Source organism: Melanostigma gelatinosum, assembly GCF_949748355.1.
Source record: "Melanostigma gelatinosum genome assembly, chromosome: 6".
Classification (NCBI taxonomy): domain Eukaryota; kingdom Metazoa; phylum Chordata; class Actinopteri; order Perciformes; family Zoarcidae; genus Melanostigma; species Melanostigma gelatinosum.
The window spans coordinates 14,640,210-14,712,298 of NC_136639.1; the positions used below are offsets into that span (position 1 = coordinate 14,640,210).

At 43.5% G+C, this 72,089-nt stretch overlaps 2 protein-coding genes across 2 annotated transcripts; one reads left to right on the plus strand and one right to left on the minus strand.

The window, feature by feature from the left end:
* The first annotated feature begins 8,882 nt into the window (after positions 1-8,882).
* On the plus strand, positions 8,883-13,188 carry ccnh (cyclin H). The gene is made up of 10 exons (XM_079270429.1): positions 8,883-8,986; positions 9,084-9,207; positions 9,314-9,436; positions 9,624-9,697; positions 9,934-10,147; positions 10,281-10,444; positions 10,651-10,721; positions 10,840-10,945; positions 12,831-12,897; positions 12,970-13,188. Exons 2-10 carry the CDS (start codon positions 9,091-9,093, stop codon positions 12,994-12,996), a joined length of 963 nt encoding a protein of 320 aa, XP_079126555.1. The 5' UTR covers positions 8,883-8,986; positions 9,084-9,090; the 3' UTR covers positions 12,997-13,188.
* A 104-nt stretch (positions 13,189-13,292) lies between these two features.
* On the minus strand, positions 13,293-36,644 carry rasa1a (RAS p21 protein activator (GTPase activating protein) 1a). Its single transcript, XM_079270428.1, has 25 exons — positions 35,435-36,644; positions 24,243-24,395; positions 21,621-21,756; positions 20,609-20,679; positions 19,925-20,042; positions 19,612-19,643; positions 19,371-19,423; positions 19,086-19,236; positions 18,853-18,931; positions 18,377-18,500; positions 18,091-18,247; positions 17,865-17,952; positions 17,440-17,520; positions 16,882-17,039; positions 16,651-16,727; positions 16,377-16,549; positions 16,133-16,292; positions 15,728-15,870; positions 15,417-15,532; positions 15,183-15,269; positions 14,976-15,043; positions 14,793-14,881; positions 14,593-14,670; positions 14,342-14,476; positions 13,293-14,257 (listed from the first exon to the last, which is right to left on the minus strand). Exons 1-25 carry the CDS (start codon positions 35,977-35,979, stop codon positions 14,174-14,176), a joined length of 3,156 nt encoding a protein of 1,051 aa, XP_079126554.1. The 5' UTR covers positions 35,980-36,644; the 3' UTR covers positions 13,293-14,173.
* Between the last annotated feature and the right edge of the window lie 35,445 nt (positions 36,645-72,089).

The following is a 72,089-nucleotide window of genomic DNA, read 5'->3' on the forward strand; positions in this document are numbered from 1 at the left end:
ATATTTGTGTGTGATTGTTGTGCCAACATTTACATTAATTTTACATAAGAAACACGAGAAAGATATATCTGACAATGTCATCTCGTCTGTTATATTTATTTGTCAATATTTCTGGTTTTATTTCCCGTGATGAACGGGGCACGCAAACCGTGAACCTGTCCGATTAGAAAATTGAAAATGAACATCGTGTTTGATTCATCATGACTGCGTTTGAACTCACTTGAGTCTGCTCAATTAACACAATTGAAATGAGAAGAATACACCGTATGCACGTGCCAGTTCGATTGTATTTACTTTCCCTTTTTACAAGCTACATTTAAAAGCCTTTTTTTTGGCTGATTTGCAGTGTTTGAGTGCTGATTTTGACAGCCACTCACTGCAGAAGGTCAGCAATTCACCTGTAAGTCGAGAAATTACCCTGCCTAATTTCTGCTGTCCTTCAGGTGCAGCCTGACAGCCTCCTTTGCATTTTAATGCCGACAACCTGCTTATTAAATCTTAGAGGGCTTTTTTTTGTCTGAAATAAATGGTTTCGGTTGCTGGGCAACCTGACTTGATGAAACACGGTTCCCCTCCCCCATTCTCAAATAATTCGTCGTCTATATTCAGGGATCTTGTTCTTAATTAGATTAAGATGCAAAACCCACCACTGCGAGCAAATTCACACTGATGTATGAATCTCTCACACACACACACACACACACACACACACACACACACACACACACACAGGCTTAATGTATAGCTTTGCTTGAGTGATGTAAGCATTCAGTGCAAAAGTGGTCCTTTTCTTCTTCTTTTTAATTAATTGATAGATTTCTGTCAAGAAAATTTTTTTTTAATTGTATAATTTGAACCGAAATGTTTAATTCATTGTGACACTTTTACCTTTGCAACTGCGATAGAAATTATATATCGTAAGTAAAAAATAAACAAAAGTATGTTTTTGATAGGAAAACAAATATGCCACATAATTGCAAAACACAATCCATTCTAAAATCCACAAACACAATCCAGCTCTTTGGGGGAGGAAGGTGCCCACAGACGGGCCATGCATTACTCTACACGCACCCATTTCACCCAAATGGCCTTGCTATGTGGAAAGGTGAGGACATTGCACGTTGATATAAAGAGTCATTTGGAGGACTTGTTGGAGGACTTCGTTCTGTGAAGGATTGGATTTTCACCAGAATGGCTGCACTTTAACATCCCTCTATCTGCCCTTCTCTGCATTTCACTCATAGGGTGCTCAGAATGATGGAGCACGATGTGTGTTTTTCACTCCCCGGCGATTTAAACTGTTCACAAATGAACACAGGCTACTTTGTTTTTATCAATAAAGCATTTCCATTTAAACTCACTAAGGGAACAAATCTCAAACAATTTTGCACTGCTTGCATTTGTCGTCAAGGTAAAGTTAAATGGATCACTGAATTTCACACATTTCTCACTGGTCTTACTGAGGAGAGAGTTGTATGCATATAGCAAGCCAAGGACGGTTGGATTTGCCATAAAGGGCATGCCATTTTTGCTCGTCCTGAAGCTATGATTTTGATTGAATCCTGAAATGAGTGGAAATGTCCCAAATCCCTATATGCGAAAGGAAAATTGGCCTTGGAGGTTTTCAGGTTCCCATTAAGGGTGTGCTTAACATATTCTGTTAAGTGTGGTTGGAGTGCATCAAAAATACAGCATCACTACGTGTCTCCACGCACTCAAGCAAAATGTCCCGAAAATTCCTTGATCCTGATGTGCAAGAAGAGCTTAGGGTCAGGCCTCCACAGGACTGAAGCCAGAGAAAAGCCAAGGGGCGGCTGCGTACGAATTAAACCTGGCAATATTTAAGCCATACGGGAGCAATTATCATGTTCGACTGGTACCCCAAAAAAAGATGGGTAAATCCTGTAAATATGCGATATGAAACAAATCTGAAATTACGATGAAATTGGAGCGCAGAAGAATTGATGTCTAAATATAAACATGTACAGAAGTGGATTTTATCACAACCTTCCTTTACATATGTCATTATGGCTTATTTCATGTAAAATTATAGCATTTGATACCTTCGGCAATGTCTTGTTTTATTAGAAATAATAACGTCTTCCTCTACATCAGCATCTCCTTTCAGGCTGGTAATGCCTGTCTCGCTCTGAATGCACTGATTTGATACAAGCATCCTCCTTCCTCTCTACCCATCATCTCTCCGGTCGCTGTATTTTCAGGAAACAGGAAAATGTCTTTCCTGGTTGCTTAGTATTCGCGTCACGTAAAGTGGGTCTGTGTTCCTCATTTAGTTCTGTACTGTACAGCTGGGGAGCTGTCCGGCGTGTGTGCGGCGGCAGTATGCAAATGACTCTGGATTTGAATGGAGATGGAGGTAGACACAAAGCTCAATTAGAGACAGAGAGGGAGAGAGATGGTGGGGGAGCTTTGAGTGTCTGGAGGGGAGGGGGAAGGGAAAGGAAAAAACCTCGGCTGCTTAATGCCAACCTGAGGAAACCAATGTACGGACACGTCCAAACACGAAGGAAGGCACACACATATGAGAATGCACTGAAATAGCCGGGCAGTTTTCTAAATTCCTCAGACAGGCGGCTGATCTCCGAGGGGCTCAGACAGCTCAGCTCTGTGATGCGCTTCGGTCCAACCAATCACACAGAATATTCCACAGCATCCTTATCACACATGTCATAAACAAGTTGTCAGGCAAGCACAGGTGCACTTCCTCTTTTGTTTAAAGCGCAAAGAGAGACTCTCCCATGCGGCAAAAAAACATTAGGAGGGTGGCGGCCATTTTGTTGTTGGGCGTTAGCCGATGCCCAGCAGTAGTACATCACCTGACCCAGCCCCTGCATGAGTGTCCTTGAGAGAGTCTCTGACATCAGCAGCACTGCCACCCCTGGTTGCCACAGCAACCGCGGTGCAATGTGTGTGTTGGGGGCTGCTGATAATTAATATGCACATGTAGGGGGTTTGAATCGGCGTTTAATTGCATTTGTTGGTGTGTGAAGCTGAAATGGATTGAACGCTACAGCGAAAACGGGAAATGTCAGAGAAGGGGAAAAAGAGATTAAGCAAACTCATTGGTCAGAGAAATCACTCGCGTCGCTGTCAGGGTTATTTCCAAATCATTTCCTTTCACACGAGAAAGTTACTTCAGAGATGAGACGGTGGGGAGGTGGGCCACGGGAAGGGGATTATCCTCCTCTCGATTCTTCTCCTCCTCCACAACATCATCGTGCTTAAAAAAGAGATGTGTGAAGCCAAGGTGATGCTTCACACATCATCAATCCGTCAGGTCAACGGCTGACTTTGTGTCCTTGAATTGCAATCATTTCCCCATGCCTGGAAAGGTTTTCAAATGCGGCTGAGAAATAACAGACAGGAGGGCAGACTTGACTCTGTGTGGATGAGACTATAACTTGATCAGGGAGGCTCACAGATCATTCAGCTGATCTGGTGATGCCACAAAATCACCCAAGTCTGATTTCCCATAAAACACTGCCTGTCAGATTATATAAGCACAACCTTTAGCCATGGACACACAAGTCTGGCCGAACATTTTTCTCTCTTTAAAAACCACCTCTCTTGCACACACACACACACATTCACACACAGAGATATCTTGACTTGCTGCCTCTGTGTCAATAGCATCCAAACATTTCTTCCCTAAAAGAGATTGCACGCTGCACTGACTGAGTCTCATTACTGCCAAAAATATGAATAGAAAATTCAACACCAATGTTTAAAAAAACAGTCCTACACGGCCCACGGTTTATGAAGATATTCTAGAACAGGATGCGAATAAAAAGACAAAACTAAGTCATCTGCCACACTGCGGAATTATGCGAGATGTACAGAAGGAAAGGTGTTTGGTTATCCTGACAGCACAGACTACATGCACGCAGTCAGTCGCTCACGCACACAAACATTACACGCCCTATCAGTGCGCGCACACGCGGGCGCACATACAGTAAACGTTGCAATGGGCTCATCAATAATGCATCGGCACTTCATGTTTATGCAATCTACAGGGCAAGCGCGAGCGACGGATAGCTGCAGACGTAAGCCCGGCACTACAGCGGCGTACAAGCATATCACAGACGCAGCTCAGACATTAAAGTTAAAATCGTTCCCGCCTGTAGAGAAACAGATTAAGATAATAAAACAGTCCTCAGCACATACCTGTTAAAGCATTACTTCTTTGATTGTGGTTTGTGCAGGCTTGAAGGACTTCATGACACCGCACTAAGGAAATAAAACTGTAGCTGTGGTGATATGCAAATTAACGGCTCCCGCTGAATGCAAGGCCATTTATTATTCATAAATTACTCATGTTTATGCAAATGACGGTATACGGAAACACCGGTGGGGGTTGAGTAGCTCCGTCTAAACATACCGTGTGATTCAATTTCTGTTCTTCCATCTAGAATGATCCACATCCAGGAATTTGACGAACATGCCCACAAAGCGGCAGAGTTATTGCGAAGCGTCATCCAGGTGGTCAGTAGTAATGTCGGCTCTATGGGCAGTAAGTGTAATACGTGCCGTGCAGCTGAGGCCTATGTTTGTGGGTAAACCTCATTTAGGCTGTCATTTGATTTCGCCACCGCTTTTTCAACCTGTTGGTCCTGCCAGTGTGTCGCCTGCACGTTGTGTGTGTTTGACAGTGGGCTCGGCCTATGGGCTTCAGATGCAAGGTGTTTCTATTATTTGAAGACATTATGGGCACAGTCGGACCTCTGTGGGGGGTCTGGGGGATCCTCCCCATGCATTTATTTTTTATGAGCAAACTCTACTTTGATGCTTTTTTATGTACTCTGGCACCTTATTTGCATTCACAGTATGTCTCAGTACTTAAAAAAAAAGTGTGTACCAGATTAATTGTCATGTTAAAAATATTAGTAGTTTGTTTGTAATTATTATGTTGAGTAAAAACAGAATACTTACTTAAAACGAATTAGTGTGAATGTAGCCTTAGTTTAGTATGCCAATATAATGTCATAAATACTCATATTATGTATAGTATAGTATAGTATGTAACAGAAAAGCCATTAAAAATCTCATAGTATAATATACCATAAAAGTATCATGAAACATTTCATTTTATAGTATGCCATAAAAATGTCAGTGAAAGTCATAGTGTGGTATGTCATACAAAATGTAATAAAAGTCATAGCACAGTATTTCATGAAAAGTCCATCGCATGGCAAATGGACTTACTTGTGCAGCGCTTTTCTAGTTTTCCGACCCCTCAAAGCACTTTAATACACCCATTCATACACTGATGGCAGGGGCCGCCAATGCAAGGTGCCACCTCTCCATCAGGACTCTGTCTAACCATTCACACCTATTCATACACCGCAGGCACAGCTTGCGGGAGCAATTTGGGGTTAAGTGTCTTGCCCAAGGACACATTTACATGGACTAGCCGGAGCCGAGGATCGAACAGCCGAGCGAGTGATTGAAGCGTGACCCTGCTCTTCCATTGAGCCACAATATGCCACATAAAATGTTCTAATATATTATGCCATGAATGTCATAAAAAACGTCATTAAAGTAATAGCACAGTATTTCATGAAAAAGCAATAGTATGTCTTAGAAAAGTCTTTAAAAATGTCATAGTATTGTGTAGTCTGTCATTTAAAAAAGTCATAGGACAGTAAGTCATAAAAAGTTTAAAAAAAAAGTATAGTATGTATAGTATGCCATCATTTTGTCATAATTATGATTAGCCATGAAAATGCCAGAGTAGAGTAGGCTATAAAATAATAACATAGTATGTCGTAAAAAATGTAATATACAGTTTATCATAGAAAAAAGTTGTGGTATAGTAGCTCATGAAAAACGTCAAGACAATATCATTACAAATTTCATAGCAAAGTGTTCCATAAAAATGTCACATCCATCTTAAAAAATGTCAGAAAACAAATCATTGCTTCGTATGTCATCAATAATGATAAAGTATGATACAAAATGTCAGAATACACTTTTTCTGTGTTGCCCTCAATCGTGTGCTGGCTGTGAATGTGATGCAAATTGTTATTCGGCCTTCTCCTTTTGTCTCCTGAGATGAGTGCAAAATTCCGGAACAAAACTGAGGATGACGGAGTTTCTTCACTTTGTCCAACACCTTAGAGGTCTGAACAACCCCATCTCGGGTTGGTGCTCAGGTTATGATGCTGCAGTTTAATCAAAAAAAGTTTTTGATAAATTTGTTGTATTCTGTTCCATAACCCCCTCCAACTATCTCTCCAAGACAGCGGGAGGAGACACAGTCCCATACTCCCTTGTCCACTGCATGGTGCGATGGTGCTCTGGACACTGGTGTCCTTACAATGGTGAAGACTCAAACCTGGCCCTGGCACCTTCCAACCCAGGAACTAACCAACCACGCCACCAATGCCATGCACTTAGAACTGACTTTTTCATAGTGGTTGTTAAAAGTTATTCAAAAGGCTCTCTGTATTTTTGTAGGTCATCAATATAAGGTGCTGATACAACTAATTCTTGACAACTTGAAAGGATTAAAACCCATCGCTGTTTGAAAGCTATATAATACAAATTGATTGTTATTTTCATCTGTAATGTGCAGAAAAATCTGTCATGCTGAAAGGTTGAGCTTTTCATGGGGACTTGTGTATTTAAGTTGAGTGGAAGTAGATCAAATAGTTAGTGGATTGCTCGGACAACCAGAGGTTGTGGGTTCGATTCTTATGTGCTATACAATGAACTTTAAGGTCCAACAGCCAAAGTAAAGAAGCCAAATATGCTACAAAGAGTGTGAGATCAGAAAGCTCAGGGTGCGAGACGACTGGTCTGAACACTGGAGGTTGTGGGTTTAATCCTTATCGAGGGCCAAAGCACAAAACCTCCTATCTGCAGAATTTTCTGATTGCCGGATTTCATTTTGGATGATGAGAACAAGGAAGGCTGTTCATATTCAGTCTGTTTTAAAATAATCCCGCCCTTTATTGAAACTAAATTTAGAGCATCATTTTGTAGAACCTCTTCCAACTTGCACCAAATGATGGAAAGATTGCAAAATGATCCAGGCATTTTTCAGATAGGAGGTTTTTCTCTTCGGCCATTGTTATGTGCATCTGTAGGTTTTGAGGTTTACCTCACAAAGTTAAGTTGTCAAATATGTTATGAAAGTGTCAGATCAGAAAATTCATTTTTAATGGCAAATTATACTATGTATTTTTGACATTTCATTAACGTACTATGCAATGCCTTTTCATGAATCTTTTCTTGACATATTATACTTCGTCTTGTTTTTTTTGCATACTAGCTATGATTCTTTCATGACATGGAATGAGTTTCCCCACTGGGGATTAATAAAAGTTTTCTAATCTAATCTAACCTAATAATTATTATGACAAACTATATTAGCCATGCTATGACTCTCTATGACATACTATTATTTTATTTTTTTATATTTGTATGATATTTTTAGTATAGTATGTCTAAGTAAAAAAGTCAAAGTAAAAAAGTCAAAGTATAGTATGTTGAAAAATTCACAAAAAGTTATATAATACTAGGTGGAAAAACAATTATTATAAAAATGATAAAAATGCCATAGTAATATGTCAAAACAAAATCATAAAGAAGTCAGAGTAAAGCATTAAAAGGTAAATATGTTGATAAAAGTAATGAAAATGCAATATATGTCCAAAAACGTCATTAAAATATCACAGTATAGTACGTTGAACTATAGTCTGTCTAAAAAATATATATATGAAAGTCATAGTATTGTTTTTCAAAAAAAGTAATTGAAAAGTCATGGTATAACTATACTATGGCTTTTTATAATATACTATGACTTTTTTCTGAGATACTATACTATCACCTTTATGACGATATACTATGACTCATGTATATGGACTCATGAGTCTGAAATAAAAGTTGAATTATGACTTATGACGTTTTTTGACATACTATACTATTACTATGACTTGTTTTCAACATACTATACTATGACTTGTTTGACATTTTTCCAACATACTATACAATTACTTTTTAATGCCGTACCATACTTTTACATTTATTGCATACTATACTATGACATATTTATGCCATACTTTATACTTTGACATTTTCTATAACTTTTTTATGACAACCCATATTATGAAATCTATGAAATCTTAAATAGTATCTATTTTCTATGGCATATTATACTATGATATTTTTTGACATACATGATTTTTATAGCAAACAATACAATGACATTTTTAAGACATACTATATCATTTCTGTGTGGCATCTATAATATGGATTTCTTTATGACATACTATATGATGACATTTATATGACATATTGAACTATTTGCCTTTTTTAAAACTTTTTTTACGACATTACGTTTTATGATAAACGACATTGTGGGTGCATCAAGTCTCCTAAATTCCATCCACATACCCATACGTGCTTAGTCCCTTCAACCAGAGATGCATAGAGCGATGCAAGGAGAGAGACAACGAGGGAATACGTTTTTAGAGAAACAAGACATCCTTTTCTTATCCGATCCTAAGTGGGGACAATTAAAATGAATAACTCATACCAAACCCAATACTCAGGAATTATCGGCCTCACGTGACTGAATGGAATGAAAATAACAATAAATGGTGTAAAAAGTGTTTTAGTGTAATAGAAGTTAACTGTAGGTAATACAACGACCATGGATAAGTACCTCATACAACCATGGATGAATACAAATAACTGGATACAATTTAAGCTCTAGCTTTATAATCCATAAATATTTTCATCTTCATATTGCGTTGAGGTTTATGGCAGATATCAGGGCACTAGAAGCGTACGGATGAATATTTATTTTGCGCACTGTATCATAAAATACGGTAATATACGTCATCACAAGGGGACAACTTTGACACAGTACAGTTGCGACGCGCATCGTTTTTGTTATTGCTGGTGTTTGTCAACGCTATCCGGTTTTGAATGGACTTGCGCATATTTAGACACACTTAAAGTATGTTTAATTGATTCTGCAGCAAACCGGGAAAACGTCGCATACAACGTTCACTCTTATTTTCTGTCACGGTTCTGTTTTTCCTCTTTTCTTGCAGAGGCAGCATGTTCCACAAAAGTTCACAGGGGAAATACTGGATTTTTGCAAGTGAAGACGATGTTGAGCAGAAGAGATACGAGGCCAACCAGAATTTCCGCAACAAGATGCTAGAGGGTGGGAAGGTAATATGTGACGTTACATAAAAATAATACCATAACAAGGACAACAGGCACACGTGTGTTGACAGTGTACTCCACCTCCTCCCGCCTCTCTCTCTCTCTGAACCAGCCTGGGGTAAGTGAGTCCAAGCTCTTGGAGCGTCACGAGGAAGAGGTTTTAATCCGACACTACGAGAAGAGGATGGTGGACTTCTGCAATGCCTTCAAGCCTGTAATGCCCAAGTCTGTTGTGGTATGTGTGTGCTTTAGCCATCTATCTCGCTCTGAAATTGCCCCGTTGAGCATGCGCACTAGCGTTTCCTTTAACCCCGCCTCCCAGCCGCTCGGTCTTGGACTCATCTACATGAACGTAGGAAGGAAAAACATTCCAGATTCGTCTATTATGGCATATCTGACCTACATGTGTCTCACCTGTGCAGGGTACAGCCATCATGTACTTCAGAAGATTCTACCTGAACAACTCCATCATGGAGTACCACCCCAGGATTATCATGTGAGTACAGATATGTTTGAGGGGGAATTAAAAAAAAGCAACATTTCTTTAGCTTGAATGACCAAAAAGTCCTAGCTGTATGTAAACATGGTAGGCGAACTGCAGATCCAATTATTTAATGAAAATATTAATTAATAATGTGTTTACAACTGTGTAAATGATGGGATACCTTTAGCTCCATTTGGGAACAATCCTTTATTTTTCAGGCTGGTTCTTACCTGACATTCCTGTTTCAGGCTGACTTGTGCCTACCTGTCCTGTAAAGTGGACGAGTTCAACGTTTCCAGCACCCAGTTTGTGGGCAACCTTCTTCAGGAGACCCCGGCGGGGCAGGAAAGGGTTCTGGAACAGATCCTGGAGTTTGAGCTGCTGCTGATCCAACAGCTCAACTTTCACCTGGTGGTCCACAACCCCTACAGACCGATGGAGGGCCTGCTCATCGACCTCAAGGTAGCTGGACCCCTGGAGAGAGCTGCAGCAGATATTACTCTGGCACTCGTAGTCCAAATCTGGCTCATTTTGCAGTTCATATGTTTTGTCCCGTCTCAATGAATTGTCCTTTTTCATAAATGTCATCCTTCAGACAAGGTACCCCACGCTGGAGAACCCAGAGTCGCTGAGGAAGAGTGCAGATGACTTTCTGACACAGGCGGCCATGACGGACGCAGGACTGCTGTTCCCCCCCTCTCAGATTGCTCTAACAGCTATTCTGAACAGCGCCTCGAGAGCCGGTCTCAGCATGGAGAGGTGCCACGTTTGAATTTTTAAAAAGTAGATCTTGAAGTAATTTAGTAACAATGAACAGCAATACATTTAATTAAATAATCAGCTGGATGAGCATCATTAACGCATTTGTTTTTTTGGGAATATGTTCCAGCAGAATAAAGACAGAACTTAAGTTGAAAGTTTAGAAATGTAAACAATCCTTTTTTGATTTTATTTTAAATGCCAAGCTACCTGAATGAATGCCTGGGACTGAAAGACGACAAAGAGACTCTCTCAAAAATGTACGACTCTATGAGACGTGAGTAAACTGCACCTCCATGTCACACCACAGGGTGGTGATGTTGAGCCCTTTGAGCGTCACTGATGACAACAAGTCTGATCCAAGACTAAAGTAAATGTTTTCTGTGTTCATCCAGGGATGAAAACCCTCCTGAAGAAGTATGAACTTCCTAAACCAGAGGAGGTGAATGCTTCCAAAAAGAAGTTGGAGAGGATTCATGCGGAGTTTTCCAGTTCAAGCAAGTAAGGAGATGAAGTCACTCGCGTGCGTTTACTCTGAGAACACTATTGTCACACTGCCATACTATGTGACTTTATTGTGGAGTTGATCTCGTCCCTATATTAAGGCAGAACTAGTGTCGTGTATTTCCGTCACCCACACACACAGTAAGCAACTCACGTCTTCTGTTGTTATACATGGTAACAGTTTTATTTTAGCCAGGTTGTCGTATCTAAGATGCAAAAAGGTTCAGTATCAGGTAGAAAAATAAAAAGGAACACATCAGCTGTATGGAATACAGAAAGGAAGTACAACAGCACGCCACATTCATCACCCATACCATGTAGCACAGCTGATATTGGTATCGCTGACGAGACGTTGAGGCTGTCGCCGGCCGTCCGTCCGTTAACACTTTGTGAGGTCCGTGGTATCTTTAAGTGCAACTACAGTAAACAGTTTGGTAAACGCTCGAGTCACCAGGAGGCACACGAGGCCGACACCCCCCCCCCCTCATGACTTTGAACATGATAAATCTGTGCATGGCATGACTTCTCGGGATGAATCTATATGAAAATAGTCGGTGCAGAAGTGTTCTGGAAAAGAGCGAGAGACTGCAAATGCATGAAAGCTTTCGTTTACACCCCCACCCCCCCCCCCCCCCCCCAAGGCTTTGAGGGAGTTCGGGTGACGTTTGTTAAAGCAGCGCATATATATATATATGCATGCCCACACACTATAGCAGGATCCATTCAGGATCAACACATGCACAGGTTACAGATATCTCCTACAAACTATCATTCAGCTAGATCACACACACTACGCTTCTATACAAGCCTAAGTATATAATATCGACAAACAAGCAGCATATCAAAAAAATCTAACAAGTGGTTCCGGTGCTGCGTGGTAGTTCGTACAATGTCGTTGGCGGATTCGAAGAAAGAGCTAGTCATAAAAGCAGGTGATGTGGGCGGTGTGTAGAAAGGAGTTAAGGCTTGTGTCATCTTGGAGAGAGGTGCTGTGTTCAATTTCCCTGATGACGGAAGAAAGAAACGCTACTTCAATGCTTTGGATTGCCCCCCCCACTGTAATCCTCACAGGAGCGTCTGATCAGGGTCAGTTAACCAGAACCAGGGAGACTGGGGGGGGGGGGGGGGGAGTGGCAGGAATACCGGGATAAAAGAAGTTCAGACATTTCCGCAGTTGACTGTATCTCAGGTCCATCTTCATAGAAATCATCTCAAGACTTGTCTAATTTTTAAATCAGTTCAACACCCCGTGTCTGAAGCGGTTTTTGGGGGAAGGGCTTTGGAAAGGACAGTATTCAGATATGCAGCAAGTGGTTTCCCACGGAGAACAGCCATATTGCGTTTTGAACTGCCAGGAATCTAGGCCACATGCTTATAAATACAAACTGACGTAAGTCTTCGGTAGGGCGCCTCACGGGACGAGGACTCGCTTTGGCCGGCTGGTCGTGTGGTCTGACTACCACGCTTTGATTCTCGGGTAGAAACCTGTGAAAGTCACATTACCTGGATGGCAGCAGCCAGTGACATGATGGTGCACTCTGTCCTGTAAGATAAAGCGGACATGTTTGTGACAGGCCCATGCTCGGAGAATCACTTCTGCATGTATTCATACATGGTGTGAACTAGTCCACATGGAGCAGCGTAACGATTGAAAATGGAGAGACATGGGGGAACTAGAACTACCAATGGCGGTCATGAAGGTGTGGTGGACACTAGATGCCACATGACTTTCCTAGATGAGCGTTAAAAATGGACTTGAAGGGGGTCGGTCACAAACGTTGAATGTAAGGAACAGTGTTGACCAGCGGTTAGGGGTTGTAAAGGTCCTTCTGATTGTGAAATATTTAACAGTAATTCTTAACTTATTGCTTTTGTATTGCAGCAAACGAAAGCGAGGATATGAAGGAGACGGTCATGTAGCGAAAGAACCTCGTTTAACAGAAGATGAGGTGAGACCATGTTTTGAATTACATGCCGGCAAACTTCGTTAAGCTACATATTTAAACTTTTTTTCATTGCAGGAATGGACCGATGAAGACCTGATATGAGCATTTACCCCAGAGTGGTTTGTGATTTAAAGATATTATTCCAATATTAAACTGACGATTGGCCGACCGTGCCGTTCCAGAAGATGCAATGGAAAGGCAAAGGCAGTTTGCAGACGTTTACACGTTATATTTACTTTTCTACAGCATATTGAAGACCTGGCTTTGTTCTGCAGTATGAATAAAGATATTGTTCTACATTTTGTGTCTTGTTTCTGCAGATTAAACAGAATGGTAGATTATTAAGTGTGCATACGTTCTTCACCTTTGTCCGGGGACAATGAATGACTCCGTAATCTACTTTACAAAAACTGTTTAATAAGTGCATGCATGGCTGATACAATCTGTACTATTCAAAGAATGTTGCTGCTGTAAACACTTTCATTTTACGGTACTTGGTTTCTCTGATTACGTGTCTTGTCTGGCATTGAGAAGTTTCAAAAAAGACCAAATAATCAAAATAGCTGATACAGTCTGAGGAAAAAAAAAAAAAGAATAATTCAGCTCATCTCACTTATATACTCATGATTCCAGCAAGATAATTTATTCTTAATATAAAATAACCATACTTCTCTGAAAAAACTTTGTTTCAATCTAGAAAACAAAAAGAACAAAGACAGAAATGCTAGTCTCAGCACTTTGCAGATAAACCTTCAAATAAATCAGTAAATTACAGTATAAAAAGCTTTATCGCTCATAATCCAGTTACAAGAAAGGGGGACTGAGAGAACTAGCTTCTTCATGTCAGTTTCCTCATATTGAGCAGGAAGGGGGGGGGGGGTACACTTTGGCAACCTGTGCTATCAGAACACACAGCAGGTACAAAGAAACTTAATATTTGGCCCTCGTGATGAAGGGAATGAACTGTACCCACGTCAGTGTCCTGAACACAGTCTATGAGAGTAGAATGTGTCTCCTGTGCACACAGCTGTCAGTCACTGGTGCAGGTATTTATTTTTAATACGTTGTTTTTTTAGGTACTGCGTCGGTTGTTGCATAGCTCTCTTGGTGGTGAACGGGACAAGATGGCGTGGTGGGATGGGCGGGACGACTGGAGGACGACATGATGGAGGGGTTGCCATGGTGATGAGGGTAGAGCATGCTAGGTCTCCTCTGCGCTGCACTCCGGTGGAGGAGACTTGACGGGAGGATGGGAAGATGAGAGGAGAGGAGTGCAGTACTACCTGTTGCTGTTGGACATGGCGTACTGAGCCTGCTTCTGCTGGAGGAGCTCCGTGATGGCCAGCAGCTTTTTCAACACGTGCTGCAGAGGAGGAAACGGGGATTAGATAAAGCTTTCTGAGACGGGACGGCGTAGAACGTCCTCCGCGTATCGTCGGCCTCTGACCTGCTGCGCTCCCCTCTCGTTGCTCAGCGTCCGGAGCTCGTCGGAGTGCGAGGCACAGACCTCGTGCAGCGCCGCCAGGTCCCGGGACAGATCCGTCCTAAAGTGCTCGGTGGCTTCAGGGAGCTCGGGGACATTCTACAAACACAGTGGACACGTTTCTAAGCTTGTGAAGTTTAGCCAGCGGTCAGGCTCGACAAGGACGTATTAGAGACCACTGGTGGTTTGATCAGAAGGCAAAGAGTGTTACTCACCCCCAACTCATCCAGAAACATGATCATCCTGTGTTTGTTGTTTTTGATGAAAGGGTTCACACCCTCCATGTAGGGTTCCTGTTTCAGGATAGAGACAACATTTGGAGAATGAGTCTACATCAGGCATAATAACCAATGTGCAGCCACTGTCAAAACAATATTTCTTCAGCATGCTATTGTTTCTAGTGCATCATCCACACCTTAGCACCGAATTCAACCAGGTTGGCCAGGTTCTGGACAGACTTCGCCACCAGTGTGAGGGTCCTGCCTGCTGCTGAAGAAGGAGCGTCTGCAAGAAGAGAGGTGTCGTACGAAACACACATTGTAACACGTCACATGGCAAACGGGTGGCTTTTTGCGTGCCGTTTTTGACGGATGCTCACCAGCTATGATGTTGAACAGTCTGGGGTTGAGGATGGCCGGACAGATCAGTCTCAGGAAGACGAAGCCACTGGAAGTAGAATGGATGACGTAAGAACACTAAATAACATGCGAAAGTTGGAATACTAATACATAGTTAAAGACTATGTTGACAGCTTTTTAACTCTCAACAGAAGTGTGTCCAACATTGATTATTTGTGTCTCTTTACCTTACAACTCTGGTCTTCATGGTGGTGTTCGTGGGCCATTTCTGCTGCACGGACTTCTGCAGACAGCCATAGATGAACCTCAACGTCCTGAACGGGTCATCAAAGAGAGAAAAAAGACGGATTATTTGGGTTTATTAGACCGTTGCCTTTGAGTTTCTCTTTGAAGCCAGTCTGAGTGATCCACCCACAGCACAGGACCCCACTGTGTGCGAGTACATGTGTGGTTGTTCTTACGGTGGGAGGATCTCAGCAGCCATGAAGATCTTCTCCACCAGTTCAGACAGGATGTTGAGGAGATGAGCCAGGTTCAGGTTCACGTCCTCATTCTTCTCCAGTTTGGAAGGGTTCAGCTTAAAAGAAAAGATGGAGAGAGAAAGAACTTTAGGAGAGTAAGAGAAACACATTGGGGCTCACACACAGCACCCACGAGACCTCAGCCATGCTGATGCTGCGTCGTTCCATGTTTGGATTTGCGTCTACAGGCCAAACAGCTCAGGACCTTGTACTGCTGTGCGGAAGAGAGAACCTCTTCGTCAGGTCTTTACCTCGCAGGACTGTTTGCTCTCCATGATCTTGAGGATGGTGTCTTTGAGAGCGTGGTGGACAAACGGCGTGGCGGTGGCCTTCATGTACTGCTCCATCAGTGTGCTGGCCAGGGTGGTCGCTCTGAATAATGTCGTGGCTTCATCTGGTAGTAGTGCACAAGCAGGGAAAGTGAATGCAAGTGTATGGCTTAGAAACACCACGTGCACAAACAAACCAAACAATGACGCTGAACCCTGTAACACACTGCAGACGGACATGTTGCTCCAGAGAAGGATGGAAGGTTTCAGCACTCATTCACACAAAATCTATATCATTGAACTCAACATTAGCAGATGGTGGGTTCCTGAAGTGCATCGTATGCAGATCCATGAATTCATCATCGTTTGTTGTTATTGCTTTCCTACCTTCCACGTTAATCTCTCGGTCGTTGAGAATCCTGAGTAGAGGGGCTTCAGCCTTCTCGTGTCTGAAGATCCGCAGGAGGAGGCTGGCCAATAAGGTGCGGTCCTGACCACACACATTGGCCAGAGCGTAGATAACGTGGAACTCTTTGTGCAAGATCATCTGCAGAGGACACACACACACAGCAATGAGATCATTGGTCGTTTTAAGTGAATCACAAGAGAAGCACTTTCCAGCGGCTCAGACCTCTTTGAACTCGCTGTACTCCTCTTCGGGCATGATCTTCTCCATGGAGTAGCGGGCGCGTACGCGTAGAGAGCCGGGCTCGATGCCCTTCAGAGGCACGTGGGAGCTGAGAGGGAACCACTCGTCAATCATCTGGCCCTTCTGCAGACGGTTCAGCTGGCAACGCATGAACACTGAGCGGGAGAGAGATGGAGGCGTGAGATAAAACAAAGAGGAGACGAGGTGAATGCAGAGACGTTTAGTGCTTACATTTGTTTTTAAGAGATGTACTCACAGATGTCACTTTCTTTGCTCTTTTTTGTTTTGTTGCTCAGGCTGATTTCAAACCGGTTGATTTCACTCGACAGATCACTGAAACAACAGATCAATACAGTTTATTATTCTGTAAATAAGCAGAGAAAATGTTATTTATTCTTAGCAAGATGGGTTGATGGACATGTGAGGGCGATAAAATAACAGAGCGATAAAGAATCCCAGGAAGCAAAACATGCAATGACTGACTCACTCAAAGATGAACTCTTCTGTGAAGACGGGGTTCTGCCCCTCCCTCGGGTGAGTTTTAGCCACCTGGACGCTGTTCAGGTAGATGTTACAGTAGGGGTTGGTAAAATACTTCACTGGCAGCTTGTGGGCCTCCTCCACATACAGCACCAGGCTGCTCACCTGAGAGAAGCACATGACACACACATATGAATGGTTTGTAATATTGCTCAGCATTTTCAACAATGTTCCTTACTATAAATATCACCGGGCATGAAGCCTTCAAAATAATAATTTAGGCTGAGCAAAGTGTGGGAATGGTGTAATTATGCAGTAACAAGATTGACTTGTCTGACAATGGCAGAACAGTGAACTCGTTCAAAGTGGGACAAGCCAGCCAGGATAAAAGGTCACTTGGTCTTTTCTTGTGTTTGTTGCATAAAAACAAATCCACTAATTCAGATATTGAAATTGGGAGCTTAAGAGCATTTTAAAAAGTCTTGCTGTGAGACCGTTTTAGGTTTGATCATGTACTGTTACTACTTTGTCTCCATGAACACACCCCGGCTAATGGAATACGTACCTGTCGAAGTCTTTTGTTGGTAGCCGGCTGAGTGGTTTTCCTTAAGTTACTGCAGAAAGTGTGAAGGCATTTCATCCAATCCTGCAAAAACAGAACACTGTCAGAACATTTAGAAATCTCAGATGTCATGAGCTCCGTCTCTGGAAGGACTCACAACTCATTTGTTTCATAAAAAACAAAAGGAATGGTCCTTTGTCACATACAGAGGTCCTGATTACCACTGAACCAAACCATTCAGTGGTCCTCTGTATCTGATGAAGAACCAGCTCAGGCTGCAAATGTATTTTCTTTTTCTAAAAGCAGTTCCCAGCGTTGACTCATTTTTCGAGACGGAGCGTAAACTGATAGTATTTTGGACTCGGCATTGAAATAGATGTGCAGGTCTATCAGTGATGGGGGGGGGGGGGTGCGGCCCCTCTCATTACCTGTGACTGCTCTGGAGACTCCCCCGCAAAGTAGAATATGTACTGTTCCTCACTAAAGTGCTGTACAACAATCTGGAAACAGTGTGGCCTGAAAAGAATAGGAGAGAGAAGATTTTGAATGACTTTGTATAAGATAATACATCATTTGAATGAAATTCCTTTCATGTGGTGTCTGAGCAGCTGATCATTCAGCGCTTCCTGACAGCTTGACTGAAATACACCTCACCTGCCAAACAGACTGTCGTGCACACCATACACAGAGCACACACTCAGGTCGATCAGCCCTTTGGGTTTGGTGGCTCTCTTTTCGCTCTCAAAGTAGATGAGCTGGGCGTCGTTGCCCTCCAGGATAAAGTAAAGGTTCTTCCATCTTTTGCCTTTTCCTGAAAAGTGACAGGAATCAATAAAAAGGTATTAATAATCATAATGGTAGATCGTGACCGACATGACCACAAGACAAGGACGGGGAGGTTAGTGTTCGTGATATTACGAGGGGCTACTGTCACACGTACCTTTGTTGAACTGGATGTAGCCTTTCTTCACAATGTTTTTGTAGAAAGCGTCTTTTGTTTTCCGTCTGATAGTGTTATAAATTTCTCTCCCGTCCACTGTGTCACTAAGAACTTGTTCCTGGTGCTACGGGAAATACAACAGATCGAGCCATCACACAACCGTCAGACCAATTCCATTGAAAGGGGCAGCTTGCATAACAATGCTTAAATGAAGTGCTAGAACTGCTGCCCCGGAGAGATATTCTAGATTTCGAGGAAAAACAAACAGGAAAATGTCTGATGTAATCTATTTACTTCAGAATGTACATTTACAGTTCAGTGACACTGGCTTCCATCGTTTGGATACTTTGCATGGCAATAAACATGTGAGAAATGTGAGCATTTAAGTCTTATAAAACCCCTTCGACTGTCATTCCTTGAGGTCAAACACACAACAGCAAACAGGCTCAACAACACTAAAATGCATTGGTACATACCTGCACTGAAACTGGCTCTTTCAGGTTGTAGCCCTCGACAATCTGCTCTTTCTTGTAATGGTCGATGATGTCATTGACACTGCCAGCAAACAAGATCCAGCATATCAGTTATTGTAAGTCGAAATACACATCACAGGCTAGCTGCAACTTCTAAAATGCTACAGTTAGCATGTAATCTCTTGATAGCATTATGCTGTAACAGCTGCTGAAGGCAGCCACATTGCCAGCCGTACCTGTTGTAGTACCTCCCCCCCATCATGTACTGATTGGTGGGAGTGGGGGAGATCTTAAACCTTTGGATGTTTTCATTGGTGCGAAAGAAGAGGGAGTAGTCCCCGGGTGTGTTGTCTGATGGTCGGACTAGAAAACTGCACACCTGGCCAACTACGAAGTGAGAGAAAGAATCAGATCGAGTGAGAAAGAGAAAGGTCAGCAATAGATTCGGACAAATTGAACGCACGATAACGTAGCACGTGATGAATAACGCTCGACTGAAGAAAGGCCAAGAGGAATGGTACCTGTCATCAGCAGGTTGTAGGCCTCTTGCTTGGTGATCTTTCCATGATACCAGCTGTTCAGGAGGTCCAAAGAGAGCAACAGGAGAACGAGGTGCAGACGACACAGTTAACTCAATCAACTCAATGCAAACATCTGGTAGAACCTGCTGCAACAACACCGTCTCAAAAGTATGCATGTGAACCTTCACGTCCTGCTTTGACTTTTCCAATTGATCGGACCATTAATAAAAGTGAGACTTACGCTTTTCCCTCATGTGGATCCTCCTCCCGTCCCTGAAAGAACATAAGAAACCGAAATCTGTCAACCAACTGACAGCAACTCTAATGGACCAACGAGTGCAGTCTTTGTCACATCTATGGACTGTTGTGCTGTATATTCATGCATCATATCACTACCTTTGGTGCTATGCTAATGCCATTTCAGTTTCTTTTGATCCACAGAGCTTGAAGTGCAGATGCCACTAATCATTTTGTCTTTATTCCATATAATTGTCTTTGATGTTTTGATACACATCTTCTTAAGATATAGCCTTTACATCTTGCGCTGTACTCACCACCTCCTCCACCAGATCCTCCACGATGAGGCCCTGCTCCTCTGTGCGAACATTGGTCACCCACATCCAGCCATCGTCCAGTTCATTGTGAACAATAAACATGTCCCCTTTCAGGAAGCTGAAGACACGAGCGAGTCAAATCAGTCAATAAGGCAAAAATAAAGACTGTAAACTCTGCGATACATATGTTGTTGTAACACGACACGGCCATCTCTCTCTATCACACTTCTGCTCCGTCGAGGCATCGTAATCTGGATAATGTCAAATAAAGATACTATCTGCCTGGCGTCCCTTGTAATACCCGAGCACTACCAGCAGGTGTCTCCTCTGACTCATAACATGGAAGGTATTTGCATGTCTGTCTACTCCTTTAGGCCAGAGGCTCCCTGGCAGACTCATGGTGGAGGTCGACTTCAGACAGATGTTTATCACATTCAGGAAATCAGGGATAGCTGGGATCATCAGTAAGTGTGCTTACTCCAGATGAATGACAGGGGCAAGACTGCTTTTCAATAACAAGTCAGATTATGTGCTTTCCAGGCTGCTGTGAGGAGAAGAGCGGGCCTGGGAACCCCCCCAAAAAAATTAATAAATCAAAAGGACTACTCGGCTGCTATTTGGGAGCCAATCATCAGGGATCGCCCGTGTCTCAAAGATTGTAGATCATATTTCTGAGAGCCTTACCTGATCTCATCAGTATCTGGCACTTTGGTGTATGGAAGTATGGCCCTGACTCTCCTCCTGTCCTCTACGGGCTGTGGAAACATGCACACAAAGAATAAAACTCTGACCTTCAAAAGCCACATCCATGTTAAATCCCCCAATTACTCCACAAAATCTAGTGTTCTACTACGAGTCCCTCTGGGAGATGGCACACTCCACTGAAAAAGGTAATTAGCATTAGGCAGCTTTGCCTTAAACAGTTCTGAAAACTGCCTGAAAGCAAAAGGAAGAGGAAGACGTGACGAAATACTCCCTTGTATATTGAGCGAGTGGCTGATTAAAGGAATCAAGGCTGACTTCAAGTTACCACAAAGAGATGAATATCTTTCAACCCTCAAACATTTAAATCAGGTTAAACTACTTTTACAGGACAACATTTCATGAAATCAAGCTTTGCTAAGCATACCTTACGGCAGATTGTCACAGGTTTCACATGCATTGGACGTATTTTTAAAGTTTTATATTTCGTTTTCCTTCTTCTCTGTAGAAAGTTCGTTCCTATTCCATTTCAAACAGGAGACGAATTTACTCAGTCGGAGTGATCCATTGCTGAAAACAACAAGCTGCCAAAACGAGTGAGAGACGCGTGTGGAACTAATTTATTGATCCATAATCGAGCAAAACTTTGATTTGTAAGTGTTCGTTTTTAATGTAAATTTGGTGAGTGTGTGTGTGTGTGTGTGTGTGTGAGAGAGTGAAAGACCTGCAACCTTCGAACTAAGTTTTAAAAATATAATGGATATTTTTTTCCACAAAATGTGTCTTTTTGAGTATAAAGAGGGAGATCTTCAGTATCAATGTTATACAATTAACCAACTTGGAGTACCTCATTATTTAGACACGGTGTATTTTGCAATATTAATTTTTAAAAACAACTACATGAGGAAAAAAAACAAAGATCAAGTAATGTCACGTAAATGTAAAATTGGAGGAGAGTTGACCTTTAACATGTAGTATTAGAATATAGTCTCACCTCGGGGGGCGCCACTGGCGATAGCAGTTTCTCTCCTTTTAGCAGGCAAGACACATAGCTGTAGTAACCAATCAGGTCCGATAGAGAAGAGAACCGCCGCCCACCAATGTAATAGTCTCCACACATGGCGATTATCCTGTTGAGAGAAAAACACGACAATGACAAAAGAAAGCACAGTCATTTGTAAATACAGGCTCATCTCCGAGCAGCAGAGGGAATAGATCAGGTTCTACTTTGGTTCATTGGACAGAGAAATATCCATCTGGACTGTTCGGCATCAACATTGTTTTTCACTACAGATGCAACGTATCACATATAAACTAAGGTACAACATAAAACTAAGCAGCTGCACCACAATCCCTAAATGTCAGAAAATAGTAAATATGTATCTAAAGAGGACTTCAGACAGTGAGAGGAAGAGAGAGATGGAGGCTGTCCGGTTGAGTCCATCATGACCAGGATGTTTGTCACTTGTGATCGTTCTAAAGCATCTCCCAGTTCAGAACCACTAATCCTGAATCTCTGTTCATCAATTGAGTGGATCTTTCATATGTTGTATAACTAATGCACTTGTGTGATTACTCATTTCATGCTGTAATGACATCATGGCGCCACACTAAATCCACGTGAGTGAAGTAGATGATGTCATTGTTACTCTTTCAGAACCTTTTTGCTTTCTAACGGGTAACATTAGGACTAACGAAATTACAGTTTAACCAAAAACAGCACAATGGGCTGGACAGTAAGGACTTTCATCACAGGCCCACATCAAGTCGTTAAGCACAACAGCTGGTATTAAACACACACCCCAGTGCTACCTGTAAACCCAAAATGTTATTCTCAGTAGCGTGCTTATTGATTGAATATCACATATTATTATACATATTCACGCCCACTGGGCATGCTTGAGCCGGTGTAAAGAGGAAGTGGATTAGTTCTAGAAAATACGACAGAGTATTATAGTACTCTTTAATAATGAAAAGGTCTGACTTGATACTTAAGATCTTCCTCTGTATATTCACACAGACACATTTTCTGGCGTTTTTCTTTAAACTTAGTTAAGGCTGCAGGTCTTGCTCTATCTGTCTCTCTCACACACATGAAATGTACTTTAAAATGAACACTTAATCAAAGTTCACTCGATTTTGGGTCACTACATGTGGTCAGCACACGTCTCTCACTCGTTTCCTCGGTTTTTACACTCGTTGCTCTGCCGGTTGGCTGAAGTCTCTGTCGTACCAGAGAGCATTTATGCTTGTTTGTTTGTTTACAGTTTCTTTGTGTACTTCACAATAGTTGTGCAGAGCAAAATAACATTAATAAGAAAAGGAAAGTCCTCCGTTTTGTACCCGTCGCCCTCCTCAAAGCCGCAAACCGTGACTTCAAACACCCGCTCTGTAGTGGCGATACTGGACACGCCCGACACGCCGCTCGCTAATCGCTCCAATAACAGCTTGCTTCCTCCGTATGTCGCAATAGTAGAATTATAAAATGCTGAATTGAACTGCTAGTTTAGACAACAAGGTCAGCAATGCCTGGAATATAATCAAGGCTGTTTATTGTTTTCTTCTGGAAAAGGGTCATGTGATAAGACCCAAACAAGTAGCGGGTGTCTATGTCATCGTTTTAAAACTTATGCGGTTCCGCCGGTCCAGTTTTCAAAGCGTTTCTAAACTCCTTCGTTTCCGGTGCTCGAAAACGCCGGAGTAGTGCGGACGCTCAGTGTAAACACAGCAAAAGATATGCGTATTAAAATGGGAACGTATAAGTGTGGACGTAGCCTAGAACATATCCGTTGAAAGGGAGGAACATTTGTAATGCTACTCTGCTTTGTTTCATTGACTATAAGGTTGTTAAATACCCCACGGTATTGTTGTGCTTCTTCATTCTTTTACTTCAGGTCCACCCACACAACGAAGTCTTCTGCGTCACGCTACACACGCAGAGTCATGGGTTTCAGCAGAGTCGATACACATAATAAAAACAGTGTTCTCAAGCTGTTTGAATGACTGTGACACAAATAGGCTGAGGTGGCCTACAGTGGCAGGACACGGCACCAGAAACCACTTCAACCCTAAACATTCTCAACTCCGTATCGGCTCATCTCTGAGGTTGCTCTTTGGCTGCGGTGTCGATGGATCTCTGCCCTTTTGGTGAGCATGTAATAAATAACTTCGGTGCTTCCCCTATCCTTATCTTCTACTTGAGGGTGGCATGCTGCCGGCCTATTATGACATGCCACACTACGTTTGATTTCACCTACTAAAAAGGGCTCAATGGAGCATAGAGAGTTCATGTCAGATCAAACTATTCCACACACAAAGCTCTCTCTGTTGCAGGGTATGCTATCTTCTATCACTGGTACGGTGAACACAGATGACACCTCGAGGATCCTTACATTATCCTTTTGGTTTCCCCGTAACTTACAGCAGCAATGAAATAGTTTATTGGACAAACACTTCGTCAGCATTGTGTAGGCCAAGTCCGGTCAAATAAAGTTACATCCCTGAAAAAAAAAAAGCAACTGCAAACATGCTAAATAATTTGCAATGGGACCACCACCACACTGGGCCTATCGCTGCGATGCAGTTGTTTCTGCGTGCCGCGTGTGCTCCGTCATACCTGAAATGGTTGACCACATTGGTCACACTGAGGAAAGACAGGACGAAGGAACCGGGCCGGCGGTCGCTCTCCCTGATGAGGTAGCTGCCAGGGTTCCGGGCCTGGCGCAGCCGCTCCTCAGCAATGTTTCGGTCTAGCTTGCCATGGTACCACCTGAGATGGAGAGATGAGAAGGAGATAATGAGGAGGGGGGGCAGATGGTGCATTAGCTCAAACTGTATTGAGATGCAAGTCCGTTTAGCAGGGACGTACATATTTCTGTTTAGAAGTACGTACACAATAAATCAAACTGCTTGATTGATGGAAAATCCATATCATGCTAGAACAATATTTATTCCAATACACTACACTTCATTTCAGTTAAATGTTAAATTTGTCAGAGTAAAAATAAAAGAAAACACTTCAAACTAATACAAGAATTATGGCAATACAACCAACAACCTGCTGAGGTATAAATACTACAATAAAGACGAGATTTATTGTTTTGAAAGGCCAACAGAATCCAGACACCAAGTAAGAAACATAATGCGTTCAAGACAATAACAGGTCACAGATCACACATCTTTCTTTATAGAACAAGACGAGTATTTTGAGTTATTCACAGTCCAGTTTCAAGAAATAAAAGATGTATGGTCGCAATAACAAATCTAAATATTTCAGAATCGCAAAACTTGAATCAGCATTTTCATCCAGTTATCTGATGTCTTAGATCAGGGATTCCCAAAGTGGGGTGCGCGCACCCCTGGGGGTGCGCGAGCTGCCTCTAGGGGGTGCGCGAGAGGAAAAATGTAATGGCGGTGCAGTCCTGTCTACTAAAAATTACGTTCCCCCAAAACTAAAATGCATTCTCAATTACGTTTTACCACGAACGTATTTTCTCCCTGATTACGTTTGTGTTTGACGTACAAATACGTTTCTCATCAGCATATCTTTGCTGTACTCTGGTCTTTATTATTTTTCTGTGATCTGCCTCGCCTCTGCCCCGCCACCCACAAGTTATTGACCCGCGGCCTGTTCCGAGGGCTGACAGACCTGACGATCGGGTGCCTCACGGCGGGGGCGGCTGGAGACCTCGCGTCCCAGCGCCAACGGGTGAGCGCCCGCCACTCAGAACCATAAAACCAAGTCCCGGATTTGACCCGGGGGACATTCTGGAGGTATTGTGACCGGGTGATGTGCCTCGTTGCTGGGGAGGTATGAGCCGAGAGTGGCGGGGTGTTATGGAGGTATATATTACAACTCGGTGTTGTTCCCGTGCGTGGATGAGCGCATTTCTGCCGGAGACAGGCGCGTGTTGTGGTAGTATTCTGACCGCGTAATAGGGAGGAGAGGCGGTGGTGGAGAGGGAAAAATGTTAAAGAGATGGTGGAATGTATGATTGGAGAGAGAGAAGCGAAAAAGTTGGACGTGATCCCGGTGTCCAACAACACTGTCGCGCGCATCGATGCTTTGTCCGAAGACATCCTGGCTACATTAGTCGGTCGCGTGAAGAAGAGTGAGTTTTACTCTCTGCAAGTAGACGAGTCTACAGATGTGGCCAATCTGGCCAATCGTCCGTTACCTTCGTAACGTTACGTCCGTTACCTTTTCGAAGGCACGAAAACAAACGCCACGCGCGAGCAAACTGTTCTCTCATTCGTCCGATTTTTATGCGGCTCTGTTGCTTTTTTTTTTTTAAGGTGTGTGTGTGTGGGGGGGGGGGGGGGGGGTTGGGGGTGCGTGAAGCCGGTCGGGATGTAGAAGGGGGTGCGTGGCCTAAAAAGTTTGGGAACCGCTGTCTTAGATATCGAGACATTTAAATAAAGTTATTATTATATACATTTCCACTTAAACCTTGAGAGCAGGGAGCTTATTTTCATTTCCAGAACAGTTCTGGAGTTCTTGGTGACGGAAATAAGTAAATAAGACGTAAACCCAATAAAAAAAAATTGAAATTAAGCTCTAATACATTTTAGTAGCTACTTTCACGACCCAGACAGAATGAGCGGGTCATGTGTTCTTTATTAAATGGAAGTCCAAAAGCTTTTATTTTTTAGTTTCCAGCGCACCATTAAATTCTGCTGCTTCATGAATAAAACAGAAGCCTCAGGAACAACACTGGTTAACGTTTTAACGTTAGGCTGAACTTGACCGGGCCTTGACAGCAGGGGTAAAAAATTAACACGCTTTTCCAAATTTAGGCCACTGGAGCCTCTCGACCTGGAAAAACACCATCCGGCGGTGAGAAGATGAATTAGGTGTTGCAGTAGCTCTTTTCACAGGGGACCTGAAGGACTCCCATCTGGCTGAGCTGAGTAAAGGTCCCTACTTGTAAAGAACACCTGCTCAAGTCTTCTATCGTGGAGGAAGCTGGAGAAGGTGTGCTGAAGAGGAGGAGTTAAGGGTCCGTGAAGGGGTTTTAGGGGGGCTGAGGTGAGAGGAGCATTGAAGAGGGCGATTGAGAGCAGTTGGAGGGTAGAGCCAAGCAGCCCTTAAAGGCAAGCTGGGAAATAACACCGATGGTGAAGTGAACAGGGAAATGGAAAAGGAAGAAGAGCGAGGAACACCCTTCTACAAACCAAACCAGCTAGGTTACAATTACTAGTTATTACAGCGTAATAACATTTAAGTAGTTCGTGCCACCACCAAAACATACATATCAACCATTATACATTAAAGGCAAATAAAACACATTTGGGATACTAACTCCAACTGCCACTAATCTTGAAGTCATCTTGAATACCAAACAACTTCGCCGACCGTACTTCACCGTTATAGCTCTTGCTTTGGGCAGACATGCAACAATTAAGAGCTTGTTCACATCCTTTAATTACTGAATCCGGCTCGCACTATATGCCTCAAATACACAGGGAAATGAAGACCTGTTTATGTCATTCACTGGGCTGTTCAACCAAGCAGGTGCGTAAACTGCATAAACCGGTGTTTTAATCCAGTATTAATGATCCATATTCAGCACAAACTAACTTTCCACTGGGTTACATGCTGGACGAGGCTGGCTTTGCTGTATTTGTTTAACAAAATATTTCATAGCCTGGTTGCTTTAATTGACCATACATCTAACACAGACACCTCTAATGTCCTAACCTTCAGGGAAGAATCACATTAAAACATGGTGTTTTAACTGATTCGTCTTAGCACCTTACATCACACCTATAGCTACTTCGTTCCAAGTTTACTGCAGTTTTATATATGATCTATAATATGACATTTTTTAATGACACCGTTCATGATGGGATGAAGAGTAGGCAGGACGGGTGTTACGACTATAAGCATGCGCCATGCCAGCGGTGATGGGATTCAGTGCTGCTATCAGCTTGAGGAATGTCTCGTCATGTCAGAACATGAACAGCGAGCAGCACAGTGACGAGCTGGTTCTCCTCTATGAACGCTCAACTCAGGGAAAGGACTTCAACAAGTTTGCGCAAAGTCAACTAAAACAAATTGATATTAATGCAAGCAATTGAGGTACCTCACATGCATTGGCAACATACTGTATTTTCCATACTAACCAAGTCACAAATACCTTTTAATGACACCACACCAACATATGTTTCAAAGTACTGCGGTGAGTGAGCAGGAGGAGTCACCGACAGCGGCACTCCTATGCTCACATCCTCAACCTCGCTTTCACACAAGACACCCAATTAGTCACTCCATTAGGAGACAAGCGCCAAAGGCAATGCTTTCTGGGAGCAAAGTAGTTAGTACGTTAACTTGTGTGCACGGTTCAGCTAATTGTGTCGTGCTGTCAAGAACAATATCACTTTGCGCTGCTGAAATTGAACATGAAACATTGAAAAGACATTGCATCACAAGAGCTCTGACAAGACGGGGGTGATGTACTATTTGTAGATTACACCTGTAGTGTTGAGCCACTTAAACCCTCCCTGTGGTTCTCTCTCAGTTTATAGCTTTGGCGTTGAAAAGAACAACCTGCGGCACCGAGAGTGAAGAGTTCAGTTTCATTCTTACAACTGGAATTAGGGCTATTTAAGTTAAAATAATCAAAACTACAATGTCTGAGAGAAACTGCACAAAGATGACCAAATTAAATAGTTTGCAGAAAGAGAGAAGCGCTATTCCCACATTTATAAAGTAGTAATAATTGAATTCTACAATTCTGTAATCAGGTTTTATTCTAGAAATAGAATTGAACACAACTTGTAGTATTTGTGCTGTATGTGCGAGCATATCATGCGTGTTTGTAATTGATGTTTTAATTCAATAGGAAACAGTTAAATGTATAAACAGGCAAAACAGATATTTGTACACAGCAATATAAATGGGACAATATCAATAAAGTCGATGTGCATCAAACTCCTGATACGGGTGTTTTAGACACCACTGCCCGCTTAAGTATTGTGTCAATTATATATCAATTCTCTGGGGCAGAGTGTGTCATCCCAGCATGGAACCCTTGCCAAAAATAGTGCAGACGTTTAAGCAATTACAAGCGAAGGTTTGAAAAGGACACCAAGTCCTCCGACATTAAGATTTCAGGTGAACAAAGAGTCGACTATTTGTGCCCATCTACTTTATGTACAGCTTTATGTTACCACATGCTGTCTGTCGGTCATTCAGCTCTTTCATGAACTCTTTTGCTTCCGCGCACGTCTGTTCATCGTCTTCTGTCTCGATTGAGCAGCTGTACTCAAACATCTCCACAGACGTCCTGTCAGCCCTCATCAGTATCAACATGAATGAAACGTTGCATTACAGTACATTAGCAATGCAGCTCAGTGGAGCAGCTGGGGGGGGGGGGGGTATCGAGTGCAACATGTTTTCTACACAGATTTAATGCCATTTAAACGCTGCGCTGATATTTTTAAACAGAGCCACTGTACCTGTTAACACTTCTACAAGCAAACCACAAAAATATCAATCACAGATTTCCTGTGATATCACAACTGAAATGTCAGATGTTCACAGTTGGCTCACAGATCTCACATAGAATAAAGTCCTCTGCATAATATAAAATGAATAAACTACACACTTTCCTTTTGAATAACAGCATTATTAACTACAGTAAAATTTGAGTCTGAAATAAAAAAAACTGTTGATAAGCAGGAGTTTTCCACTCTTTCGGCCCGCCCCTTGTTGGGGAGGTACGGTTGGCGTTGCGGGGTGATTGGATGCCCCACTTACGCCGAGTTCGCCCTCTGCTGCATCTCCCTCCTGCGTCCTGTGGTCTCACAAGTTGCACCCACTCCTCTCATACTGCTGCTGGCCCGGCAAAAACTGGAAGCTCCAACATGGAAAGCAGAGCACCGGTAGCTCGAAATCCGTACAGGGCATGGTGATGCGACCCCGCTGCCGCCCTGATACAGTCATCTCCCGTCACTGGTGTCAATGAGCAACATCCACGGAGGTGAGACGCACAGGAGAACGCAGAGATACACATGCATTTGAGGATGATTAGCAGACCGTGTGGTTCCGTTGTCCGTTAGATTCTACTTCTGATTAAAGTGATCTTTCAGAAGCTGAGGCGAAATAGTCCTGTTGTCTTTGCGCCAACTTCCTCCTGCTGTGGCGTTCTCTCTCTCTCTCTCTTACCCTCCCTGCTTTCTCTCTCATAAAGCAAAGCGTCATGAGCATGCTGCCGATTGGTGTTTGAAGCAGTGGGACAGCAAGCGTAGGGAGTGGCATCTTACTGTATGAATACATATTCATGATTACTCAAATACACAGACGGACATCAGTGGAAACACATCACACAACCTTCTGACCTTAGAGAGTGCTTTATATACACCTGGCTTCAACTACGCTTAAAGATTAAACACACATCGACCTGATCCTCGCTCACCCTCAACACCTTCAAACCGGTTTCAACTCCACACCAGGCATTCTTAGGCAATGAACGCCAGAGCTATTAATGTAAACACAGTATGGGTTTAAGCACTAACCAACCAGCCAAACAACTATTACGTGAATTGTGAATTTGTGGGCTCAAGTTTCCACAATGGAAAACGGTGACAGCAGCAGTGAATTGTTTTTCTTTCACTTGCGGCAGCTTGTTACCTCAGCCGGGGCCGGAGAATGCCAGCACACAGGAGCAGACTTGACATGTACAGATGGAGAGATTGGAAAGGCCTGTCCATGCACCATCCGCCTTGCTCAGCCTGAACGCTAACAAACCGTCGGCGTGTTAATGCGCAGCCAGACACACTGAGACCAAAGCAGACATCTCGGCTTTCGTGCTGCGATTCAGCACCCCCAAAATAACGTCATTACATCAGCGATAATGGGCTTCACTGTCATCTACCCATACTATATTCCCCGTGCTTTAGATTCCTAAACAGTGGGAGCGTCCAGTTAAGAATACTCTCTTCCTGCAGATTTAAGGATGCTTTCACACCTGTAGACAAACAAACCAAGAGGAGTAAACACAGTTAAACAGACTGACAGGTAAGTCGTTGACTGGACCGTTTTGGCGATGGTCATCCTGCATCATCAGGACCTACGTGGGGAAATCTAATTCTGGTAACTGACAGAATGAATGCAGCACTTAAATGCTTTTGCTTCTAACGTTTATATTTATGTACATTTACCATCGTCGATCTGTGATCCGTACGGATCCCCCCTCGTGGTTCGGTACTCATGTGGTCCCCCGATTAATTACACAGTTTAACGTTAACCATCAGTGTGAAATAAAGATTTACTGACGATCGGTATTACCGGTAGTCAATATCTGGTCAAATATGCAAATCAGGACATTTGTTTGAAGAAGATCTTTTCACAACAGATGAATTGGGAACTGTTTACATGAGCTCTAAGCAGCTTATACATCATTTACATAAACGTGACCAGGGAGCTCCCTTTTCTGCCGATCTGAACTATGATCTGATCCGAACCGTGAGTTTTATGATACGTTGCACCACTATAAGCAGCATTAGTATTATTAGACTGACAATTGACTGCATGTGATGATGAATAATAGTGGCGACAGGACTGTACTGAATCCCCTTTGCACGCTCCCAGATAAGTGGTGCGAACGCACACCAGGAACACCGGGGAGCGCACAGACGCGTGGATGAGGCGGGGATCTGCAGGATGGCTGTCACATGGTTTTTTAATGGAGCTAATGAAATGACAAAGAACACAGAGTCAGACACAAGCACGGCTGTAACAGGCCTATTAATCAGGGAAATACCCACGCTGATATACAGGCCTTAAATTCAGATCAATGAGATCCCTTCCTCAACAGCTTTCACAATCATAAAACACTGTGCTTTGTTCGTTTGCTTTCACACGATAAACAAACCACACTAGAGTCCACATGGAAGCTCGACCTCATCCGACTGTCTTGGTTGGGTTGTTTGGTTCGCACCAGCGTTTGATTGACAGCTATCACACCAGCCTAAACAAACCGTACTAACCGGGACAACCGACCAGAGTTTGTTTTTAGCAAACCAAACAGGTTCGGTGTGAAAGCACCCTAAGCCATCGATTCTTGTTGAACTGAATGTGGAGTAACAGTCAGACAGTGCATCTCCATCAAATGGAAATGTGCAACAATAGCTTTCAGTTGTGTGGCTGCTCTAGCATAAAAGATAAAGTAACGACAAGAAAAGCCTTTATTATACTTGTTGCGCAGGACGTCCTGCCTGTTGTACTATGGTACTTAACATTAACCTGGCACTGTAACATTTTCTATGCAAAGAACCCAACTTATTATTCAAGCACGTCCAAATAACGTGGAGTCATTCAAACACAAAATCCTGGGTATTAACAAACACAACTCAAATGCGTTGGAAGATCCTGTTAAGGCCACAATGAGAGGCTCAGAAGTCTTGAAAACAGGATGTAGGAGAGAAAAGGCAGTGTGGGTATTAGAAGGGCATGACAGGACGTTGCGTAACACATTGGAAACGCATGGAAACCATGGGCTTTGCCTTATCAACCGACAGCGAAGACATTACAGAGGGATCAATGGGGTCTAGTAGAACAACCCTAAGCATGTGCATCCTTTGCTGTACGGAGGGGGCAGTTGTGTGACACGATGCAAACACAGTTCCATATAAGCTGCAGTGTGTGTAACTTGTTTAGCCAGGAGTAATTTCAAAAATGTATAACAGGAAATTAAAGGCTTAATACTAATTGCTTGGCTCACCAGTCATCAAACCGGTATAATGGCTGAGCCAATTCCATTCATAAGACCATGCTTTGTTATGAAAGTGCTGTAACATTTTTGGGCTAGTGGGAACAATCTGCACCAGGGAACATCATTGTTAAGCTACGCGACATGATCCTCGTGCTGTTTCAGAACTCCACTGTCTCTGCCTCCCTAAACAAAGAGCAATTAGGTCGTGTGGCTACTCAATTAACACTGCGGTTAGAGAGACATTTCCACAGCCAAGTGCTTAACTCATTCACACAGCCACTGTTCTTCAAATCCATCCTTCCTCCCTTTCCCCCGTTTTTCTCCTTCATCCTACCACCACCTCCTTGGGGAATCCTCACTAATCTTCGTGGAAACTCAAAATCAACAACTCATTTCCCAACGTTCGGTTTGTTTAAGCTCATGCGCTGGGCTGCAGGTTTCTAATGGCAGCAGGAACACGCTCCGTTCGGCCCGCCTGACGTCTTCACTCTTGCCTCTTCGTTAAACTATCATCCGTGTGAAATTCCTATGGCACCGCTGCGGCCATGGTTTATGAATGAATGACTGTTGCACAGAGGTGTGAATGATTGTGACTGCAGTTTGTCTTTCTCTCTCTCTCTCTCTCTCTCTCAAACACGTTCACTCTACCGCACTCACTGCCAAGTTTAGCTTTCACCGTCACTGTGCAACACACTGTGGGACCGCTTCCAACGGTGTGGAAGTTTTCCACCATCACTCCTCCAACAGGTACTTTGCCGGCTGCTAACATAACTCAAAGGAATACAAGATCAGTCTTGGAGCCAGATTACGCAGCCAGCAACACTGCTGAAAGGACAGGGTGGAATTCAGAATCATTCTGGGTAGTCAGCTGTGAATGTAACACCCATTGCTGCCACTGGCATATGCTATTATAGGCACAATGAAAGAAAAAGTCCACCGCAACAACAACAACAAATGTATGCATTTCTTGTATTAGACATAGATTGGATGTTCACATAAATTATGTGACTCAAGGGAAGTTCATTTTATGCCATGAGATTCACTATATTGCCTCCAGGCCAAAGCTATGAGCTACGTCTATGACGATTACGCATTTGATTGAATTCCTGTACATTAGATTAGGCATCGTCTGTAAGACAGCACCACTGGATGAGACAGTAATCTCGCAGAGGGTCCACATATCAGCCCCCGTCTATCACAGTGGATCAGTGACAAATCCTGAATGAGGGACAGACCCTCGTCTTAACTGGGTCATCATCACAAGGCGATGGCAGCACCTCATAACTCCTCAGCTCTCCAGAAGCCTCCACAAGAGGATGAATGAAGGCTGTATGCTCTTAGGAGAGCCCGTGTCTGGCCTCGCTCATTTTACCAATGGCAGGTGTTCTCACAATGAGCTCACACATAAACTGTACATACATGCAGCAACTGACCACAATGTTTTTTAAACCAGATGTTTTGGTGCGTCCAAATCTCTGATAATAGTAAACGAGTTATCAAGTGCGACAATGAAGCCAGAAAGAAAGAACATGGTAGTAAATTGTAAGAGCATACTTTTTTTTGTCACTATCCTTTTACAGATTGACATCCTTGAAGGCCTTTGATGAACACCATCATACACTTCCCAACACACATGTTGGGAAATTGCAAACCAATAATAACTAGAAACAAAAAAACAATGCGGTCCAGTTTTCCGGTGCATTCTTCACCGCTACAAGCAATTCACCAAAACCACAGCACCAATAGAGAGGAGAAGACGGTGTTGCGTATGAGCCTTGCACAACTCTGTTGAGTCAAAGCATCTCAGAGCAGGCAAGAGTGAGAAGACTCGTTTTGACTCTCACCAGCATGTGAAGTTGTGTGTGTTAGTGGATGTGGCAGATAACTATGTGACTACAAGACTCTCATTGTTAAACAAAGCAAGACCAAAGAAAATCAATGCCATCCATGCACAAGGGACAACTGTTCCACGGCCTCACTGGCAACCCTGCAATTTGATCAACTGTAAATCAAGAGCAGCCGCATGACGAAGTCGGCCGTGGAAGAACAACTACGGTATTTCCACAGTCGTACTATGTGTGAGACATTGGATTCAACTGCTGTTGCATTTAGGGGTCCAGTACCAGTCCGAGCCTCCCTCTGTATCGTGACAGGGAGATAAAGTGCGGCTCCTAAAAGAAGAGCTGAATCCACACTCCAGGTCCAGTCACTTCCATATCTTACAGTATGAGGGGCCAGAAATGACAACGCTCAGCACTTCTCTAATGAGACTGAAACAAATGGGAGGGCCGTATTTAGGTTATTGCAACACCAGCATATACACGCGTTTGGACATGTGATTTTGTGCATGCCTGACAAATTCATAAAAAATACCTATAATCAGAGATGCAATTCTAAAATACAATGTATATGATGCATTTAACATATGTAGTGTTACACTGTACCAGTTACAATTCAGCCAGAAATGAGTTGATTAACCTACTCCATACTCCATATTACAAATGTAAAGGGATAATTGCTGGCAAATCAAAACTAAATCAAGCATTTGGTCAGTAAGGATTATAAGTATTGTATTAAAGTGGACTGGGCAGGACAGCCTAGAGATGTAGGTGTTCTCAGCACCTTGACCCAAGTGAACTCTGTACACTCTTACAACAGGAAAGGCACATTTAAAGTTGTTGTTTACCTAGATGACAGACACTGACCTCACTCAGAGGAAAGTAAACCCTCGTCACCTGCAACTCTTCATCAAACCAGTGCACTGTAGCTGCCTCCTCTAACTTTTCCTTAATGGTAATACTGTTAAACATTTTGCATACTTTCTGTCAATGCATTTATTTTCATGTTAAGGCTCATGCACACAATCATCAATACTGTGTGTGCAGTTGGCTTCATAGAGGTAGATCTGATGATAGCTGTGAGTAGCACGAGACACTATTACACCTGGAGGAGTCAACACGAAGTCAAATCCAGACCTCACGTGTATGACAGCAGGAAGGAAGTCCACACAACAAGAAGTACAGGATGCTAGAAAATGTTGATTTCTAGATATCAATGACCGAGATGTGATTTGTACAGGTAGTGTACTTACTGGTTCGTAGGAGGTGCAGAAAGGGGGAACACCACCTCTTCTTCCTCGTATTCCGGTCCATCCTGCATGTCGCTTTCATCCACAGTGCCACCGGGCACCACGCAACCTGGAGGGGGAGGAGGTGGCGGTGGCAGTGGGGGGAAGTCAGGGGGTCCATCCGGGCCTGTTGATGTGGGTGAAACCCGACTAGCTGGACCCTCCGAAGTGGGAGAATAGCAAATGCCGCCCACGATCCCTGAACTTGGTTCTTGTAAAACTGAATGTCCACCTACTGCTCCGCCACTCCCTGTTGCGGGAAGCGCTGGTCCGGTCACATCCCCACTAGACATCGGGTAGGTCGGACTCGTGTCGGGAAGTGAGTCCGGAAAGGGGTTTGAATGCTGGCGGAGGGTTGGCGGTGGTCCTTGTCCCAAATCAGTGGCTCGCACTCTGCTCGGCTTGGGATAGTAGGGGAAAGGGGCCGTGTCCGGGCCTCCTCCGCCTGCCACCCCTGTCCCCGTCGTGACCAAGCCCGTATCCTCACTGCTGACCTCCGTAGCCATCATATTAGGACAATATGTAGAGGGGGGAAGTCCAGAAGGGAACCTGCCCTTCCCCTCTGTTCTTACAAAACTCCTTCAGTGTTTGGGCTCTGCGGCAGAAACAACACCAAAAGTTTCCCAGACCGCGTTAAGCTAGCCAGCTAACGTTAGCCGACGAGCTAACTTCGCTCACTTGGCCGCACTAGCGGGCGTTAGCTTCACCTCGCATTCGCTACGCTACAAGATAGCCAAGCTAACGCTAGCAGCTTTGAGACACTTGATGAGTTCTTGCTCGCTATGTCTTCATTGTTTCCTGAGTTTGAAGTTCACACAGAAGCACTATGTTGAAATTAACACGTACAATGTTACAAATTTGATGATCAATTCACCAACAGTTCCTGTTATTTCGTGCACCCTCGGCACAAGGCAGACCACTTGTCGGGGAGTGTTGTTTTATTGTCACTGTTGTGCGAAACCCCCGTCTTTTTCCAGTGTTGTTGTTTTCTTTCCTCTTGAGTTTCCAGCCGTCCCGGATAAGAGTCCACGGGCGACCCAGCCTTATCACCGAAATCCCGGTTGGTCTGTGCAAACTCGCATGTCGTAAAAGTACATTATTCTTTCGTTTCGCAAGCTAAGTTCGTCAATATTTCTGGGTTTCAGGGCTGGTGGCTTGCCCGCTGCTGCTCTGCTCTTTCTCCCTCCCTCTCCCACTCCTCTTCACTCGCCGAGCAGACACAGCCAAGTGAACACAGAGCGGCACCGGTTCAATCCATGGGATCTTCACTCAGTGCTCTGGAAAACGATACTGTGCTCCCATTGCATAAAATACAGATTCATCATCATATTTTCTTAGAGGGTCAGAGAGTAAAGAAAAAAGAGCTGGAGATGATAAAGACAAGCGCTATCAATATTAAACTCATCTTTGGGTTTTTGACTGATAAAACAAGACATTAAAAGACACCACCCTAAGAAACTTTGATGGACATGTTTCAGTATTTTCTGACATTTCATAGACCAAACGATTAATCGACAATGAAAATAATCATGAGTTGCAGCCTTACCAAGAATTCTTCCTTTTGGGTGATGAATATGAAGCTGGTCAGTCTGGACTGACATCATTCAGTTCTCCTAATGAAATATGCATAATGGTCTTACAAGAGTTTTTAATTAGCACTTTGATATTCTGCTCAAGACAGTCTGAATATAGCTCTGGCTTTGTGACAGACAGTCTATCTTTGTTCATTTTAGCTAGACCGAGTACTGCGTTTTAATTCAACTCATTTGGCCTCTGCATACTGTCGGACTGCCACAGACACAGAGCGACTTCTTTCAATACAGTCAGAAAGTATTAGGATTGTTCATATTGGGAGAAGACTGTGGGGCCGTGTATTTGTAGGCATTGTCTAGTTTTAGGACCGTGTAGCAAGACAATAGTCCTAAACGCGCAGGCAAGGCAACCACTATTTCATATTTCCTAATGCTTGATTGACCAAGTCAGATAGTTTCCACAATACAACTGGAGACCAGACCGAAGCAAAGAGTGGAGAAGGCTGCAGTGCAGGCCTGGCAGAGCATGAAGTCTGTTGGAAGTGGTCTTGGATTTAGTAACCACGAAACAAGTGTTGGCTCACTTTTCACCAAACATGGACACACAATCATGTGTGCTATTTCTTTTTAATGGACCTGTGCATGTTGGTGCACATAAACATACAATGAGGCGCAATCAGAAGTAATAGTAACCATATACGTATGTTTTTTGCAGCTGGTCATAGGGCATCTCTGTGGCATATATACAGATTTTCTAATTTTCTTTATATATTATGAATAAAATTGCCACATGACGCATTTGCTTTAGAGCACCGTTTAAAACCAACATCTAAAAAAAAAAATTGCACACCTGATCGAGGTATATATCAGCAAACTCAGTGGACATAAACTGACCCAGTGAGGTTGCTCTTTTATGTCATTTCTGATCTGGAAGAGCATTGAATACCTGTTTAGACATTCAAATGTCGTTTGCAGGAAGGGAAGTTGATTTGAAAGCTTTAGAAAGTCAGCCAAGGGCTAAACCTGACATGATAGAGTTGAGTAGCTACAGCCGAGGGCTAGGTCTCCCCACAACATCTCCAGGCATGCCCTTTGTGCAGCTGCCTTCACCATTCAGCCTTCACACTGACCAGTGTTAGAGCAACTGGCACTGTAAAATACGGGTGTCTGGATATCCCGTCCTCTCTCATTGCTTGCTTAAGTCTTTTTATGAACCCTCATCAATCTGTTCTCTCTCTCTTTTGCTTGTGACTGGACAGGCCTTTTCAAGACAGATAGATATCTTGGGATTTTAAAGCTGTCTTGACAAATGGCTCCTGCATGCGCTATGACAGAGGTGGACAGGGTGCGAAAAACTGCCACTCAAGAGGAAGCACACTTTGCATTCCCGTGTGTCACTCAGGTAGCTGTTCTCCACCACAGCACAGGCTTCCCCTAAGTCCTGTGACACAGATGGTCAGTGAACTGTCAAATCTGTAGACTGACATTGACTTGACATGTAACCAAAGAAGCTATACTCCAGTTGAAACACACAAATACTCAGTTGTAAACACGCAAACAAACAAGCACCACTCGCTGGAGCCATACACTCGAGCATGCTCATTAAGCATGTAGGGCACTTCAGGGTGAGCGGGTTCTTAAAGTGGCAGAACAGCCTGGTCTCAAGATCACCACTGCCTCTGCGTTTACAGTATGGCTGTGGCTTTTAGGCTTGATTGTTGCTAGGTCCAGTAGTCCCCAGTCTTCATTTGGCTTTATGTGTTGGTGTAATCTGGAGGGATAGACAGACAAATTGAGAGGGCCAGCTCCATACATGCCAAGAGGTGGAGTAACCATTCTGCTCGTCTTCAACCACTAACTCTAATGTAACGAGTATGAAACAGGAGATTCTGTACCTGTAGAGGTGAAATAAGCAAGATCTAGAGTTCAACGCATGCACGTGTATCCTGCGATTTTGTCTGTATCTGTGATTCTGTGTCCGGCTTCATGTCTTTGTCTTCATCTCTGTATCACTGCATGTGTGTTATGGGAGGTCGGTCGGCGCTGACAGTCTGCCAAGGGGAGAAAGAGTGTGAAGGAGAACGTCAGGCCAGCCTGGCTGTTCTGCTCTGTTTCACCATAACTGCGTTGTCAGATTTGAGGATGGGCACTGATTTGAGCGCTACCACAGGAGCCCGACTGTGCCGACTGAGGGCCCTCATCCATATTCAAAACGCTTCATTGCCCTCAAAGGCGGCACGTGGGAATATCTCCACCTTCCTATGCCTTTGAAGACAATGACATTTTTTTGCGTTCACTGACATGTTGCATTTGCATCACATCTTTCAATGTCATTAAAAAAACAAGCTCCATTGCTCACATTGGTAAATGTGAATGAATTATCTATTACAAGTGGTTATCGACAAAAAAGGGAGTGAGTGTCACATGGATGGATAGCGTGAGCAAAGGTCCTCAGGAGTACTGGGCTGAGTTTTCCAACATTACTTTGGCAGGGTTTATGAAACCTTCCCGTGCCATGTCCAATGCCAGCCAGATGAATTATCAATGCACATTTCAAGATGTGACATTAATCCTGGAGTCATTAGTCAAAAAATAACTCCAATAAGAATGTTTCTATGAGTATGTCTCAGATCGTGCCAGGATGCAGTGTTTGCTGTTAATACACATACATTAGCTGAAATTAAAATACATTTAAATAATCTATAAACTGTGTTTGTAAATATGTTTTGTATATTTTATCCATGGCACAAAAGGTTAATTTTATCAGCCTACCAACATATTTTCAGCTTTAACTTTCTGTTGCTGGGTCCAGTATTGTATTTTGTTTGCATTTAATCTTGTCTGTTTAGTATTCTAACAATTTACATGACGTCAGTTCCTCCTTTGCACAAGATGGGTATTATGCTGCAGGTCCGTCTGCCTGTCTCTGAAAAGATCATGTGTGTGAGTGTGTGTAAGAGGTGACATTCCAGTGAGTGTTGTGGTGTATGTAAAACAGAGAGTTTGAACGAAGCAGAAGTATGAGGACTGCTCCATATTTGTGTCTGTGTGTGCAGCACACTCGTGCATTTGTTTCTCTGCCTACACATTTGTCTTGAAATATTTTAATTGGAGCCGGATGAGACTTATGCTGGCATTGCCTCAATATGTGCCATATGTGCCCGCCTGGCCTCCGTGTGTCAGTGAGTTACTAATGTGTTGAGCAGGCTATGGCACAGTCTGCTGTTCTACACCTCCTGCAGGCCCCAAAGGGAGTTGGAGAAGGCAGATGGGGAGGCCACTGTGTTTTTTTTATTGGTGGATAACTGCAGGTTGTGTGTTGTATGTGCACACAATTAATGCATCGACTTAGTCACAACACAGTGTGGACTTACGCAAAAAGAGAGACGTTCCTTCTTTGAAGATGAATTCTGCAGATGACAGAGTCCTTGCAAATGACGTGTTAACTGTTTTCTGCCACAATAAACACCAGAAGCCTGGACTGTTTCCTTTTTGTTTCTTCCTGACACTCACCGTGGCAGCCAGACACTTTCTGCCCAGAAAAGCTCTCCTACATTCGCTGTGGTGCAGGGGGCTGTTTTTCACTTTCTTTTTCAGAGGGCAAGCGGGGGGGAGTTTGCAGCTGCCACTCGATTGCACATATGGGAAGAGTGGTTGTGAGATGGGGGCGGGGGGACGGAGAGCACATGGCCCCCTCAGTCACACTTTTAGAGAGGGATTGCAGTAGAAAATGGGCAGCTCTCTGAATGCACAACTTTTCGATTTTTGATATGAAGACAACTTTCACAAAAGACACTGAGTAAGAATAGAATTTGCAATGTGATAAACACCACGTTTAACTATACTTGTACTACTTGAACATGATCTGAACTCTGGGTTCAGCATTGTTTCTGGAAAAACAACACCGGTGCTACTGCACTGTTCTCCTTATTGATCTCATATTTACTGAGACCTGATTATTTCATTCATTTACAAACTGCATCTGCATTATAATTGTTTATAATGCAGATAATAATGCTTCACTTATTACACATTAAGACTATTAAGACATTAAGACACATTGAGACTGTACATGTAAATTCAAGAACAGTTTAAATGATTGTGCAAATGTCCAGCTTGTGTGATGCATGCATCTACATTTTGCATTGCAGTGCTTTGTCATATTGTTTGAAAAACATGCTTCTCCAGATGGGCTCTGCAGGGAATTAAGAGCACTCAAGCGCAAGTAGAATGACAACTGATACTCCACAGACAGACTACTATTACAACTAATGGACTGCATCAATAAGAGGAACTACATTCAGCTTGATGTAAGAAAAAAAACGATTTTACAGATTCAAAATAAGCTTAACTTACTTGGCTCCCATTCCAATATCTAAAGCTCACAACTTCCCATTTTATATGACAAGCCAATTGTACTTGTTCTGCAGGATTAATACTTGCAGAAGAAAAGTCCCTGAATATAAAAGTGTAAAGTGAATGATGAAGACCTTCCACAATATGAAAATGTACCGTGTGGCTCAGCGCCCATGTTTGAGGTTGACGATCAGATGATATCACCCTGGCACCAATGCTATGGGTGGTTCCTTCTCCCGTCTGGGGTTGCCATGAAAGATGGACAGCAGCTCCCCGAGGGACAATGAAAGGGGTTGTTGTTAGAGGCCCATAAAAAGTTACTTACAAATATCATACTCATGAAACACTTAAGTGTGTGTGTGTGTATGAGAGAACGAGAAGGACATAAAAGCATAGTTTTATCAAGCAAATATTCATCGGATCTGAGATAATACACAAACATATTTGTCCTAATCCACATCATGGGACAATCCGGAGACGAATGTGAGATTATAAACGTATAACATTCAGGGTAAAACCTTTTGTATTTTAATATATAAGCAAGGAATTCATCATCCAACAAAATTCAACATCCCCGTCTGTGACCTCAATACCCATTAGTCACATTTTATCACTTCACTGAAACAGTAAGGGTATTGCCTGAGTCTTTTATTGCCGGCAGCTACTGTGTATTGGTTTGCTGCCTTAGGTGATGAGTCACCGCCTATATGAGGTTATCCCATCCATCTGGACATGCAGGCTGCCACCAGAAGCGACTCACTGCCCAACCTATTTCAGCAACAGCTGAGACATCACACCCCCCACTAACTGTCCCCTGAATGCATGACATCATCTTCACTCTGGTGTTTTATATGCATCAGTAAGGGGTTAATATCTGGCTCAATTAAGACTGCTGTTGTGCTCTTTTAGCCTCTTCTCCCCCCTCTATCTGTCTAATCACAACATCCGAAACAAATTTCGGTCATTCCTGTTTGCTTTTTTTTAATATTGTGTCTTGTATCTCTTGCTACTTCTTCTTCAACAAAATATTTTCCTTCTGCTCTCTCATCTCTCTGTCCGTGCGTGTCTTTCCTCCCTGCCTCACCTCCCTCCAGCCCCTCAGGCTGGAGGGAGGTGCGTTGCAATCTGCAGCTCCAGTGCTCTGCTGTCTCCCTGGGCCTCCCCATCACCCTGTACCCTCCCCTTGTGCTTTTAGGCCCCTCTGTTTATTTCATGAGCTTCCTGTGGCTCCTGTCATGTCTCATCGGGGCCACAGGAAGGCACGGTGTAAATAATGGATCATCCCCAAAGACATGTTCAATGCCGACTGTCACAGCAGCGCACCGTGTGCTACCACGGAGGACATGACAACAGTCTGTGTTTCTGTGCCTCTCTAACACACATGTCATGCTCATAACATTATTTTCACGCATATGGGGAACACCATGTGTAGTTACAGGGCTGCTGGCATGCGTAAGCACATGTTGTGTGCCACATTTCACCTCTGAGATATTTTGTGCTTTGCAGAATATACACAAATACATCACAAATACATATTTAAACAAATGAAAATGTGAAGAAATCAGAGTGGGTTTCCATCTTCTGCTTCATGCAGAGGTTTCGACATTGCAAAAGAAATGACAAAAAGACAACATTTATGAATTAAGTTTTGTGTATTTACATTACACTTGTTTAATTTCAATAGTCCACATGATCAAAGGCACTATATTCCATATAAAACAAGCCGAGTCTCATTAATCAAACAAGCATAGCATTCTCCCACTGGTAGAGTCATTACCATTGATCACCTCTGGGCGTTTCATTGGCATTATTCACAGCAGAGGTGGTATCGAAGCAACATCCCATCAGCGATCTTCTGTGGAATCCTTCATTGAACACCATAACAGGATGCTCAGATCAATACTGTTGTGAGACAAAATGAGAAATTAGGGCAGTGGTCCGGTGGCAAGGCGCTCACTTAATTCTCGCAGGGAAGTCTGCAGAGGCAAAGTCTGATCTGCTAGTTGAGCATAGCTGAGCAATTCCTCAAACACAACAAAGATCCATTTGTCCCACTCAAATATCTACCCTCAGGATATTTGTTCTGCGTACATCAATAAAGAATGGATCAGGACAGGGGACTGAGTCGGGATATGATTGTAAAGCTCCAGGCTCCAAACATAGTGTCCTAGTAAATTTCCTTATTTCCTTTGCAACATCATCCCTCACCCTGCAGGATGTCTCCATTTTCAATTTTCAGGGCATCAGGCATGTTTATGACTTCGGCTACTATAGATTGGTCAAGCAAGTTGGTAATGTAAAAAGGGCAAGTTGGTAATGTAAAAAGGGCTCAATGGTGTGATGTGCAGATAGAAACTGAGTCAGCTGTGGAATAAAAATAAACAAATTCCGCCTTGAATTCAAGCTGAAGGCCTGTTTTTCATGTTTCATACTTAAAAAACACATTTGGAGAGATGTGTTTGTGTTTGCAGGTTTACAGCGGGTTTTGGTCATATTTACCCAGTGAGGCTGTTATGTTTATCATCTCACTCCTACACTATGACACAATCTGAGGTAATGAATGCAGTGACTGCTTCCTTACAGTAATGTCTATCGATGAAATGATATCATGTCATGTTTGTGTGTGCACAAAATGAACGTGTATCCATATGTTCAGATGCAGAGAGAGACAGTGATATGGAAATGTAAATGCCACGGCAGTTGATCACATCAACATGGGACATCTCTTGGGGTCAACAACCTGGCCACACCCACCATGTCCTTATCGATGTGTTCAGCAAATCTGTTACTTAGGCTGACAGTGTTTTATTATGACCTGTACAACCCCCTACTGTTACATACTGAGATGTATGTTCTGCTGGATCTGGCTCCCTGTGGCTACTAATGTTATACCTCAGAAGCATGATGTGAGCTGTTACAATACCATCTTATTATCTTGACATGTAGGCTAGGTGTAGCCTACCCTGCCTCTCACTCAAAATTGGGTGTAGATCATAGATGGATAGAAAAGAGACAAAGATACAAACTGAAAGCATTAAACCCCAATGTTCTGTTTTGGGGTCCTGAAGCCCTCCGTAATGTAACAGCTAAAATAACATACTCAGCACTGTTCTATCGGCTTTATATTTAACATTTTTTTGCCAAATAAATGAGAACAGCTTAAAACATGATTTTTTTAACTGATATGATTTCATTCAGTTTGATTTGCACATATTTACCCATAGAGCAGTGGGATAAAAAGTCCCCAAAAAATGAGGACGTAAAGCCATTGTCAACAAAGTACCAGGATTCAATTATTTTGCCGAATAAATATGGCAACAATCTGTAATTTAAAAGGCAACGTATGTAAGTAAAATCAAATGAAATATACATTCTCCTGAAATGTAGCCCATTCCGTGCTGGCTTACAAATACCAAAGCTGCAGTGATAGGAAATAGGAGGAGGGTACCGTATGATCAAGAGACCTCTGTAAGCCAAGAGATGTAGTTTATACAGCCGGTAGTGACATGATGATAGTAGCTGTTAATACACACACACACTGACTTTTCAATCCTTTGGCAACATTTTGTTTGATCACTTCAGTTGTGGTGGGCTATATCAAAAACAAAATGTACTCCTCCAGTTTCCCTGTGAAGCTCTTTATACCATTCAGTGCCTCAGTAACAAGCTACATATTCCCCTGAAAAGAAGTACATTCAAGCATGAATAATGCAAAACAAATTTAGATGATGGAATTATGTATAGATTGTATATATATCAGCAGAGTGCTTGGGGGCAAGAGGTGAGTGTCTGCTATCTATTTGGCACAATCCGCACCCTGGAATGGATGTCATGAAAAGTGTGTTACTTACAATCTGATGAATTGTAAGTAACACGCAAGTTGGGTCTCAACAGAGCAGCTCCCATGGGCTGCCTACAGTATCACTGCAGGATGCTTTGTTTTGTGTTAAGTGGAGGAGCGATGGTGGATTAGACACTGAAAAATAATGGCACTGCAGGTGGGGAAATCTAGGACAAGACATTAGATGAGGAAGGATATTCATCTTCAGCTGTTCACCCATGTGTTCCAGCAGAAAGAGGCTGGAAATATCGTCTTTCTTTCCAGCTTCTGCTATTCTGTTTCTCTTAGCAATTGCCAATATTAGCTTTCGTGACCCAAATAGTACACAATTACTTCTTTCAATCCAAAGATGGAAACGTACCTATATCATGATCTTTCAGAACCCTAAATTTGACATGAAATGTGTTTACAGTCTCAAATATGAGTGCAAAACCAAGAAAAGTATTTAAAAAAACAAAAAAGCCAAGGCAGGTGAACTAGTAGCCTCCCTGGCACTTTCTGTAATGATCCTGATGCTGCTGTTCAGACAGATCTCATTTTAACTGGAGAAGGCCTGCAGCAAGAAGCATGTACTTTTACCTGCAGCGATCATGTCGCAACATGTGCGTTGCAATATGCAGCCCCAGTGCTCTGCTGTCTCCCCAGGCCTCCCTATCACAAGCAGTTTTTCGCTTCAGGGGGAAACCTGCTCTGCAATTAATTAAAGAGTATTCCTCGCTTTTACAAGCCTGTGTTCTTAAGGCCCCTCACAAAGACACACTGTAAACACACACTCACAGCCTCTGAACTCCATCTGCAGAGTTGCTGTGCCTCAGCAAATTCATTTTGATCCGTCCTTTCCTTTACTGTCCAAAATTCACTTAAAATGCCCCAAGACACTGACTGCAGCAGTGAGTGAAGCTGCGTTTTGCTGTTCATCTCACTTTCCACAGCAATGGCATCTTATGAATTCATAATGCAGGCCTCAGTTGTGCTCACTTTGTCAGTCTTTGCAGATTTTGCTTCTAAACTAGCTACCGTATTGCTATTGTCTCGTCATATGATCAAATAGAGACTTTATTGGACATTTCCAATAAATTCAACACACATATTATCCATCAATCATCATTGCATATAAGTATACAACAATACCAAAGAAAATAAGATTATTTTCATTTAATTGAACAGTTTTCATAGTTTGTTACTTTCTTACTGACTTTTTTACCCCCAAAAAATGAAAACCATGACAGAGATGGGTTTGTATTTTGCTATGTATACACATGTGGTATAGCACATCATTGCCGGTAAGTGATTTCAGTTCTATGCTTGTCATTGCCAGTCTTAAGTTAATCAATGACAACAAAACTGACAGGGGCCATGGTGACTTGGTCTTGATGCTGTTTCTAACGCCAGTCAGTGCAAAAGTGTGCATAAAGCCCCCTCTCCTGGTCAGATCGTACAACCCTAAAACAAGAGGTGTTTTGTCTGAATGAAAGTGGGGAGAAAATTACACAAAGTACTGCTATTTATCTGCAAAAAATCAAATGAGCAAATTCAAAATGTAATTGTGGTTAATGACAAGTCATACACTTAAAACCTTGTTTTGTTATATGTCTTACATCAGATGCAATGCGATGCATTTTGTTTTAATGAAGCATGTAAAGTGACGATGTTTGACTCTTGCTCCTCAATGCCCATGCTGATGGCTGATGCTGATGCCATGCTCACTCCTAGAGTGACAACAATTCTGACAGTCACAGTGCGTCTGTGTGAGGCTGCCACATGGCAGAGAACCAGCACAGACACCACCATGTGTTCTGGTGGTTTGACACAGAGATGGGAACAGTTGTCAGAGAGGGCCTCTGTTCATGTCAAAGCAATCAGGCATGGCACGCAGAACCACACGTTTTGATTTATTTTCTGTATCAGTCAAAGCCAAAGCTTGGACCTATTAGACTGGCCAATAGATGGCTATTAGACTGGCCAATAGATGGCTATTAGACTGGCCAATAGATGGCACTGTAACATCAAAGCTGAAACAAGTGTCCTTATTAAAGAACCAGGATACAGCGCATCACCATTCGGAGATATGTCAGCCACACTTTCCCTCACAAATTAGGGAACAGATTGGTGGAAATGAAAGTTGAGTATTTATAAGAGTTAAAGTAGAAAATGCTGAATTAAGGTTTTTAGCTATACATGTTTGCCACAGTTTAAACTAAAATATGCAATTATTAAAATAAACATATTGGTCATCCATATCCTGAAACAAGCTATGTGGAATGCACACTAAATGATTACCTAAACATAATAATTATTACGAAGGACCAAAACAGATTTGTGATACATGTAAATATGCAGCTCCACCGAGCAAAGCCTACAGTCGTGTTCTCATATCTTGGGAACAATAAGAAGAAAAGGACATGAATCACGACCTCTCTGTTTGGCTCACACTGCCATGAGTTCCCCATCGCCTGCTTCATGCAGCTGTAAATAAAGGTAATTGTACAAAAGCTTAATTAAATGACATAAATCCTGTTTACGATGTCTGGGCTTTCCTGAGCCACTGAATTGTAGGGGTAAGGAGGGCTGCAGTGTGTGTGTGTGTGTGTGTACATTTTCTCTTTCTTCCTTCCCCACCACCCCCTCCATCCTACTGCCTGCTGCCTTCCTAGGCTTTCTCTTTTTCAGACACACAAACACAACACACTATACCACACAGTGTGTGCAGAACACAAACTTCCCCTCTCTTTCTGGAGATACAGCTTTATTGTGGCTTTTGCAAACATCACTTTGTGTGAAACTCCGGACACTCAGAGCAATAATTCATCTCTTTCATTCGCGCTGAGGGTGTGTGTGTGTGTGTGTGTGTGTGTGTGTGTGTGTGTGTGTGTGTGTGTGTAAGTGTGGCTGTCTGACTGGCTGGCACTCTTGTATTCCACACTACAGACGACTCGGACAGCTCAGCCCGGTGTCCATGACCCTGAGCCCTGATGAGAAGATATTTAACGAGCATAGGAAGCGAACGGCGCACACAGACAAGGACATCCTCAGTTTAAAGAATGAGCAAACATATTTATAGAAGGTCAAATAGAGTTCAAAGCATTGTGCTCACACTTGATGCAAAACTCATAATGCCAAGGCAGGCGTTGGGGGACATGTAGTACCTCAATCACTTCACATGTGTCTCAGAATATGTTTCGGCAGTGAATACACCCCCAGCAGAACTTGCTTCCATCTCTCAGTCTCAGCAGTTTCCTCCAACGAGCACAATCTCTTATGATTGATTGATACTAGATTGAATTGGCTGGCTGTTGTTTCAGCACCATTGACTTCAGCAAGACTTGCAGGCAAAGATTACAACACTGATTGCGTTGACATTTTTAATGGAAAGTGCCGGAATATCCAAAGTTCTTTAGGGTGAGTTCAAGCAGAGTGTTTTGCGTCATTAGCGACCCGCAGAAAGACAAATTGGTTGCATTACCAGCTGCCTAATGTTCATTTATTATTTGTAATAATCAAGTGGCATGTACTCGTGCGCTCCTGTAATTGATTATGTTGTACAGCACACTGTTCGTGGAGGAGGATGCTTTTTTACTATATCATAAGTCATTTAAATCTTTGTGGCAGTTATTAATGTGTCTGTGTGATGAGGTGCCACTGAATCAACTAGGCCTGCTCCTGTTCGATTGGGTGAAACATGCAGTGAGACATGATCTCACTGTATGCGCTGTAAGAGCACGCTGCTTCCTGCCCTGTCAACTGTGGACCATTAGACCCAGATTCAGTGCGGAACTGATAGGGATTCCCTCATTCCCCACATATTAAATGGCTGTTCATGGCAGGGATGATGATTACAGATGATGCATGAGGAGCAAACAGGTGAGGGGCTGACTGCATCCATTCATCAAGCAACTATGAGTGGGAAGCAGAGGGAAAAAGTTGTGACGAAAAGTAATGACAATCAAAAGATTATGGGTGGCCTGCTACCAGTTCTGCAGAAATAAATCATATAGTGTGTCACTGGGTAAGAAAGGACAGATAGGATTATCAAAGATATACGACAACATTTTTTTAAACATTGTGCTCTACCCATAAGAAAAAGCTCTGTTAAATGCTCACGTCACAGAGTTGGCTGTTTGAAATTACAGGTGAAAGTAATTGAAGCAGTCCAGAGAAAGATCTAAATCATTTCTACCGTAATGCAACTGATGAATTATTCACTATCAGAAACGGTGCTGTTCCCACTAATACATCTTCAGCTTTCTATGCAGCAGACCAAAGTGAAGCAGCCCATAATTGCTCAGGGCATGAAGTCGTACTTAAAGCCCAGAACGATGTAGATCAGAGTGCGGCGCACACCACAGTGACAGGCACCAGTAACTAGTCCATAATGCTCACCTTCTGTAGCCGATGGAAAAGTTAAGGGCCCATAATGCTGCAGCACTGCCTGCACATCACTGCAGGCTATACATGTTCTGTTTGGCAAAAAAATAAAAAAAAAAGTGCAGAGAAGAGCTTTTGAATCAAAGGGAAGAGAATTACAGCACTAGTTACAATTTAATGAAGTCACATCAAGTGGAAATCACAGTATTCAGGAGCTCAATGAACTGTTAGCTGCGAGAAAGCTGCAGCTAAAAGCAGTAAAAAGAGCATTCTTACAAATCTCTAAACTGATCTGTGCATTTACAGTGCATCCAGGTTAGTTTTGATATTGTGTGATGAATTAATTCTCACACAACCACCAGCGCTCTAAGAGATCAAAGACCAACAAACATGATCAAGTACAGAGCTCCATGCTTCCATCCTTATCGCCCTGAGCAGTATGTTGGAAGAGTACTTTTCTGTCGCGAAAGTGAAAACCCCAATATTATGGATAAACCCCGTCTGTGGATTATTACAGTGGCTATTCTCTCAAAGGTCAAGAGAAGCGATTTATCTCTCCACCGCTCTATACTGTCTCTCACTCTAAATCCCAGCAGTGTCTGGGTGGAGATGATAGAGCAGTCTGTTCCTTCCCTCCCAAACTCACTGACCCCCTCCCTCCCTCCTCCCCTCCTCCTCCATTTCTCCCTCCATCAGTCATTCCCTCACTCAGTCACTCATACAATCATTTAGTCCCCTTATTTAGAGGAGGGCACAGTTGCTGCTCAATGCATTGTGTGGCATCGTTTCATAAAGTTTCAGTTTTTGCATTTCTTTCATGATAAATCTGTCATGCATGTTTAATAAACAAGCGTTGGTGGAAATGAGAAATAAAGTTAACATTTGAAGATTTGAAGAAGTCTAAAACGCGTTTCTCCTCCATTGAGAGACCTTGGCATGCTGACAACTATGCATTATTTTCTCACCATCACAAAAGCAGGTTTTCTTTTACTTCTTATTTTATGTATTTTGCTTGCAGGTCACCACATCTTACTTTTCTCCTCTTGCAGCTGCTATAGTGCAGATTTAATTCAGCATTTCTAGACTCCCCAAACCCTCTGTTGATTATTCTCTCTGCTTCACTCACAGATGGCTGCTGAGGAGTCTCCAGGGACACTTGCATGGACTGATTTGCCGGATACTCGGCTATAATATGTATTTACAAAACCCAACAGACTCCTCATTGTTTTGCTTGTGCTTTTCTTGTGTCTGTCCCCTTCCTCACCCTGAATTTAAGAGCCATTCACTCCCAGAAGATGTGCAGAATCCATGAACTTGTTGTGAGCACCACTGTAAAGGATTAAGTGTTGTACTGCAGCTCTTATACTAAGGAGGAAGTCTTTAACAAATATTAACTCTCACTTTTACAGACTGTAATTGCCTCAATGCCATAAGTCAAGACTGTGGTGAGCCAACCTATATTTTTCAAATGTATGTGAATGGAATATAAATCAAACCTGTTCCATGTGAGTAACTCATTCAAATATCAGTCAGAGGTTAAATAGAGTTACAGAGGGCTATAGTTTAATTAGACCATCTTTTCTCGCTCTGTAAAGCAGGCGATTCACCCTGACTTAAAGAGACCTTTTTGGCATCTTAGTAAGAAAAGCGAAATTAATGAACCATAGAAAATATCTAGCATTAAAAGTGGCGTGAGATCACAAAACCAATATAGTAACAAAACATAGTAAGAATCCCCCCATTTCCTTTGCTAGTGTATAGACGTTTGCTTTAACCCAGATTCCATTCAGAAAAAAATACAAAGGCGTTAATATCACTTTGCAGCGAGGTATTTGACAACAGGGCAGCCCAAGTTAGGTGTCATGAATGCCCATTTTACACTGCTGAACAACAGCCACTGAAAATGCAATTAACTTAGAAGAAACGCCATTCAGAACGAAGACACATGAGAACAAAATCACATTTAAAGCCAAGGAACTAAGCTTAATTGTGTTACCAGACTTTGAAGGTAGGTGGAATTCAATTTCAAACTCTGAAAGACCATAGCTGCATCGAATTAAGCTTACATACTTTGTTCATTCTCTTTCCTGTGAAAATGACTCCGAAGTAATGAAATAGTGTGATATAGCCATAGGGGAATCTTTTCAAGTAGATGAAAACATTTATTCAGAATAAGGGCACTCTATGATATGATGACATTGCATCAAGATAATAGTGCTGAGAATGCCTTCTTTAAGAGCTTATACCTATCAGATTAACGAGTTTACATCTTCACTGGCAATGATGAAACAACAGTGTAATTCTGGTAATGTGTGGCTAAAGTTCTGCCAGGGATTTCTTAATACTATCTCCAACTTGCATAAATCACTTTATTACCTTTGCTTTCTAAGGTTATCATTATTTGAATTCTTGGAATATACAGTATATATATTGTTTCTTTTCCACGTTCTTTGTTTCCAATATTCCAATTTTCTTTTCTCCACTTTTGAAATGCACCACTCAAGAAAGCTCTGGAGTCTCAGAGCCCCCAGGAGCCGAAGGGCTACATGTTCTATTCAGAGTCACTTTTTTCAAAGTTTGAAAAGAAGACTGCCTACCGTCAGTTTGGATTCATAAACCAAAGTGTGAAAGATGTGACGAAGATAGCAGATGCAGAGTGAGAGAGAGAGAGAGAGAGAGAGTGAGAAAGAGAGAGAGAGAGAGAGCGAGAGAGAGAGAGAGAGAGAGCGAGAGAGAGAGGAAGAAAAATCCAGCAGAAGGGAATATTTCCCAGCTTCCTGAGGCAAAACTGTCTGTATATGACTTTAGGAACAGTGCTTGTGCTTGGGCGTCGTCCATGGCTGCCTGTCAAAGTTGAGACTGGTTTTCAGTCTCAATGTGGTGTGTGTATTATGTACTATAGTTTGGCAACATCTATCAATGTTTTTTGCAAACTCAGAAGTTTCCATTGCAGAGTGAAGAGTCACTGGCTGCCTGGGGAGAGTCGAGTGAGTGATGATTGTGATTGTGTATCCATGTGGGCACTCCGAAATAGAAAGAGCGGCATGTCACAACTGAAAGCTGTTCCCTTTTTGTCCAACTGGTCCGGACTGAGAAGAAATGTTGGATGTTGTGTAAAGAACACAGGGCTGAACTGTGAGTCTTGACAAAACTGTAAATGTGGAATAACATTTACCTGAAGACTTTATGCACAAACACTCATTCCACCGTGGCATTAAACACTGCAGGACTTATCTATCTCTGGTTGTCACAAAGGTTTTTTTGGTTTCTGTTGTAGCACACTGCTTCTCGTAAAGTGGTCTGGTCGTTCTCATTGCAGATTCTGCAAATGTTGTTCAGTCAGCTTCCTCATTTGCCATGCAAGCTGAGGGGGCCCCAATCTTACCCTCAGTCCTTATCATGCCTCCTCTCATCCATCTCTTCTCCTTCGCCTCGCCTTCCCTAAGTGGCCACCCAACCCTGCCATGACTTTGTTCACCAAATTAACCGGGGCACCTCCTGTGATTGGATCAGCCAGTGGAAAGTTAACTTTGACCTCTCTTATTAATTGGATATCTTGGCCTCTCCTATCAGAGTGAAGACGCTCCGGAACAGTGGGATAGTTTTGTTTGTTAAGACTTCCACATACACACACACACGCACACGCACGCACACGCACGCACACGCACGCACACGCACGCACACGCACGCACACACACGCACACACACGCACACACACGCACACACCAAACATGTCTTTGTAACTGCAAAGAGGAACAGGATAACAGTAATTCTCACTTGATTAGCCTGCACGCTAAAAGTCGAGAGATCTAAAAAGATAATATTCTTAAGAAAGTTGTCTTTATCCTTTTGAAAAGGGAAAGGTAATTACCTTAGTATAACGTTGAGTAATTGCTGTAAAAACAAAGTTTTGCTCTTCACCAAACAGAACTCTATCATTGACAGCAGATCTGAAGGATGTTTAGAAAAATGTCCACCTGCAGGGTTATTTCATGCTGAAAGGACCACAGGGATTTCATGCAGTGGCACATTCAAAATACCATCAAATTTCTACAACAAATATGTATTCCTCTTTAGGATATAAAAGAATAAAAGAGGTTTTTGGTTTTATGTTTGAAATATTGAGTTAGTCTCGGGAGGCATTGTGGCTGAGGTCCTGGGCGCCATGTGGTTCAGCGAGGCTTTGAAAGGCACCATTCACAGACCCGAGTGAACTCAACTGTGCCTGTTCATTTTATTTAAACTTCTGTGGCATCCACAGAACATCCTGGAAGAGAGTGGTCTGCAGAGAAACAAACCAATCGGAGCACCCCCGTGCCTTCCTCTGCCCCAGTTTTCCCTCCATGTCTCTGCGATGTACAAGCCTTTCATTCATTTCCCCCCTGCAGTCAGTTCTTTCTGCCTTTGTGGCTTTTATTGTATCTCTGTTGGAGCTCTGTTCCCGCCTTCAAAGGAAACATTTATTGTTGCATCCACTGAACAAACATGCTGGATCAAATTGTGTTTGTATGGACTCTTACTGTGCCACTCTGAGCTTCATATAATGAGTTTGACCTGTACTGAGTTACTTATCATTATTATACATGTGGGACAATCATGTCAAAAAACAAGGGAAAAGTTGTTTAAACTCTAAAGAGCGTTGATTCCAGCAGAGTCATTTTCTAATCATGCGACAGCTGTAACCTTGGCACTGCAAGTCTCCCAGAAGCTCATTGCACGTTGCAGCCTGATTCTTTTGGTCCAGATGGGGGCGCTATCATGCTATCCACCGACTGTACAATAGTGCACCATTATGAGGCCTCTCTACCTCTGCATCTCTGTCCTGAGAGACTACTGCAGAATCACATATGAAATATCACAAATATGGTAAACAAAGTAGCGAAAACTATAAAAGTGCTGACTCTCAGACTTCAGGACAGCGTTTGTTCCCAATGTTGAAGACATGGTTCCCGAACCTGTGCAGCTTCTTTATCCATTTCTGTACTGTATATGCATCAATATTTCTCTGTTGTTTGTCTCTAATCCAGCTGTCTCTCAGTAAAAATAGCATGAGCAACATTCAACTATTCTCCATATGGTAAAGCGAAGACTTTGCAGACGTTGTCCATATTTGGCACCACTTTTAGGGAGAACTGCTGATTGGACAACAGCTGCATTTAGTCGGCCGAGTCTATACAGTCATTTTTGCAAATAAAGGCTAGATAGATGTACTCTCTAAAATTGAGTTTGGCTGTAGCTTTAACAGAAATATGACAGATTTTGTGTATTTGGACTCATGGATGTGTGCTCGGGTTTGTGTGAATACTCTGCATATTTCAGTAATGTTCCCGTGGTTGTACTTCAACAATATTTGCACATCTCTTTCAGGGTTTATACATGTGCAAATGTGCATGTAAATAAGTAGGTTTGTGGCGAATGCCTCTCAGTGTGTGAAATGCCGTGGGTTGAATCTCTCCAGTGAGAGTAACAAGGGAGGGAGACCACTGGAGAGCAACAGCTTCCGGACCAGAAAAAAAAGGTTCAAATATTTTCTCTCTATCTGTGGGAGGAAAGAAACCCATGGCAGAGAAAACGACAAATGATCAACTGTGCCCACCTTTTTTTTCTGCCATCCCTCTCACTTTCCATCTCTAGTCTCACATTGTCAGACCTTATTCCCACACTACATTCACACTGTTCCGTCGCAACAGAAAGCATCTCTGGAGATGCTTCATTAGAGAAAAAGATATCTTCCTCTGTTAACCCAACCAACCCTGTCTGAGAGGGGGTTGTTACAGTGAATAAGCCTGCTGACATTTATATGGAGCATCTATGTGGATGATCGGCACTGCTTTACAGCAATAAAAAGACAGCCAAATGATTATGCTTTTGTGAAGCAGCAGTGGCAGCAAATAAAAGATGATGTTTGGCTGATTTAAATTGCCGGCCTTAGATTAGTCAGTTGTTACAATGACTTAAATTAGACATGCAACTTTCAGAATAATACAAAACTGAGGGACTTTTATTCAAATCAAATTCAAATCACTTGATGTTCAGCTGCAGGGGCCTGGAAACTAGACAGTATTCACTAGCCACAGACAAAAGATCTCAAAACCTCTTGATTTAGCTGGCCATTTATATGCCAACAAATATATTATTACAGACATAAGATAGAAATATGTGCTTTTCATTGAGAAGGAAGAGAGCAAAAAAAAAAAATGCACTGTGTATTGTACAAGAGAGAAAAATGCACATTCATCCACATCCGACCCTTCAGAGGCATTAACATAAGGCTCGGTGTGGCAGAACGTGGACTGAAGTGGGCATGATTATTTCAAATGAAAACTTTTTCACCCTGAAACTTGCTGCTGTTAACTCAGCGTGTAGTGTTGCATTATTGAACTCTGGAGCGCTCTGGGTTCCAAAGTTGGCTGGAGGGGATGTTGAGATTATGCTCGTTTCAGAACTCCACCCGGGTTCCCTGCCAGGTCTCTGAACCCGTTATTTTCATATCAAACTGAATGTGCAAAAAAAAAACTAAAGTGACATTATGACACATTTGCCTACTTTGGCTTCACAACGTCTTTGTGATCTGCCGAAAGGAAAAAGGAAAGGAAAAAGGGGGCAGGTCTCCTTGAGGTGGTTGAGGGCATGTATTTTTCTCTAAGCAAAGGTACTGCAACATTAATGAATGATAAAGGTTGCAGAGTGCAATCTGTGTGGCACAGAAAGGGCGTAGTTGTCTATATTGAATAAATGACGTGTGCTTCTCGCAGAATGTTTTTTAAATGCCATCAAACATTGAAGTCTCTCTTGCACTTCTTTCCTCTGTGACATACAAAAAAACGCACCCATACACATATATGAGTCGACTCGGTACCCTGCGTGCATTCATCTCCTATGAACAGTCATCCCCTGGAGGTTCCGGACTAATTGTGCAGGGTTCCTGGCTGAGGCACTCTGACGAAGTGGGAGGTGCATGTACACTTCATCTTCCTGCACTGACAGTTCTGCACTTCTTCAAGTCAGCATCTTTGAGGTAGAGTGTGGTAAACAGAGAAGGTAGGCAGGGCTTAGCAGAAAACTTGGGAGTTCAGCGTGTCCTTGAAACTTTATTGACAGACAGTGCAGTGTCAGGGTGTTGTTCTTCGACTGGAGACGGCTGCTTTCCCCTCTTATTGTCGTCATGCTCATATGATGGGCGGGCCACATTCAGAGCGTCCCTGCTTTTGGATGTAACGCATTGATTGGTTGGTACAAAGAAATGCTGCCTTCCAAGATGTTTACAATCGTGCTGATCAGAGCTCCCATTCTCATTCAGAGTAAGTAAATGTTTATACAGCCGTCAATCACTAATGAGTCCTCACACACCGACTGACTGTATGTAATTGTAATTGTTTGACTATAACACTGTGGCAGGATGTGAAATGCGCCTCTAACTGAAGAGACTCAACACAAGTTCAAGTCTTTTTAATCGATGGCTGCGCGTGCTTTACACCAAGCTAAGCCAACTATCTTCTCCTCTGAAGTGCAAATGAGTCTATAATTAGATTCCACACGTGAGATGCAGAAAAGTATATTGTTGAACATTCTACAGAGGCTGCAATAAATGGCCACAAATACTGCAAATAAGGTGATTTGCACAACTGCACAAACATATAAAACTATATTAGTTTGTTGGCTAAAAGGGAAAATAAAAATAAAATGTGATGCTGCAACTGAGGCATTGCCATATGTACAGTAAAGACTTTCACTGCAGTAATCGTAGGTGAGCTATTCATTTCATGAATATGCATGGGGAATATGCATGGAGAATATGCATGGGGAATATGCATTGAGAATATGCATGGTGTTAAACCCTCACAGAGGGTTGATAAGCTGGTAGGGAATTGATCTTTAATGACTACACTTTATTTTAATGAGTGCCTGTGTGCCAGGGAACGTAAAGCATTTGGAATGACAATTACAATGAATTTACCCGATATCGACTATGATGAAGCCGCAAACCACACAAAACGCGCACACACACACACACACACACATAATAGCACTCCCTTGTCTTTCATTTCCCCCCACACTTACATACTAAATGCAGCGTGACAAACTCCGCGAGAGACTTGGCACACTGGGTGCCGGTAATCCCCCTGTAATGTATTCTTTTTCTGTCTCACCCCTGCTTGCTTCCTGCCTGCCACACTGTGTATATGGCAAGCCCATCCAAGATGTGTGATGTAGACTATTGTGGGCACCATAGGACCACCTGCTACATGCCCTGTGCCATCACACCCTTGTGTACTTTTCAGATAGCTAGCACTGCACTGCGGCTTGGTCTTTGTCCAGATATCACCATTGTGTCTAATTGGTCCTCACTGCCGGAGTCTGGCATCAACTTGGACTCTTCAAAGCCCCAGTTGGCAGTAAAATGGCAGAGAATAGATGAAACATTCACGACAAAGAAAAGTACCCACTGCTTAGTGCATGCTTTTTTTTACTCTGGGATGCTGAGATAATGTGACTCGATCTCTCAAAGTGTCAATGCCATTCTAAATTTATACTCTCAGGGGGAGCAAATGTGTGTTTTTTATAATCTCTCTTTTTCCACAAAAGGGTCCAAATGTTGGGGACATTCCTAAATTAGCACTCTGAGTGCTGAAGCGTGCCGGAGCACCGAGCTAAACCATTTGAAGAATGCACTTTTGTTCAGTCAGAGTCATACTGTCAAGAGTCGAGAGCAGAAAAGTGGAGCTTTCACGTGTGTATTACTCTAACAAAATGGAACCAAACTTCGGAAAAAAAATCGAATAACTGTCATTTACTTGACATCATGGATGTGAGGAATGAGGATCATTCATTGTTAGAGAAAACCTTTCACGCCTATGTGAGCGAGCGCTTGATTGATTTGATTTTTTTTGATAAACGATAGACTTTGGACGGGATATCAATTCAATGAGGCATACTTCTCTCCGATGGCTCTCGAGTCCTCCCTTTTTTCCCCAGAGCAGAGTGATCGTGAAGTATGGCTCGTGTCAGGGGCTGAAGGACATCAACTAAAGCGGGCTTACACACCTAATCCTGATGGTTCATTCCATTCTGAGAAAGGGTTGCCGTTTAAGGCTGAGCATTTTCCTCGGTACACAGAAACGCTACCGAGATTATATCGCTGAGCAGAATGACAATTAAATGCATTATGCAGTGTTGACGTTTTCCCATTCACCACCTCTTTCCATAAGTTTCTTAAAAGAAACTTATGGAAATGACACTACTACACCTGATCTCCTGTCTAGAGACGCATTATCACCCTGAGGTGCATGCAAAAACAAAAGGTGCTGATCAGACTACTATATTAGTCTTATGTATGCGTGTGTCTATGCGGGTGTTAATGTAGTTTCGCAACACACATTTAGTATGCTGTGATAACGCAAGGTGTCATGTTTATGTTGAGGAGTGTTTGGATCAGAAAAGCCTCTCTTCCTACCCCTGAGCTACGAACAAAGGTCAACCTATTCTAAGTGAGGACAATACAACACTCCTATGAAGGATCAGCTCCCACTTGTTGACCCCATTAAATGTCTGATAACGTCATCACCGCCTAGCAAGAGCTGTACGACCTGAATGCTCTTCCATCCAGGAAGCCCAAAGGCAAGGTAACATCATTACGAATGCAAGAGAACACAAAACCACCCGACAGGTTCACACATTGCTGAGTTGTGTGCGTGTGTGAGAGAGAGCGCGAGAGAGAGAAAAGCAGAGGGTTGCAAAGGGTATACACCAGGTTGTTTCTCATGCTTACAGCTTGTCCCCGTAAGTCTCTGCTTATGAATTTAGGGCGCCCAATCAGGCACCTCTTTGCTGTACAGCTCAAGGAAATGAAAAACTAACCTTAGCAGACGACTGAAAACTACTTCACTTTTACATTCCCTTCCCCCTCCAACTGAGCAGTTACACCTCCCCATTTGAATACATTGTCCTTGGATAATCCTAGCCAGAAGCATAGGGATAATTGAACTAAAATAGGCTATTCAGTAGAGTTCAGCTAAATGGCTAAGCTATAGAGTGAGGGAACAATAGCAGAAGAGCTGTAAGTGCAGGACTGGATTCTTTAATGCAAGCCTGAGTGAATTTTAATTTCCACTTTGGGTTGCTGGTGACAAATAGTTTTAATTTATAAAGTTATAGGTTGTTAACTTATACAACGTGTTCTCTGTATGCCAACAGGCTACATAATATGAATATGTAGCCATCTACCAAGGACTGCATATGGTTGCAGTTAAGTGTTTTTAGACCGGCAACAATTCTCATGTGGGTTTTCTCCAGGTTTCCACCCACAGTCCAAAGACATGCTGCTTCGGTTACTTGATCACCCGTCGGTGTGAATGGATGCGTGTCCTTTGATCGCCTGGCAACCTGTCCAGAGTGTACCCCGTCTCCGCCCAATGTCAGCTGGGACCAGCTCCGGCCCACCAGTGACCCTGAATAGGATACTACTTCCTCCCTGCGATGTGCATTTACATAATCAAGGTAGTACCTTGTAATCAGGTTGTACTGTCTGGATTCAATAGCCATAATAAACGTGTTCTTTAGCATGTTGTAGAGCAGGCTCGATAACAAAATAAATTGTTATTAATAAATATGTTCACAGCTTGTCATGTATAGAATACATTCACTCACATATTACATATTCTGGTAATGCAAAAAGTAAGAATATACTCATTTGTTATATTTGAGGATACTTTATTTACAAAGACAACGAAGAGATTCCCATTCTTCTACATGGATAGCAGTCTGATGGATAAAACATGTTCCGGCTGACGACCTGCAGAGAGAACAAGAAAATAGGGCAAACAGGGATTAGATGACTTGCATACACCCGATGACAGAAATGCAATTTCAGAGTTAACACCAGTGAAGATAAATGTGACAACAACTCTGACCTGCTCCCATCTGATACACATCAATGTCTGCAATAAACTGTCACATTAACTTGCTAAAGTGCAAGCTTATCTAAACACAGCGTTGATATCAACCCACATGACATGTGTTGCCTTCACTCACAGACATACAGATAATTTGTTTAAGATATGCCGCTGAGCAAAAGGCTAAAGAGGCTCAGTGAAGCACCGTCATTCTATTTCATCCTTACTGACCGCCAGAGGCAGTGCTTAACACTGGATGTATCCCGTCTCGCGCATGCGCAGGTCGAATATTTATATCAACAAAGTCACGTGTGACCTCGGATGACCACCGTCATCTATAAGTTCCGGTGTCATCCTGAGCTCAGTCCTTTTTTTCTTCTCGCGTCGCAGGTTAGCTACCATGGTAGCTTAAACAAGGATGTGTCTACGATCAAGACATATTAGAGCTCGTCGCTGTAGCCTTGTGACTACCGGTCGGAGTTGCGGTTCTCTCGCCCTCCAAAGGCTGCGACGAGCTGTCCCTCTTCGGAGGGAACGGTGTGTTCGCCGTTCGGACATCGAGCCCCGGACTGGTGGCCGCCCCTATCATCGGTCGTCACCAGTCTGATAAGGGTCAGCTAAGTCGTGATGACAGCAATCGGTAAGATCGATTAACATTGTTTTCTATAACAGTTGTTTGTTCCACGGTTGGCAGAGCGCTTCCGCTCTAGTAATCGAGTGGCGCGCTAACGAGAGCGTAGAATTACGCTGTCGGCCCGCCCTTCACAGTGTTACGGCTATCACAGTTAGCAGAGTGTTCCTGCTCAGGCAAACTTTGTGAGACACTAGTCCGCATTGGCGTTGTGTACATGGAGATGTAATCTTTACATCTGACGTAATTCGCAGTTAGCAGTGTCTTCACTCAGGCTAACTTGGATGCTAGCTGGCTAGCTAAACAAAGCTGATACTGGGGCTGTAGCCATCAACTTTGTATCCTTACAGCTGTCACAGTTAACAGAGCGTCCTCGCTCAGGTTAACTCAGTGGGAAACTAGCTAAAACAAAAGCTGATACTGGGACTGCGTCCATCAACTTTGTATCCTTACGGCTGTCACAGTTAACAGAGCGTCCTCGCTCAGGTTAACTCAGTGGGAAACTAGCTAAACAGAGCTGATACTGGGACTGCGTCCATCAACTTTGTATCCTTACGGCTGTCACAGTTAACAGAGCGTCCTCGCTCAGGTTAACTCAGTGGAAAACTAGCTAAACAAAGCTGATACTGGGGCTGTAGCCATCAACTTTGTATCCTTACAGCTGTCACAGTTAACAGAGCGTCCTCGCTCAGGTTAACTCAGTGGGAAACTAGCTAAACAAATGCTGAGACTGGGACTGCGTCCAGCAACTTTGTATCCTTACGGCTGTCACAGTTAACAGAGCGTCCTCGCTCAGGTTAACTCAGTGGGAAACTAGATAAACAAAGCTGGTACTGGGGCTGTGGCCATCAACTTTGTAGCATTACAACGATCACAGTTAGCGGAATGTGCTCGCTCAGGCTAACTCGGTGAATGCTAGTTATACTAAATCAACATTGAGGTTGTGCCCATTGATGGTTTTGACGCATTACGGCTGTCGAGTTCGCTCCGGCTAACTAGACTAAGCTAATACTCTGTGTGTCCATTGATTGTTGTAAACATTATGGACATATCGGTAGCGGATATCAGTTAGCAGAGTGCCCTCGCTCAGGCTAACTGGTAGCACACCAAGAGTTACAGCACCTGTCCAAGTGGAGAGTGTCCTCGCACTGTAAGGACTGTGGGGTTTTTTGTCCGTTTTCACAGTAGCAGAGTGCTCTCGCTCAAGCTAACTGGTGGGGCACCAATATCTGCAGCAACTATCCGAGTGAAGAGAGTGTCCTCGCTCCCCTCTCACTAGGAGAACTGTTTTCCTGACCTGTTCCACAGTAGCAGAGTGCTCTCGCTCAAGCTAACTGGTGGGACACCAATATCGGCAGCAACTATCTTAGTGAAGAGTGTCCTCGCTCCCCTCTCACTGTACGGACTGTGGTCTGTTTTGTCCGTTTTTACGGTAACAGAGTGCTCTCGCTCAAGCTAACTGGGGGGACACTAATATCTGCAGCAACTATCTTAGTGAAGAGAGTGGGCTTAGAGAGTGTCCTCGCCCCTCTCACTATAAGGACTTTGCCTGACCTGTTTCCGCAGTTGCAGAGTGCTCTCGCTCAGGCTAACTGGTGGGTCACCAATATCCGCAGCGGCTGGCTAAGGGAAGAGTGTCCGAAGGATCACTCGCCACTGACTGCCCCCTGCCTGTTCTCTCAACCTTCAGCAGAGCGCTCTCGCTCGGACTGATTGGGAATTCCGCATAAACTAGTGGGACAAGGGTTCCACCAGAATCGCGGCCATGTTCAACTCTCCCGGCTGTAGGACCTGTATAGCTCCTCTTCAGCCGGAGGACGGCCCTGACCTCTTGCCCTAGCAGGGAGAACCCAGGCAGGACCTGCGGCATCACGCCTTGAGCAGTAAGGTCTGCTAGGCTGGCCGAAGTGGAACACCTGATGCGGGAGGTCTACCTCCCCCTGTCAGGGCAGCTGAATCCAGACCAACCTACCCTGGTCATTGGTATGGCGCTTGCACGCCGGGCATACACAGCAGCTGGAGCATCCACCTGTGAGTGCCTTCTTCAGGCACCTTCCCGCCCTCACCACCTTTTCTGTTCCTCCCTCCGAGGAATATCTGAGGGAGTTGCGTGCATGGTGGAGACACCAGGGCTCTCTCCCGCCTTACATCAGACCATGCAGGAGGTGGCAAATCTGGCCTTGCACGTATGCCAGCCAGTTCGACGACTATGGCGTCCATCAGTTTCCCCTGAGGAGACTCTGAGGCCCGATGCCAGGTGCCCTCGACCCAATGTCGGGTCAAAGATGACCTGCTATCCAGGGCTTAGGACACAGCAGCGCTGTGCACCGTATCGACAACTCCCTCTCCCACCTCATGCTTTCCCTCGCAGATTCTCTGCAGCGGGCTACTTCGACGCTTCTGCTCAGTGATGCTTCATTGCAGGCGTTTGCGCTCATATCGAGGGAACGTGGATGGATGATGTCCACCCTGGTTCAGACTCGCCGCCAGGTTTGGCTGGCGCAGTCACCCCTATCTGAGACATGTAGGAGGACCCTCCATACTGTCCCAGTGGAGCCTGGTGAGCTGTTCGAGTCAGCTGCTGTACAGGCGCTTCAGCGGACTGTTAGAGCTAGCCAGACCTGGCAGCAGTTCTCTGGTCTTTGCAGGGACATGCCTGCACCCCCAGACCTAGGGGTCCCATTTTTGGCCCACAAGGCCGTTTCTCAGCCTCCAGCTTACCCTAGTAGCGCAACAGGCCTCGGCGTCCTGCTGAGAGGCCGGACCGCTACCTATACAACCCTACTTACGTCCCCGTCCCCCCCGGCAGGGGTGCCAGGAGATGTCTCCAGGCCGGCTGTCAGGGTTCTTTCTCCCATCAGCGGATTTCCAAGGGAGAGTGGTGCACGTCTATCGACGCCTGTTCCCATGGTGCGTCACCACAACTTTCAGTCCTGGGTGCTTCCATTCGGACTCTCCCATCTCCCCATGGGTGTCCACAGTGTGTTACTGCTGTCCTTTCCCCCTGCAATCGCAGGGCGTGAACATACTGCCGTACTTAGACGACTGGCTGACCTAGGCGCCGTCCCGGCTTCAGGCGCCACAGGACACTGCTCGCCTTCTCTCACGTGGCCCGGTAGGCCTCAAGGTGAACATGGAGAGGAGCTACCTGAGCCCTTCTCAGAGCATAACCTTCATTAGGGTGGCCCTATGAGGGCCTGTCTGTCGCCCCAGTGCGGATGGCTGAACAGCCTTCACTTGGATGCCAAGTGGCACAGATACAGGGCAATAATATTATCGAAACAGTGTCTATTCATCTATTCACTATCCCCATGGAGGGAGTGCATATCTGGCGAACAGTGTCCCAGGAACCGAGCCCCAGGGGCTCGGTTCCATTCCACCAGGAGATTGTCACAACAGTTACCTGCCTCTCAAGGCGGGTGCAGGGTGACAGAACGGGACAGCCTGGGGGCAGTTGTCTGCTGAAAGACCGCAGGTCCAGGTTCTAGAGCTAGCGCTCGAGCACTTCCTTCCATGTTGAAGGGAAAGCATGTGCTTGTCCGGTGGACAGCACCTCTGCTGTGATTTCCCATGAACTATCGATGGGGCACCAGATCTGCAGAAGTTGCTACGGGGATCACCGTGGCCTTCTGACTTGGGAGGCCCCTCGCCTGACCAGCCTGTGGGCAATGTACCCACCAGGAGAATGAAACAAGGTTGTGGTTTTCCTGTTCCGTTACAAGCCTCCACCGGGAGAGTGGCGGCTGCAGCCAGACGTGTCGACCCACTGCCCCCACTGGGTCTCCCTGACGGAGGACCAGCCCTCTGGGTCAAGATGCCCTGGCTCACACGTGGCCAGAGGATCTTCTTTATGCCTTTCCACCATTCCCTCTGCTTTTGCTGTAAGCTTGTCAGAGTTCTTCCCCGACAGGAGGGATCTCCTGTCGCAACTAGAGGGTCGGATTTGGCATTCCAATCCCTGCCGCCTTCAATTAGGGGTCACGGGAGGGCCCGACCGGATGCTGAGTGGCTGCATAGAACCAGTCTGACGGACTATTCTGAATGCCAGTGCGCGGTCTACCTGCCTGCAGTACAAGAAACGGGTGGAAGCTGTTCTCCGACTAGTGTGCGGCTCAGAACAAGGTCCCAGGACGGCGCCCCGTGCCTGCTGTACTGAGTTTCTACAGTCTCTCCTGGATAAGGGCCGGTCTCCCCTGCATGGGACCTACCCTTGGTACTGGACAGCTTATGCTTGTCCTTTTGAACCCCTGGCACAGGCGGAGCCTAGATGGCTATCAGCAAGACGGTTTTCTCCTTGCTGTCAATTCAGCTCAATGTGGGGGCGAGCTGCATGCCCTATCAGTGGAAGAATCATGTCTGAGGTGGAACTCAGATGGCTTGGGTGTCACTTTCTGGCCTAAGGCAGTGTTTCTCCCAAGGGGGTGGATACGGTCACATATAAACCGGCCTATCCAGCTGGCAAAGTGGACCCCCCCCCCTCCCCCATCGGGAGAGGAGAGGTCAAGGCTGCTGTGCCCAGTGTGGGCCCTCAGAGCTTATATGGCAGCCACCGCCTGCATAGTCAGTTATGGTGAGCCTAAGAAGGGCTGTGCTCCTTTTTAAGGGAAAAAGGAAAAACGGCACCTGTCCCACTGGATAGTGGAGGCCATTGCCGATACATACAAGGCGAGCGGCTGCGCTCGGCCATCCGGGGTGAAGGGTCACTACCAAGAGTGTCTCCACACCGAGGGCAAGCCTGAGTGGTGTGCCTGTGGGGGATACATGTGCGGCGGCCTCATGGGCATCGCCGAGCACATTCACCAAACACTACAGAGTTAACGTTGCCGGCCCTCACCCACTGGGGAGGGTTCTTGGCCAATTTTCTCTGCCGGAGCTATAAGGGGTAGTTACTGTGCTTCCTCGTGACTCTTTTGGTATAAGTCATCCAGTGTTAAGCACTGCCTCTGGCGGTCAGTAAGGATGAAATAGAACGAAAGTTACGGACGTAACTACGGTTCTATGAATCCTGGATGACCGCCAGAGTTCTTGGTCACTCGGAATCCCGTGAACTCGCGAGAAGATTCCATAGGACTGAGCTCAGGATGACACCGGAACTTATAGATGACGGTGGTCATCCGAGGTCACACGTGACTTTGTTGATATAAATATTCGACCTGCGCATGCGCGAGACGGGATACATCCAGTGTTAAGCACTGCCTCTGGCGGTCATCCAGGATTCATAGAACCGTAGTTACGTCCGTAACTTTCGTTGTCTCAGGTCACTGTTCAAACCAAGGCTGAAGTAAATGTCACATCATCCTGACATTTTAATTCATGAAGGCAGATGTTTGGATGAAGACGGCAGTCATAATTACCTCGACGGCTGTTGGCAGCATTGGTCCATTTTACTTCTTCAGGATCTGATGTCTGACGACGATGAAGGGAAATGCAAAGCCGCTGCCGAAGAACACCACCATCATGCCGAGGAGACGCCACTTGTTCTCCACGGAAAATGGCAGATTCTGTAAAAAGAGAGAGCGAGAGAGAGAGTATTGTGACTCAGTGAAACTCCAAGAACTTTAATGGAACTCTTTTGATGACCGTACTAAACTATTTACCCTCACTATTTTTGACTGCACTGATCTTAGAAAGCACTCTAAATTTGATACACATTTTAAATCTCTGCCTGGCTAAGAACAAGTTATTTTATAGTTTAATTCTAAATGATCAGTACTACTACATGCAGGATATCTTTGCAATGAGCTTCATAATACATAGTATTACAAGGCAGCCAGGGTGAGAAATGACTGACTCAAGGTACAAATGCCATTGAAAGTTAAGGATTGCCTGTAAAATATATAATAATGAGGGAGAAGTGTCTCAATGATAGAAGTGCACCTTTTACATTTTCTTTATTTCTTGCCAAATATGTCATGTCTATTTTACACAGGCCACTGTAGGTACGTAATTTATGTGAATGCCTTTTAAGAACCAAGCAAATGTTCTCAGGAAAAAATTAAGAAAATACAAAAAACCTCAGGGGTCGAGACAACTTTTAAATCTGTAATGAGTCCTCATGTGACTTGCATTTCGTAAATAAATGCCACTGTGGCAATTATTTGTATAATATGAATCAATCCCACTAAATAATGACAAAACACTTTGCATTAAACTGAAAGAGCTCCTCGTATCATTCAACTTTAGCCCAAAGATCCAGCATAAACATCAATGTGGTGTACCAGAATACACATTAAACAGGATACACTGTCAAGGGTATCTAAACGCTATTAGTGATGTCCCCAAGCTTTATTATTTTGTATTTTATTATAGAGGAAGTGCAGTGTGCATAGTTGATAGTTAACTTAACGTTAGTTACTCTTAATGCCCGATTAGATTGTTGTTAGCATCTAGCTTAGCTGTGACCTTAACGTTCAGCAAAAAGCCGATAGTGATTTCAATGAGCAACTTCGTTAACATTCACATTCTTTACGTGTTTGTGGATGTGCCTGCGTCTTACCAACACACCTGCATCATGTCGGATAGCTTCAACGGTCTTATTATAGTTTGCTGAAGTGTTTGCTACAGCTAACTTGGTAGCATTGACGGAGTTAGCTGTCACATAACAACCTCTTAGCCACAAAGCTAATGTTGCTAACCAACAGGTCGCCATCCCAGGTATCCTTCAACACATACACACTTGATGCCATAAGGCCGTTAATGCCTTTATTTGTTTTGTAACATTGTATAGGAGAAAATGCACATGCCTGTGGCTAGTTGTGTTAGCATCAGGCTCTTATCAAATGACAGGCATGACCTCCAAGTGAGGCTGTGGATACACACAAGGCCGAATATAGATAATATCACATTTCAAACAAAAATGCTGCTTTAATAAGATAACCTCACCTTCCCTGGTCCTTCAGAATAGTGTGAAGAACGAACCGCAGACGTTGTGAATCGCCTCACAGCTTGTCCCAGCATGATTAAAGGCTGGTTTCTTCTCTGCTTCGGTAAAATGTTGGTATCGGCGACCTTCTTGTTCCTGTGAGCGGTAGAGCGGCGTAAAGGATTGTGGGCAATGAAAACGAGGCTATAGTGTATGGGAAATGTAGTTTAAATGCCCGAGAAGCGACTACTGCATATTTCCCTTTATCGTCATGTGGGGACTCAGGTTATGTTCTATTTTTGTGTTCATTGTCAGCATGTGAGTAGATATACCACAGTGGAACACTCTTTTACAGAAGCCCCTCTGACAAAATTAAAAAGGTGCACAAAGTACTAAAGACAACAGTGTTTGGTGTAAAGTAACAACACACTGGCGTCAGTGTGTTGTTACCTGCTTTGAAAGAGTCATTCAAATGGTCAGCTGTAAAACTACTGATAAACTGAGATCTCAAATTACATCTGGTATTTCCAAGCGAATATGCGAGTATGTGTGTCCTTGAATAATAACTATTCTTAGATAAGCTATCTGCACTTGTAGTCTTCGTCACAAATATATCCCTGCCGTGGTAATACCTCGAGCAGGCTTATGCTAATTATTTATCTTAATTTCATTTTACTAATGACTGATGGTGTGCCCCTTCCTAAGCACTGCTGATGCCTTCTTTTCATTGATTAATGCTCAAGTGTGCATACTGAGCTTTATACCATGTTACTTATTTATTTATTTATTTATGATGCACACTAATGTCTATTCAGAATTAGTTTTGATGAACACCTTGTTTATAGGTTCCAATGTCATCAAGTTTTTCCGAAGGAGCCCAAGGAAGGGTCTAAAACTAGACAATTTATGTTGCAAATTCCCTATTCGGTGATCTGTGTGTGTATGTGTGCATTCATGTGTTCAATACGTATGCTACTCCTCACCAGACTTGTTTCTCATTTGTCATAAAAAAACAACAACACATCGTGTCACTGTCATGTTTTCACTTCAATGAATTTGGTTTCCTCCTTGTGTCTGTTTGCATCCACAGAGATTCTTCCTATGAGATGTGAGGAATGGAGTACACATCTCTTGTATTCTCTGGGTCAATGAAGAGTTTTATCACACTGCCTGTTTGATGTGTTGAACTCTGTCACTCATCAAATCCTAAGCGTGAACAATGGTTTGACATTCATTATGGTAGGTTGCGTTCAGATGTTAAGTAATGTGACGCATTTGCACAGCGTCAGAAAACAAGTGCCATACGGATTTTGTAAAATGGATTTCACAGGCAGTATGGATGGGTAGACACATTAGGCAACATGTTACATAGAACTTAGAGAGAGGATGATGATTTCACAAAAGCACATCGACTGCGACAACATGAGCATGCTATAGGGCTGCCCGAAGCTGTTCTGCAACATTTTAGCAGATTGCTGTTTTTACACTTCACACTTGTTTTTGTATGGAATGATGAGATGTCATATTACACAAGTTTGTTGTTTTTATCTACCTTTATCTTTACCTTTATTAGCATCACATCTTTATTAGAGCATCATCAACAACAAGGCCATTTCAGATTGAGAGTAAGACATTGCTTTCTCTTCAAATGATCATCAGGTATAAATCAATTTCACAAGGCCTGCTCACATGTTCTTCATGTTCCAGATTGTTGTCTCAATGGTTTTCTTGACATGTTGCAGCAACGCATTTAGAGCAACACAGAGCAGGACAGCAGGGCATCTGAAGAAAAAAGAAAATAATCAAATGACAGGAAATTGCTTCTGAAGTTTAAAAGCAACTGGGGCTAATAGGGGTGTAATAAAACACAAAACAAAACAGAAACTTTCCTTCAACTAATGGAGTGGAATGCTCTCCGTTACGAATGAGCTGCAAAGTATATGATTCACTGTGGAGCATCTTATAATAGTTCTTCACCAAAATAAATCATTTGGGTTCACACACTTTTTGAAGATCACCTTTTGAATACTTTTAGTATATGACATGTGACACCTGTAATATTAGTACCACACACACAATGCTATAGCAGTAGATCCTGTCTCAGTACAAAGTAAATGTTTTTTTTTAGTGTTGTCAGCTAACAAAATGCCGTTCTCCTGACAAGTCGTGGAGAGCTCTGACATTATCTGCTGTGATGCGGGTAGCTGTGGCAAGCTGGTTACCCCTCGTCATGGCTGCCACATCTATCAACGCAGGGTCATCACCTGGCCAGCTGCCACGCGTCTGCGCTCTCGTTGCCAGCGCAATCTGTTAAAAAGGACTGAAGGATTGGGAATCACACCACAACCATGTCATCAGACCCTACTATAAATATTGATGTTATTACTTGTTATACAAGGTTGGCAGCACTGTCCTGAAATCCATCCTGCTTTATGTTCCGAGATGCATGCATCCTGGACCTCCACTGTTTGTTATTTTTGTTGACTGCCTTCATTTCGAGCTATTGACTTTCCCTGGCTCATGAGCAAATCTGTTCAGAGTGCTCTGTCAATAGCCATGTGAGCGCCGTTGTGTGAAAAAGAGGAGTGCAAACATGCTGGGTACACAAACGCACAAAGCTGTCATCCTAAATAATAACCCCCGTTCTCATTTAAGTCCACCAATTAGCCTTCAGTGAAGCCAAGGCTCAGTCATATCTGTAAACAAACCTTTAATCAACCACATGACTGTGCATAATGATATGACAGGCTCTGAGCATATTAACACAACATCGCTTGCTTGATTATTACAAACAAAAAGTGTACATGCAATAAATATCTCTTTATGAAGTTTTTTTTATGTTGTTTCTAATGGTTTTTGCAGATATCAACCAATCTGCTACAGTATGTGATGAATAGCAGCCTATGCTGCCACGGTAAACAGGATCTCTCTCCTGTCTAGATTTGCAATAATGTTCCTCAAAGGACTCGAGAGGTAATGGATAATGTTAATCAGTGACGACAGTTCATTTTGGAGCAGAGCATTTTCGCTCTTGAGTTTAAGGCGTCTTGCATCATTGCCGCTGACAAGAGCTGATTTTCCCAATTACAGGTTTTTGTGGAATGTGGGAGAGGATAGTTTCCACGGGCAGTGTGATACATCAGGTGTTAGTCCTTCTCAGTTCGGTCTGGATGGCTTCATCTCTTCTTTGTGGGACTGAGAGGAAGGACTGATCACCGAAGTGATCAGTGCGACTTCTTTCCATTTCTTCTCTGTCTGTTTTAGGATCAGAATAAATCCTGTCATTTAGTGTAAATGCACATTTAGCGTAAATGCACAGCTGCACACAGGCTGTAGGCCAACAGTACACAATTACACACAGAGACACATGCAGCCTCCTGCTAAGTCACTATGGGAGTTCATAACATGCACACAGTGGCATGATTTGACATTCATCTTTAAAGTGGATTAAGGGGAAATTGCATGGACTTGCAGCTGACCCAACCCTCTTGGGATGAATAACCTATGCCCTGTACATTCAGGGTAAGGCCTCTTAAATAACAAGCATCCTTATGTGTGCATGCAACATCTGCGTGCCTCCAAAGCACACTGTTGTTTTAATACACTCCAGTGTTGAGAACAGGCATTCACTCCCTCTCCCTCTCCCTTCAACATTGCCGTTCCTCTGAAATAAAATGTACGCTGATGATTGGATTCTACGTTAAACCTGCCGGGCTGGAAAGAGAATTAGATAGAGAATTATTCTGGAGACCAGAGGTGTACATGACAAATTTGAGTCATTCCTGTTTTGTTCCTGCCCCCAGCATGCACCAGTCCAGTCATAGCACACTCTTTATGAGGTTCATTCGTGAGGGTTACGTGAGGTGTAAAACACCCTCCTGCCTATGTGGCACCCCCCATTTTCACACATCAGCAATTGATTTACCGTTTAAATAGAAAATGCTTAATATTGTACAAAAATTAATATGCATATGTTGGTGGAATTAGACCTACTGTATCAATAATGGCAGGTTATTTAGTGTGGTAATGTGATAAAATTTCATTTATTTTTCAAAATATATTCATCTGAGTAAATTTAATTAAAGGTGTTAAATTGTGTGTTGGAATTACGAGCATTTGAATTGCCTCCACACGGCTCTC

Bases quoted from the DNA above. Each gene is read 5' to 3' on its own strand.
- ccnh (XM_079270429.1), top strand. From the start codon at position 9,091: ATGTTCCACAAAAGTTCACAGGGGAAATACTGGATTTTTGCAAGTGAA. The intron at 9,698-9,933 runs GTGAGTACAGAT...TTCCTGTTTCAG, and splicing joins TACCACCCCAGGATTATCAT to GCTGACTTGTGCCTACCTGT. The intron at 10,722-10,839 runs GTGAGTAAACTG...GTGTTCATCCAG, and splicing joins AATGTACGACTCTATGAGAC to GGATGAAAACCCTCCTGAAG.
- rasa1a (XM_079270428.1), bottom strand. From the start codon at position 35,979: ATGATGGCTACGGAGGTCAGCAGTGAGGATACGGGCTTGGTCACGACG. The intron at 18,501-18,852 runs GTATGTACCAAT...TATTTCCCGTAG, and splicing joins AAGAGCCAGTTTCAGTGCAG to CACCAGGAACAAGTTCTTAG. The intron at 15,871-16,132 runs GTAGGAAAGCAA...CACTACTACCAG, and splicing joins CCGAGAGATTAACGTGGAAG to ATGAAGCCACGACATTATTC.